General features: G+C 37.3%; 1 protein-coding gene and 1 pseudogene across 1 annotated transcript; both read left to right on the forward strand.

Moving 5' to 3' along the window:
• Positions 1–6,374: 6,374 nt before the first annotated feature.
• Positions 6,375–9,751, forward strand: LOC138414120 (serine/threonine-protein kinase MRCK alpha-like; annotated as a pseudogene).
• Positions 9,752–11,097: 1,346 nt separating this feature from the next.
• Positions 11,098–56,137, forward strand: LOC132427714 (serine/threonine-protein kinase MRCK alpha-like). Its single transcript, XM_060015370.1, is given in 14 exon segments — positions 11,098–11,164; positions 13,998–14,074; positions 27,626–27,743; positions 29,295–29,431; positions 30,051–30,190; positions 39,288–39,369; positions 40,998–41,214; positions 42,341–42,403; positions 45,183–45,584; positions 45,587–45,766; positions 51,091–51,099; positions 52,841–52,938; positions 54,075–54,159; positions 56,007–56,137. Coding segments are annotated over 14 exon segments (1,806 nt in total).
• Positions 56,138–72,089: the final 15,952 nt, after the last annotated feature.

Here is a 72,089-nt window from a genome sequence, read left to right on the forward strand (position 1 = left end):
GCCATGTAAATGATACTCATCTTGTTCCATATTATATCTCCAGTATAACCACATGCTTTTTTGAAGTATATTCTTTACTGGGTATAGAATTGTAAGTTGGCAGTTATTTTCATTAAGCAGTTAAAAATTGTTTTTCCTTTATTGACCAAATAATGAGAGAGATACTCCCATAATTTTTATGAAAAATGTTATTGTTTTCCATTTGAAAGCAAAATGATTCTTTTCCCCCTCTTTGGCACTGATTGTCGGCAATTTTAGTAAGATAAACTTAGATTTGGCTTAATTTTTGTTTGTCAGATTTGAGGTTTGTAGAGCTTTCTGAATTTGTCACTTGATATTAATTTTGGAAAATTCTTGGTCAGTACCTATTCTAATACTACTTTTGTCCAATTCTCCCTCTTCATTATTCTTGCACTATAAATACTTTTGTTATACATTTTCACTGCTTTTCATGTACAGTCTTCAAACTTTCTATATTTTCCTTATCCCTTCCCATAATTTTTCTATCGAAAAAAATTTTATTGACTCATCTTCCTGTTCACTAATATCCCATCTGTTGAATCTCTGTTTCAAGTTACATGTTTTGTGTTCTAGAATTACCATCTTTGGTGGCCATGAGAATGCACCTCTCACTTCCCAAAGTAGGGACCATATTTAATTGGCCACTGGTCTCAGCTGCTGCATTCTAAATTCATCACAGTGTTTGTACTGGGGCTGTGATTCCCACAGGCTGATCCCAGCCAGTGAGCTTTGTAGGAATACCAAGGGCAGGATGGTCCTGAGAGGTGGAGGACTAAGTTGCCAGGAGAGTTTGCCTTAAGGTGTCCCCGACATCCTTGCCAGGCATAACTTAGAATGGCACTTCAGTATAAGGTCCTTCCACATATGATCTTTTCTTCTCTCTTTCCTTCTCCTGGGGTCATATCTGGGTTCTCCCAGGGTTCCTCTCCATTCCCTCTCTGTTTTGGTGGGTAGCTTGGATTTGGTTTAATTAGGTATGGTAAGATGACAGATATGGACTGATGACTGCCTTGAAGGAGGAGTTTATTGCTTAAAATTCCCAAGGGGAGGGAGCATACTGTGCCCTGCAGGGCCACATGGGGAAGCACCAGGGTCAGTCAGGAGGGAGAAGGAGAGGGGAGAGCATGGGCCAGAGAATTTATTGTGGTTTCATGGGGAGGAAAGGTAAGACAGGCTAAGCATCTGAGCAGGTCTAAGATTGGATAGTTTGAATGATTTTGGTGGACTCTGGGCTATAGAAGTCATCCCTAGTTGTCTGGTACCTGGTACAGAGGTGATGTAGGGCAGGAGGAGTACTGGCTTGGTGTGTGTGATAATTAGATAAAGGAAGTGGTTGGGGGTATAGGCTCTGGGTTAGTTTGTTTGCATATCAAAGGCATGCTTTCAGGCAAGTTGTTTGCTATCTCTAGGAGTTAGCTAACCCTGCAAGGGTCAACCTCTCTCTGGGTCCATAAGGCTTCAAGATATCAAAGCATCATAAAATATAGAAAATAATAAACATGATTAATACACTCTTACAAGTGTTTCTCCTAATAAATATCTTGCACATCGAATCTTGTCTTGGTTTCTGTTTTTTCATATGCCCCAATAACATGACATCTTTTTAAAATCCCAGTTTAGTTTTATCTATCTTTCATCTTTTATATCTTCTGGAACATGTGATGTGTACCCACATTCCCTCTTCACTGAAACGTTTGTTGGCTCCACTTCTCGGAGTTCTGTCAGCAGACTACTTTCAGCTCGCAGTAACTCCAGGGATTGCCTCAGCTGTAGATGCAGAACCACTTTGCCAAGGTTTTACCACCCTAGGGAAGTCCACATCCATTGACTGATGAGTAGCATAAATGTCTGCCTATCTTTGCACAAGTTGACACAAGTCAGAAAGCCCATTCTTGATCTAGAGTTCTCCATGGAGTCAGTTTAGACTATAATTGGGTCTTCATGATGACTCAACTTCTCTCTCTTCCCAGTTCTGCCCCTGTACCCTCCCTTCCATAATTATTACTCATGAGTGCATTTCTGAATAAATTCTGACTCACAGTTGGCCTCTGCGGGATTGGAGACATGACAAGATATGGTTTACCTGTGGGTTTTCTCTATTGTCTGTTTTTACTTTTGTATTTTTGATTACCTGATCATGTTTCCTGAATTCTTAGTGCACTGCCTTTTCATTAAATAACAGAAATTTCATAAGCAATTATAGAGGCTCAGGATGAAGCTGTTTTTCCTTAGATTGGATTTTCTGTTGGTAGGCAGATAGAGAGTGGATAGTTCACCTGAATCCAGTTCAGATGGTATTTCAGACATTGTTAAAGCTGGCATTTTCTAGTTTGTTCTGACTCCCATGGTGGAGACTTTCTGAGGTCTCAAATGAAAACCTCGAATGTTGACAAGGACTTCTGCTCTTTGATAGGCTCTGAACTCCAACTTCCATTTCTCCAGCAGTATTAAACAGCTGAAACTCTGCTTTCGTTTTATAGTCTCTTAAAACTGCTTTTTTGCTTGTCTTCTTTGTTCCATAGGTACAGCCTAGAATATATCAAATGCCCTGTGAAGAAGGATGTTGCATGCAGAATGTCAAGTCCTCTTTGGTTCCCTTTCTTCTCAAATTTTGGCCATCAGCTCCTGCAGCCCAATAAGATTGCTGTAAGCTCTGGGCTGCTATTTTTTGTTTTGTGTCTGTGCACAGAATGGCAAACTAACAAATGCTCTGAAGGAAAGGGTTGTGGTGAATATAAGGCCCACTCTATGTATTTCCCTTTACTCTGGTATCTTGGTGGCTTTGGCTGTCCTCAAATGGCTTCAAAGACCTGGATTTTTGTTTTATGCTATTTTAGTCTTATTTTATAGTCATTCTGGGGTAAACTTAGCTGAGGGTTGAAGTTTTAATATTTTTCTTTTTGGCTTAAGATAGGGAGAAACTAGAGCTTGTTGGAAGAGGTTAGAGGAGTTTGTATACGATTTCTACACAGTTCCTCTTATCCAGATGTATTAGTAAACACAGTATTCTGGAAAGAACCATCATTAAAATTTTTTCAATAATATTGTGTGTGGTTGTGTATGTGTGTAATCCCTCACTAACAAGCAAAACTTCATATTGTGGCAGATAATCATTTATCTTCCTTGAATTAATTAATTTTCTTAAACAATTTGATGTATGTAGAACAGTTTCCAATTACACTTTTCAGACCAACTGGTCCTTATCTACTCTTGTCTTGGAAACCATCATCTGGAGTGTCCCTGAGCTGACCCACACTGGATGGTCTCATTGATAACATCCATCATTCAGCAAGCATTGATACAGCATTCTTTCACACTGCCTTCCAGCCTTCTCTTAGCAGATTTTAGAAAGTCCACTAAAATGCTATGAGTGTATCAATCCTGTCCTCAAAGATTACATTATAAAAGAGATTTATAATATAGAATACTACCTTTTAATTTAATATAGCTAAGAGCATTGAATGAACTGCATTTAATTCTCATTTAAATGAGAATTTCCTCATGGTCTAGAGTTGAGATTAAGGGACTAGATTATGTCCCATGGAGTCTTGCCTTCCACTGCTTGCCTCTTTGTGCATAATTCAGTATGAGCCCAACCAAATGAAGGCTCTGCACTAGCAAAGTCCCCAAGGAAAACAGATATTCATCTCTACGTTTTATAGGCTAAGAGTTGTTGTTATATAGCCATATTTATTCCAACATTAAAGTAAATGTGAATGACCTTTGTGACTATAGGAGTAGAGATTTTGAACACAGAACATTTAAGACTCAAGGTATTGCTAAGAGATACAGCTGCCACTCTGCTTAGCATGCTTCACAGCTGTTTCTCAGGTGAACAGGTGTGGTAAGTGTCAATGACTCCTGATTCTATGAGGTTTGTCCACCATGTTGCCTGGCTCCTACTCCATTTCCTAAGAGATATGCTTCTGTAATAGTGTCAGGTTCAGGAATCAGATTTAAAATGTCTATTTTGTGTTTCATTTTTACAAAGCTTATATACATGTATATATGTCTGTGCCTCTGTGTCTGTGTGTGTATATGTAAGTTTGTGCATGTGTGGTATGTGTACAGGCATGTGTGTGTACATGGGTATGTGTATTTGAGTGGTACGCATACATGTATATGTATGTTTGTATATGTATATGTGTGTGCGCATATATGTATATGTGTGTGCACATATTTGCATGTTCACCTAGTTCTTTCTGCTGAGAGGAACGAGAGCAGGGATAAGCCAGTAGCAATGAGCAATAAGCCAGTAGCAAGCAGCACATATAGTGTGCTGTTTTCCAAATATCAATCCCCACAAAAAGAAAAAGGGGTCCTCGGAAAATTCTTGATTCCATATCTAGGACAGTGAAAGAACAAGATGACCTTGGTACATCTTATGCCAGAAAACAATTAAGCCTTCAAATAATATTGGAGCTTGTGAAAAGGACTTAAGAGTCTGCTTGAAGTGTTTCCCTCTGACCAATAGGAGATAATTGTCCAGACGGGATCAATATTTTTTCCCCTCCTAAATTCATATGTTGAAGTCCTAACCTCCAATGTGTTGGGATTTGGAGGTGGGGGCTTTGGGAGGTGACTAGGTTTGATGAGGTCATGAGAGTGAGGCACTTATAAGAGACATCAAAACCGCTCTCTCTCTCTCCAAGCACACACGAAGAAGAGGCCATATGAGCACACAGTGAGACGGCGGCCACCTACAAGCCAAAAGAAGAAGCCTCAGGGTGACACCTACTTTTATGATGCCTTGTTCTTGGGCTTGTAGTCTCCAGAACTGTGAGAAAGACATTTCTGTTGTCTAAGCTACCCAGCCTATGGTATTTTGTTATAGTACCCTGAGCTGACTAATGCAGGAGACAATTGAGCATCAAAATAAATAAGGAATAAGATGAAATCAGAGCCCATTAGTATATTCATGTATAAATAAATTAAAGAATACATAATAAGTGAGAGAAAAGGAAAAGCTGTTTCTTATAGTGAATGCCAATTAACAAATGTAGAAGGAATGACGACATTGGCAACCTGTCTTCAGAGCATATTAATAACATTCAGGTAAGAATGGTCAGTAGATGAAAGTTTGATGAGGAACAGGATAACTGCTGAATTTTGAAATATTTTCCTACAGAACAGCTTATTAGTTAGAAATGGAGAACAGAAAATATACAGTAAAGAAGCAATCTGGTTACCCAAAGTTAATATCACCAACAAATGGGCATCAAGTGACCCTGGGGCGCATGGCGTTGGAGTTTGTGCCATCTTATAGGGTGCAGTTGGGCAGAACGTCAGTTTTACGGAATTCCTTTCCAAGCTGCTAACATGGATCTAATCATGTGGAAACCAAACTGAAAATAATTGATCTGTATTTGTCAAAGTCTCCAAGTCATAAAAACAAAGACAAACTGAGGAATGTCTCCAGATTAAAGATGTCCCCTAAATGCAGCTAGCAGTCCTGGATTCCATCCTGAACCTGGAGAAAAATAATTACAAAGGACATTATTAGATCAATTAACAAAATTTGAATAGAGGCTATATTTTAGTTAATAGTGTTGTGTTGATGTTGAATTTCCAGGTTTTAAATTTTGTACTGTGGTTATGTAAGGAGTGTCCTTATTCTTAAGTATTTCAGGTGTAATAAAGCTTAATGTCTGTGACTTACTTTCAAATGATTCAGAAACAAAACAAAACAAAACAAAGAAACAAATGGAGCGGGAGAGTAAGCAAGAGGTTAAGTAAATGGGGCAAAATATTTAAAATGGTAAATTTGGTAAAGAATTTACAGGAGGTCTTTGTCTATTCTTAAGCTTTTCTGCAAGTTTGAAATTTTATCAAAATTAATGGTTACCAAAAGGAAATATCTCAACAAAACAAAACAGAATAAAAAAATTATGAAATGACTTATAGCAATTTCTTCTTGTCCTATATATATATATATATATATATATATATATACATAAAATCATATATATTTTGTATATATATGTATGTATATGAAAGTTCAGAGTTCAAAGGCTATGTTGAATGATTCAGTATCACAATGTCATCACCAGAATGTCCTTTTGGATTTCTCCCACCCTATGATCCAGGGAAGGATTTCCTCCTTTCCCACAGGATGGGCCATTATACTTGGATGCCCATCAAGCCTGTACAGTTATGTCTTCTCATTTAACTGCCACTGAGGCCAGTGCCTTCCTTGGAATCCTGAGGCAGGATCCTTCCAACCTCAGGGAGCAGCAGTTGGCCTCACACCGACAACTCCTTTGGACAGTTGCAGGACTTGGAGCTAGACTTTCAGGCCTCCCTGTTCCACCAAGATATCCAGGAGGGGAAACCCTGGGACTGTTTGTGTCACTATGAGCAAGGACAGAATGCCCTTATTCTGTAGGGTGAATGATTTTATGCCCCTACAGAATGCCTCAGGAAGGTACTTAAGGCCAACGTCTGCAGTTCTTTTCCTATTAATTTACCAGTAATAACTCAATTACACTTTTTAAAAATATATGCTAAATAGTGTTTATACTTAGAGCTGGGTTTCAGGGCTTCTGCTTTCAAAAGAATACTTATTTTTTTAGCTAAATTTCTATTTTCTTTTCTTACAAATTATAACAGGAAATGGTGCTTTGAACTACAGGTAGCACTATATTTAAATATATCATGAAATTAATGAATTAGGAAATTACATGTGTTTATTACTCTTAAATATTCTTCAGCTCACTTTCCTGAATTATCAAGTTTTGACTGAGATTAAAAATTAAGACAATTTCTGTAAGCTAACTCTTTTTTGGTGTGTATTTAACAATAACAACAAAAAAGCTGTGTGTCCACAATGTGCAAATATATATATATACACACACATATTTATAAAGAAAATTAATAAAATTTAAATATAGGCTATATTTTAGTTAATAGTGTTGTGTCGATGTTGGATTTCCAGGTTTTTATTTTTGTACTGTGAGTATGTAAGAAGTGTTCTTTTACTTAAGTAGTTAAGGGGTAATAAAACATAGTGTCTGTGACTTATTTTCAAATGATTCAGAAAGAGAAACATATGGAGAAAGAGAGTGAACAAGAGATAAAATAAATGGGGCAAAATGTTTATGTGTATATATGTATATATATATCTATCTTCTGATGCATGTATACACACACACAATTTTTTGAATGTATATATTTCAGATGCTTTTAACTACTCTGCCAGGTAAATACATATTAACACTCCATTTTGTGTCTTAATTTAGAGATGCTTTTTAAAAATTTTATTTCTTATTTTTATTTATTTTTTGGCTGCGTTGGGTCTTCGTTGCTGCACATGGGCTTTCTCTAATTGTTGTGAGCGGGGGCCACTCCTCTTTGCAGAGCGCAGGCTTCTCACTGCGGTGGCTTCTTTCGTTGTGGAGCACAGACTCCAGGTGCTCAGCTTCAGTAGTTGCAGCACGTGGGCTCAGTAGTTGTGGCACACCGGCTTAGCTGCCCCTCAGCATGTGGGATCCTCCCGGACCAGGGATCAAACCCGTGCCCTCTGCATTGGCAGGTGGATTCTTAACCACTGTTCCACCAGGGAAGTCCCCAGAGATGCTTTTAATATACTTAGGTTCACATAAATCCTAGCAGCTAGAACCAAATTGGTTCCCAGGAATACATGACCCAATGCCTACACTAGTTTCACTGTTGTCTCTTCCCTGCACATATTTTGGTTTGTGTTTGTCTTGTGTCTTGCCTAAACTCTTTCAATTGTGATTTGTTCGTAGGCAGTTATTTCCTTTAAAATTCCATAAGAATTTGTTCAAGCATTGTGCTCAGTTTGCTTCTTTGATTATTAACATGCAGGAAAGCCACACAAGAAAATATTTTTTCTCCTGAAAGCCCTTCATATCATGTATCACATGTAAGTATATGTGAGATGCAGCTTTATTTCAAAAATTTCCACTATAATCACACTTAATACAAAAACAACATAATTGAGCCTAACAGAGTTTCTGGAGATCAGATACGAAGAAATGTATTTTTCAAGTTCAGTTATATGAGAATCTGTGATATTACCTCTTACTGTAAAGATACAAGATGCTCTAAGTTTTCATTAAAAATAAAAATATTCAAAATTGTGTAATCTGTTTCTATAGGGCATGTCTTTTCTAAGGTGCTCAAAGAATTTGCTTATTTACTGGTAGGCATTGATTGTGATCCAGCAGAGTCATTATTCTATGATGACTGCTGCTTCACGAAGATTGAATGGCCAGTGGAGACAGTGAGAGTAGGGCTCTTGTGTTCTCCCTGCAATTGGCCCAGAACTCTGAGAGTTCCACTCCAGATCTAACACTGATATCATATGGGATTTTAGATCCAGATTATAATTTATTGACAGTATTTTAGACTTAATCATAAGTTACAATTATAGTTGTTGCCACTGTTCTTGTATCCTGTTTCCCTCTCTCTTGAATTCGGCTTTTGTTTTGCACTAAAGAACATCCTGGAAGAATTCTTTCAGAAAAGTTTGTGTGTTGTAAACTATCTACCTCTTTGTATGTCTAAAAGTTTCTTTCATTCACTCTTATACTTGAGTTTTCATTTGCCAGCACAGAACTTGCTGGGGCGTGATGGGACTAACCATCTCATTAACTGAGCGATCCTTCTGCGAATTGGAGGTTTAAGGCTGTTACAGTAATAAGTGGTATAGACTGTACATAATGCTTACCAGTAAGCTATTTTACAGTTGGGTGTAGTGTAGATTTTCAGTGCTTACATTAATACTTACATTAATCTCTAATTAAGAAAAAACAGTTCAGAATAATGACATTTCTTAATTAAGTCCATAAAACTGTCTTTGCCTTGAATTAATGATTTCCCCAACTACATGGTCTGAACCTAGGAATTCGTCTACTCCTGTCCAATGTTTCTTAAATCCAGCCAGCCACTTCACATTTTCTAAGAGCATTGTGAAAATCCAGGGCTATATATTTTGGTAGCATCTCTAGACTTTAACTCTTTTCTGTTGGTTGTAAATTATTTATGACTCCTTAAATAGTCTTATGCTAAGATTTGCTGTCATGTATCTTTCTCATATCCTCATTTAGGTTGATTAATTTTTTTCCATGTTTGCATTTTATATTTGTTTTTTCTTTCTATATTGCAGCAACAAGGATGAAAAGGATGCCCAGGACTTGATCTTAGAAAAAACCAAAGAAGTGGAGTCTTTACGAAATTCCAGCTTCGTTATAGGAGCAAGAGTGAGTGTCAGTCACATCCCAGGAAGACTCATAGAATGGAAAAAAGGAAAGCTAAAAATGATGCTAATAAAGTTGCTGAATAATGTCAATTTGTCTAGATCTCAACCTGAAAAATGCCTTTTCATAAGAGATGAACCCTGCTTTTTTGGGAGGGGAGGCAGCTATCATGGTTATAAGCAGAAAAATGAGACTGTTCATATGAATCTTTAATAATATCCCCAAATTTAATGAAAATAATACAATTTAACAATCAGTTTTTCTATTTACTATTCAAGAAAACTAATGTTTCCCAGCACCTCCTAAGTTTTTCTAGAAGTGATTTAAAATTTTGTAAGTATAAGATGGAAATCAAAACCTACTTATCTGATTTTGTAGAAAATGCCAGGGGCAATGGAGCGATTTGATAAACTGGATATGTCAGCTATGCTTAAGTTGGAGTCGGCTTTCGACAGCGAATTTCCAGAAAGATCCTCCCAGAGGCTGCTCCAGCCACTCTAAACTGGTGAGACCGACTGACACCATTTTTAAAACAACTTATTTACAATCTGGTTGCAAAGTACTTAAAGCATAGTTATGTGTTTAGTTTCTTCCTATGACATAAAGTTTAGTTTCTTTTTTTAAAGAAAAGCTTTCTTCTATGAAATGAAAAGTAATGAAAATTTGAAAGCAATTAGTTACTTTTAACATATGTACTTTCAACAGGTTTTAATTGATTCTGGCATCTCTACAAAATTGTATCAATAATACTGAAAACTGAATCATCTGTGAATGACGTTTCTGTTGTTTTCTCCTTATTTGCAAAATTTCCTTGATTCGCAGGCACCCAAAATCCTCTAGTAAGAAATACCTCGTATATGTAGAAAAAAATTTTTTGAATGAAAATAGAATGAGGTAAACTCAAAATGTGGCCTATTTCCCATAGACCTTTAACTTCTAAAGGGTCTACTGAGGTTGGTTTTCTCATATTTTTAATTATAGCTTGTAACTTGTATATTGCAACATGTGTATTTTTTAAAGGGCTCCTCTCTCCATTCTGTTTGCTGGTTAGTGAAACAGTTTGTTTCATTCTTACCACAAAAATAGAGCAAATTAAACTCCAACACTGTGGATGATAATATGATAATCATACAAATAGACAATAAACATAGCTAATGAATACATCAGTGTGGGTGAAGTGGTGTAATATTGGAGAGTAAAAGGAATAAAAGAAAGAAACTTCAAACCAGTGTGAAAAAATATATATGACATCCATTTCTTATGTAAACGTGCTCCAAAAGAGTCATTTTAGTGAGATGAGAAGAAACATAAGCCTCTGAGGGCCACTTTCATGCCTAAAGCCTTATTCACTTAACTGTAATCGTTAACATGTGGATCAACTTCAATGCAAGAAGTTGAATTATTAAAAGCCAAAAGCTTTATATGCTGCAAATGATACAGTTATAAGACCAGTATACTTTATTAAACATGAAAAGGAAAAGACATTTCTCATTGTGTGAATGATACAGTGTAAAGAGCTATCAAATAACATCTGTGTAATCGTCCACAATAAACATGTTATTTCATATTATATTTAGGGCATCTCAGTTCACATATTTGCTCAAAAGTAGGCATGTAAATCAGATTGAAAGTTAAATAATATATATACACATTTATTTGCTCCATTATTTTGGTTCCTTAAGAAACAAACCTTGATGCAGTTGCCAAATCTCTTTCAGTGGAACTACTTTTTTTCAGCATCATGATATATTTCCTAAAAACATGTTAGTAATTGGTAAAATTTTTCAATTCATATCAGTCACTTCCCAGCTTTGGAATGCTCCCATGTGTTGCAGCATGAGACAAACCACTGGCAATGGGGAAGTCAGCTATTGTTCAAACTGGACAGAGTCGAGGCAACACAGGTCTGTGTGTTCAGAGCTGTAAGAGGAGGCAAAGTGGGATACGGCAAAGTGCAGCTGCGGAGACCTCATGGGAGACATGGGAGACTCCCTCAGACTTGCCTCAGGATGCTCCTGATCCTCCTCCGCTTTTCTTTTTCTTTTTTTTTTTAAACATTTTTATTGGAGTATGATTGCTTTACAATGGTGTGTTAGTTTCTGCTTTATAACAAAGTGAATCAGCTATACATATACATATATCCCCATATCTCCACCCTCTTGCGTCTCCCTCCCACCCTCCCTATCCCACCCCTCTAGGTGGTCACAAAGCACGGAGCTTATCTCCCTGTGCTATGCGGCTGCTTCCCACTAGCTATCTATTTTACATTTGGTACTGTATATATGTCCATGCCACTCTCTCACTTTGTCACAGCTTGCCCTTCCCCCTCCTCATATCCTCAAGTCCATTCTCTAGTAGGTCTGTGTCTTTATTCCTGTCTTACCCCTAGGTTCTTCATGACATTTTTTTTCTTAAATTCCATATATATGTGTTAGCATATGGTATTTGTCTTTCTCTTTCTGACTTACTTCACTCTGTATGACAGACTCTAGGTCTATCCACCTCATTACAAAGAACTCAATTTTGTTTCTTTTTATGGCTGAGTAATATTCCATTATATATATGTGCCACATCTTCTTTATCCATTCATCTGATGATGGACACTTAGGTTGCTTCCATGTCCTGGCTATTGTAAATAGAGCTGCAATGAACATTTTGGTACATGACTCTTTTTGAATTATGGTTTTCTCAGGGTCCGCATGCCCACTTTAAGCCATTTTCAACTACCTGTTAACCTTTTTGTTCTCCACTAAGATTTCCTGACATTTGCCCATGACTCTGGAAGCTAAGAATGTGTCACCCTTTTCAATACATGGGTTTCTTAGATTCTTTTCATTATGAGGGTATTTATAATACGAGAATTTAATAAAAAACAACTGTGGATGTTACCTTTAACTGAAGGGATATTTTATTGTCTTAACAGAAGCCACTTATTATGCAAATGAGTTAGTGGAGCTTCTACCTGTCTGAGTTCCTCTTTCCTTTCTTGCCACAGTTTTTTGGCTCACATTGGACTGGATTAGAGTCCAATGACTCTGAGCCTGCGCCAGTGATGAATATTCTGGAGGGGAGGGAGTAGGCTCATAAGGAATTCAGGATAGGAAAACTCTGGAAGTAAATAAAATTGTCCTATAAATATTTGTGAGTGGACTTTTTTATGGACAATAGAAGAAACAATTAAAGAGAACTTGAGTACCCTTGCAAAGATGAGAACCAAGACAGGTTCTAATTCAAGAGAGGTGTAGGAAGCACTGAATATAGGATAAGTGATGTAGTGTGCTTAGGTGGTAGCGGTCCCAGGGCTGAGGCTCCAGCAAAGAAGTCAAGGCCAGAGTATTGCTCACTACACGGAACCAGCGGATGGGGTACTTTGGATAACAAAACATTTATAGGTGGGAAAGACTATATATATATATAATCACAATACTTTATCAAGTTAACATTTTTATCCTGGAATTTTATTTTTACCATTATTTTTTCTCTAAATGCTGCAGAGCAATACAATCCTTGTGCAGTATTATGTGGCATTTCTGAACACCCTTCCTTATTTGACTATTAAGCAATTGTGTTTAGTGATTTATAGCTGGAAAATTCACACTCCTGGCAATGTCAGTTGCTAAAGGTATGCTAGTTAGAGAAAGTCTGAATTTGTGCTTTTTCTTCTCTCATATTTAAGTAAAATTATAATCTTACAATAAGACTTCATTTTGAACATATTTAAAGTTAGTAAAACTGCTAAATGATAATGCATGGAATTTCTTTAAAATTCCTTTAAGGAAAAAAACCTTGTAGTTGGATACTTTATTCTGTCTAAATAAATAAAGCCTTGACAATATGATAAAAGTTTTAAGTATAATTAATATTTGTTTTATGTCTGCCTGTGTTCTTCTTATAGAAACTTAGGCAAAGAAGTGCATGAGTTTGACTCTCCATATCTGCGGGTTTCGCATCTGTGGATTCAACCAACTCAGATCAAAAACATTAAATTAAGAAATTCCGGAAAGTTCCAAAAAGGAAAACTTGAATTTGCCATGCACCAGCAACTATTTACATAGAATTTACGTTGAATGTGCCACCTGCCAGCAACTATTTACATAGCATTTACATTGTATTAGGTACTATGAGTAATCTAGAGATGATTTAAAGTATACAGGAGGATGTGGGTAGGTTATAAGCAAATACTACATCATTTTATATAAAGAACTTGAGCATCAGAGGACTTTGGTATCTGCAGGGGGTACTGTAATCAATCTCCTCTGGATACTGAGGGGTTATTGTACTAGGTACCTAGGAGGAATAATTTGAAATTGATTCCTGAAGTGGGGAGAAACTAGCATAGAAAAAGCAGCCATCATTTGCATGATCATATTGCTGAAATCCCCTTGGGGTTTCCAAAATTGTTTCAAGTTCTGTATGAACCTAATACTATTAGGGAAAAGAAAGCTATGATTTGACACACAGGAGTTAATTCATGAAAACTTATATAATTTATTTATATACTTCCATTATAAATTTACCATAAATTTGCTAAAAAGCATTGTTTCGTTTGAGATGCAGAATGCTTAGATATATTAAATGTACCTAACATATAAAAATAAATATAAACATACTTTGACTTAAGTATATATAGATGATAAACCAGATTACCTCTGAAAATATGGTTTGAGAACGATTTTAAAGAGATTAAGGTCCAAAAAGTCATGAACGTTAGTTTCAATTTTCTGAGTTTAATAAATTTTTGCTGATGTGTTCCAGGTTTAGTGCTACCAGACCCAAGTTCATCTTCCTTGGCACTTTTTAATACAACTACCTATGCCATGGCTCAGTGTGAAGTAAGTACTAAACTTCTTGAGTATGTTCTACAGCCACTTCAGAAGTCACTGATGTGCTCAGAGTAGCACTTTCCCCTTGCAATAAAACTGTTTTAATATTATTCCCTGGGAGAGGCCTGAAGTCTTGATATAAGCACATAGGAAAGAAACAGTTTTCATGGAAAGTAAGGCTGCAAGTTTATGTAAGTTACAAGGTCATCTGTATTAGAATTAAAATAACAAACGATATATTTTACACTGTGAAATATGACACACATACAGAAGAATGTATAAAACACCTCTATAGCCCGCGCTCACATGAAGACAGGAAACATGACTGATGCCCCAGAAGTGTGCCCTTCTAGTTGGTAGCAAGCCCTCCCTCTCTGCTGTGGGCAACTGCTACTCTGCTGCTCATGGTAAGGACGTCCTTGTTTTTGTTATGTTTTTACACTCGATGTATGCATCCCTACACAAGAGGATTTAATTTTAGAATGTACGTAAGTGGAATCATACTGTATATGTCCTTTTGTGTCGCAGCATGGATGAGTTTCATCCATATGCAGCAACAATATGTTCAACTGTATTTCAGTATATATGATGGTCTATTATATGAATACATTGTAGTTTATTTACCCATTCTATTATTGAGGAACCCTTGGATATATGTCTGGCTCCAGTCAGAAAAATAGGAATTATAACAGTTATTTTAATAGAGACATTTTATTTTATCTATTTATTTTGAAAAGCTTTATTTAGGTTTAGTTGATATACAACTGATGTACATATTTAATGTATACAGTTTGATGACTTTGTACATACACATACACCCATGAAACCATCACCACAATCAAAGTAGTAGATATATCAATTACCTCCAAAAATTTCCTTGTGCTTCTTTTTTGTTGTTGTAAGAACACTGTTTTTTTGTTTGTTATGTTTTTTTGCTGTGTGGCATGCGGGGTCGTAGTTCCCCAACCAGGGATTGAACCCCGGGTCCCAGCAGTAGAAGCTCGGAGTCCTAACCACTTGACTGCCAGGGAATTCCTGTAAGAACGCTTAACATAAAGTTCTTAAGTGCATTTAACCATATGGTTAACTATCGGCACAACGTTGTACAGCAGATCTCTAGAATTTATTCATCTTGCGTAACTGAAACTTTGCACTCACTGTCAGACATTTCCCCATTTTCCTCTCCCTGCAGTCACTGACAATCACAATTCCACTCTCTGCTTCTATGAGTCTGACTAGTTTAGATTCTTCTTATAAGTGGAATCATGTAGTATTTGTCCTTCTGTGACTGGCTTATTTCACTTAGCATAATGTCCTCTGGGTCCATTCCTTCATTTTAAAGCAGAGAATTGGTTAAACAGACATTGGAGGACTAAAAATGCAAAAAGCAAATGGTGAGGTGACACAGAGGCAGGAGAAGCTACCATCTCTGGAGCTTGAAAAACAAAAAGAAGGGGTAGGGGTTTAAGAACCTAGAAGCTTAGAAGATGGGGCTGGTTCACAGAGTGTAGAAGGAGACTGCAGACCAGGACCCACTGCTGCTGGGAGGAAGGGATCTGCAGGCAATTACAGAGTCGTTGTGCACTAGGCAAAAGGAAACACCAGACTTTTCAGAGATGATAAACACTGGCTCATTGTCAACGCTAATTTCTGGGACACAAAGCACCACCAATGTCCATAAGTCAGCCTGGAGCTATATCATACAGGAGGTAAATGACATTTTGGGCTGGGACTGTGTCTCAGTGGACTCAAAGGGACCATGAATCTAACTGTGGTTACTGAATATATAATTGGAATAAATATACTAAAAAACTGGTATGATCCATGCATGATCTCTGCAGTCTGGGGAGTGAGGGAGGCCTATTACGGTAAGAAGAGCCAGATGGAGGCCCTGAGGCCTTCTCTTTGGGGTAGTCTGGTAGGCAGAATTCGAATCGACCTTTAGAATTAGTTTTTGCCACCTGTTGTACATACCCTGTAAAATCCCCTCCCCTTGAGTGTGGGGAGGATCAGTGAAAATCATAGAATATCATTCTTATCATTAGGTTACTCATCAGTTGACTTTGAGTTAATGAAAAGGGAGACTATGCTAGGTGGACCAGACATAATAAGGTGAACTCTTTACAAGAAGGTTGAGTGTCAGAAAGATGCTATTATGCTGACCTTGAAGACGCAGCCTCCGTGAGTTTTATAGCTGCAAGGAAATGAGTTCTGCTAACAGCCACATGAGCTGGAAAGAGGACCCCAAACCTCAAATGGGATACCAGCCTTTCTGATACTTTGATTTCAGCCTTGTGAGACGCTGAGCAGATTACCCAGACATGCCAAGCCCAGATTCTTGACATGCATAACTGTTAGATAATAAATGGGTATTGTTTCAAGGTGCCTCATTTGTGGTAAATGGTTACTCAGCAATAGAAAACTAATGCAAATAGTAAAGCAAAAGCAATACCAATGTCCTGGGGGCAGGTGAAGAGGGTAGTGCAAAGATTTGAAAAATGCAGGGTTGGTTGTCTTTTTCAATCTCCTTTAATCACCTTCTTGCCCTGTGCAAAAGCACATAGATATTGGAGAATGCAGTAGTTTATTGAAGCTTAATCAAATGGTGGCTGTAGTTTCAGCTCCTATTCCGCATCTCTTATATTTACGGGAGAAAAATATTAAGAAGCTCTCATACCTGGTTCATAGTTACCAATCTTACAAATGCTTTTGTTCCTTTTATACCAGTTTGTAAGTTTGGTTTTGTGCACAAAATGATTTGGTTGCTTTTTTGGCTGATGATAACTGTAAAATAATAGTGATTTTCAGACATATCTCTATTTCAAAGATGTTAAAACATAAAAAACATGTGCATCTTAGAATTTGTAAAATATGGTCAATGATAAACTTGGAGATAATTTCAGGGAAGCAATAATAAAATATGGCATGACATATTTTAAAAAAGAATCAGTGGACATAACTGGCAGCAAAATGAAGACAGTGGAAGGGAGAATTTGTGATTTAAAAGACAAACCAGAACAAGATGGAGAGAGAAAATAGAAAATACAGCAGAGAGGATAAAAATTGTAGGAATTAAGTGAGAAATTCCCAGCAGTTGACCCAAGTCCTGAAAGGTGAGTAGAGAGAGAAGAGCAATAGTTAAAAATGTCATAGTGGAGACTTTTTCAGACTCAAGACTAGATCCACAGTTGCAAGAAGCTTAGAAATTCCAAGCATGATAAAGGAGAATATATTCATGTCTAGATACATTGTAGAGCTGCAGAAAATGATGAACAAAATCTTTAAGTCATCCAGAGAAAAAAGATTGATTACCCTAAAAATAATAGCAGAGGGAATAATAGGTGAATTCTTAAAAATTTCAACAGAAGCTGGAAGAGGAAAGATATATTGAATGTACTATAAGAAAATAACAGCAAACCTATCTATCAAAAATGAGGATGAATTTCTTTTATTTACAGATAAATGAAAACTAAGAGAAGAGGATCTGTCAGCAACAAAATCTCATTGAAGGAAATTCTAAAGAGTGTAGTGTAGGCAGTAGGAAACTGATCCCAAATGGTAGGTCTAAGATAGGAAAGGAAAAAAGAACAAATAAAGTGGTAGATATATAAGCAAATGTAAATTAGCATTGACTGAATAAAACAGTGATAATAATTTCTACAGAATTAAAAACAAACCAAGATGGACTTTCAAATGGAGATAATAACATTTAATTCAAAAGAGGGGTAAATGAATTGAAAGTATCCCAAGATCCATGTATTGCTCAGAAGGAGGGTAAGGATTTGATCAAATTCAGATTTGTGGAGTTAATTGTACATGCTTTAATTTCTAGGGAAACTACAAATAAGATAGAAACAGTATTAACAAGTTCAAAGGTGAAAAAGTAATTATAACTATATTCAGCTAATCTAACAAGACAAGAAAGGAGAGGAAAAGAAACAATGAATAGATGGGACAAATAGCACAAACTAAGATGATAGAAATAAATCTCAGTAAATCAGTAACTAAAATGATTAAAAGTGAAGAAAATTACTCCAGTGAAAAAATAAAGATTGTCAGACTAGATAAAAATAAAATCTAACATATACTGTCCATAAGGGAAACATCTAAAACATAAGTATACAGAAAGCTTTAATATCTAAACATTAGCTAAAACAAGTTACATAAATATCAGATAAAATAAAATCTAAAGCAAAAAAAAATATTGTAGGTAAAGAAAGTCAATTATATAATAAAGGTTATTTTACCTGGAAGTCACACTAATCTTAAATATATACTGACCATATAATGTAGTCTAAATATAACTAATATGGAAATTGACAGAACTACAAGAAGAAATAGACAAACTGACAACTATAGTGGAAGATCTGAACACACATTTCTCAGTAACAGACAATATTTGAAAATGATTAACAAAAGTGGACAAATATAGAACAGTTCACATAACACATGCTGAATGCATTTTCTCTTTAAAATCACAAAAACATTAACAAAAATAAGCAGATGGACCACAAACTAAGACTCAACAACAAGTGCAAATGGATTGGACTCATGGAAAGTATGCTCTCTGACCATGAGAAAGCTAAGTTATAAATCAATATTTTAAAATATGTGTTAAACTCCTAATGTAAATCAAGAAATACCTTTTTAAGTAAACTATTAATCAAAGGAGAAATTCTAATGGATATTAGAAAATAGTTTGAAGTGAATAATAAAATACTACATATCAACACTTGTGGAATGCAACTAAAGAGTATTTAGAAAATTTTTATAGCCTTATATACATAAACTAGACAAGAAGAAATCCTGAAAAGTTAATGGGCTAAGCATCCATTTTAAGAAATTACAAAAAGAAAAGCAATTTATACCCAAAGAAGGTGGAAGGCAAAAGTAAAAAAATAATGCTGTAAAAAAGTAACATAAAATAGAATGGAACAGTAAAGCCAATAATTTCAACCTTGATAAAGCTAATAAAAGTGACAAAAGTGTGACATGGTTCATTAAGAAACAAACAAACATAAAGGCACATAAAACCAATATGAAAAATGATAAAACAGACATTATATCTGGGGCAGATAGTTAAAGATAATAAAGTATATAATAACTTTAGACCATTTCAAAATATGCAAAAAATCATGTCAATATATGAAAAAAAGGACAAATTGTTAGAAAGTATCACTTATTGTAATCAACTCAAGAAAAAAAATGGAGAAAAGCTTATATTCCTATAATCATTAAATAAATTGAATCTGTTTTTAAATATCTCCCCACACATAAAACTCCAGACCAAAATAGCTCTATCAAACATTTAAGATGAAATAATTTTAATTTACACAAAATCTTCCAGAAAATAAGGAAAGAAGGAAATCCCTGTGATGGTTAATTTTATGTGTTAACTTGAGTAGGCCACAGGGTGTTCAGACATTTGGCCAAACATTATTCTGAGTGTGTTTGTGAGTGTACTTTTGGATAAGATTAACATTTAAATTGAGAGACTAAGTAAAGAAGATTGCTCTCCCCAATGTGAGTGGGCCTCATCTAATCAGTTGAAGACACGAATAGATCACAAAGACTAACCCTCCAGAGAATAAGAGAGCACTTCTTCTGATTGACTACTGAGCTGGGACATCAGTCTTTTCCTGCCTCTGGATTTGAACTGGAACTTTGGCTCTTCTTGGGTCTGAAAGCCTGCTGGCTTTTGGACTGGAACTTACACCATCAGCTCTCCTGGTTCCCAGTCCTTTAGATTTGACTGGAACTACATCATTGACTCTCTTGGGGCTCCAGCTTGTTGACTTCAGGTCTTGAGTTTTCTAAGTCTGCATAATCATGTGAACCAATTCCTTACAATAAATAAATATGTATAAAATATACATATAAATATATATTTATATAAGATAAAAACATATATATATATATATACACACATACATAAGGATACATAAAAAGATATAGACATTAAAAAGAATTGGCTCACATGATTATGAAACATAACCAATAGGAGATATAGATATATAGATACAGATACTGATATATATTCCTGGTGTTTCTGTTCCTCTTGAGAACACTAAGACAGATTTTGGTGCTTAGAAGAGAAGTGCTGCTGTAACAAATACGTACAAATGTGGATGGCTCTGGAACTGGGTAAAGGAGAGAGGATGGGAGAGTTTTGAGGTGCATGTTAGGAAAAGCCCAGATTCCTATGAAGGGATTGTTGGTAGAAATATGGACATTAAAGGTGATTCTGCTGACAGCTCAAAAAGAAAAAGGGAGAGCTGGAGAGAAAGCCTCCATCTACTTAGAAAAAAATATAAATATTCATGAACAGAATATTGGTGGAGTGTAGTTGTTAAGGGCCATTCAAATGGAAATGAGGAAGAGCGTATTGGAAATTGGAGAAAAGGCGATCCTTGTTATAAAGTGGCAAATAACTTGGCTGAAGTATGTTCTAGTGTTTTGTGGAAGGTAGAAATTGCAAGCAATGAGATTGGATATTTAGCAAATGAGATTTCTAAGCAAAGTATTGAAGGTGTGGCTTGGGTTTGCCTTACTGCTTACAGTAAAATGCAAGAGCAGAGATATGAATTGAAGAAGGAATTATTAAGCAAAAAGGAACCAGAAATTAGAAATTTAGAAAACTCTCAACCTATTCATATTGCAAAAAAAGAAAGCTTGTTCTGAAGAGAACACTGAGCGTGTGGCTGAACAGCCACTTGATAACAAGATCACGGGTGTGATACATGGATTTAATGAGTCATCTCGGCCGAGGCCAGGAATAGAGATGGCATTAAACCAGCAGGAGACACTGCCAGTTTGAAGTAAAGGGGACAGAGAAAGCCAGGGAGAATGAAGGAAAACTGTCAGACTTCTTGGGTTCTACAGAAGAGGACCTAGAGCTATATGGCTGTGAACTTGCACTATTTTTAAAGGAAAGGGAAGAATGACCTGAAAGGCAATTCAGAGATCATAAGGGCTGCCACTCGCATCATAGGCCCAGGGGTCAAAACTATTTGCTCCTCTGTTTCAGAGACAGAGCTTCTGTAGAAAACCATGTGGGCAGGTCCCATTTAGCTGAAGGGGCAGGGTCACCCCACAGAGGAGGGGGGGTTGAGGGTGATGCTGCCATCTCGATGGGCCAGGAAGGTAGGACATTGAGGCAAAGAGGATTATTCTGGAGCCTTAAGATCTAATGGAGTCTGTCTTGCTATGTTTTGTACTTGCTGGGGACCTGCCACCCCTTCCTTCTCTCCTATTTCTCCCTTATGGAGTAGGAAAGTCTAACCTATGCCTGTCCCAACATTGTATTTTGGAAGCACATAATATGTTTGGTTTCATAGAGTCACAGTTTGGAGAGGAAGTTTGCCTCAGGATGAACTGTACCTCAAATCTCAAACATACTTGATTTAGATATTTAGATGAGACTTTGGACTTCAGACATTAGGGATGATGAGTTAAGACTTTGGGACTGTTGTACTGGAATGAATGTATTTTTCATATGAGAAGGACATGAATTTTGTGAGGCAGAAAACTATGAAATGAATTTTGTCCCCCGCTAAATTCTCATATTGAAGCCCTGATCCCCAGTGTGACTGTATTTGGAGATAGTGTTTTTAGGAGGTAATTAAGGTTAAATGAGGTCATAAGGGTGAGACCCTAGTCTGATAGTATTGGTGGCCTCTTCCATGTGAGGGCATAGTGAGGAGCCAGCTGTCTACAAACTAGAAAGAAAATTCTCACCAGAATCCAACCACGGTGGCACCCTGATCTGAAACTTCCAGCCTCTAGAACAAAGAGAAATAAATTCCTGTGTTTAGTCACCTAGTCCATGGTATTTTGTTTTGGCAGCTATATTTGACTAAGACACTCCCCAAATTATTTTATGTGGCTCCTGTAACCTGATACCAAAACCCGATGAGGACAATATTAGAAGGGAAGATTGTAGTCTAATCTTACTTGTGAACATACAGAATTCTTCTTCTGACATTAATGAGTATTTTGTTGGTTTTATACCTGTTGTGAAAAATAAAGGTTTTGTCTTAACTGAAAACAGAGCTTTAATTTTTAGCCACTGGTTTAAAAGATTATTGAAGGTAAGGCTAGGATAACAATGTTCGTATGGCTGTTAAAGACAAAGGTACACAATCCAGGATTTTGGCTGAAAATACAGAAGCATTCTTTGAACTGTAGTTTGAATTTTAACAAGAACATGTATGGCTTTATCTGTGCTGATAGCAATGGCATTCCTTGGAACACTTCAAAGATTATATACACTGTTTTCAGTATATTTCATCATTATTGCTCAATGGTAGAACATCTTCATAAAACACATACCAAATTTGATCTTTTGTACACTCTTAGCTCTACAGTGAGAATTCCCATGAAATGCTGAACATAATGAATTCTTTAAAAAAACATTGCTAAACAGAATTCAGTTATATATAAAAAGAATAACACAGCATGACTAATTTGGTATTATCCCTGACACACAAAGTTTGACTTTAGAAAATGAATGAGCATAACATAGTAACAGTTTAAAAATAAAAATCATATATCAATAAAAGCATAGGAACATCTGATAAAATTCAACATTCTTTTGTGATACAAAAACAAAAGCAAAACCTCTCTTCCCAATTAGAAATAGAAAAGAACTTCCTTAATCTGATGGAAGGTATCAGCACCAGCAACAGAATTCATAGAAAACAGTGTAATTAATGGTGAAATACTGAAACTTTTCCATTTTTATATTTAGGGACATGACAAAGATGCCTGCTATGACTATTTCTATTCATTATGAAATGGAGGGTCTTTTAATAAATTTTTAGAATTAATAAAAGAGTTTAACAAGGTGGTTAACTACCATGTCAATGTACAAAAATCAATTTACAGAGTATATTGTATGTACAGAATATATTGACTACAATGTCAGTATACTCAAAGGTCTTTGTATAGACGAAGAAGAAATATTAAATAATTACCATTTTAAACACACACCATTTACAATAGCATAAGAAATCAAGTATTTAGAAACAAATCTAAAAATAGCTAAAAGGCCTCTAGGAAGAAATATTATAAAATTTAAAGAGGGACACTTGAAAAGGCCTAAGTTAAATAGAGAGTTATACTATAATCCTAGATCGAAAGACTCAATATTATAAAGATATTAATTCTCCCTTAACTGATAATATATCAGTTCAATCAAGATTCAATCAAGATTAAAGATTCAGTATAATATATCAAGGTCAATATAATCTTGATAAAAATCCTATTTTTTTTTAATGGAATTCGCAATTTATATGGAAACACAAAAAGCCAAGAAAGTAAAAATGCTTTTGAAGAACAAATAGGCACTAAGAAATATCAAGACATTATAAAACTACAGTAATTAAAACCATATGGTATTTGTAAAATCATAGACACATAAACAAGTGGAACACAACAGTTCCCAGAAAAAATGTATTGGGAATACTTGATTTATTATAATGCTAGTAGTGTATAACAGTGGGAAAAAGACCATTAAAACACAAGGCTTAGAGTGGAGATAGATACTTGTAACACATACAACTAACAAAGGCACATATCCAGAATATGTGAGGAACCTTATAAATCAATATGAAAAAGACAGTCAACCCAGTGGGAAAGTAGCAAGAAACTTAACAGGTTATTCATAAAAGAGGAAATCCAAATAGACAATAAACATATTAAAAGTTCTAAACCTCATGAGATGCCACTAGTTAAAATAAAATGACTATAAAAGCAAATGTTGGTGAGTATTTGAAGAAATACGAACCTGCATATACTATAATTCCATTTCTAGAAATACATCCTACAGGAATGGTTGCACATTTTATGCAAGGAGATACATAGAAGAATGTTTATAACAGCTAAAACACAAGTGTTCATCAAAGTGTAGAATGAATAAAGAAATTATGTTAATATAATGGAATATACTATAGTAATAAAAATGAATAAATTATAGCTGCACACAACACCATGAATGAATCTCTCAGCATAATGTTGAGTGAAAAAAGCCAGGCACAATAAAGAACACACTATGAGCAAAATTAAACAATGTTTTTTGTGTTAGTCTCAGCCTATTGGTAGTGATGCTCTTGGCTAGGAATGCCCGGGGCACTCACCTGGGCCATAGTACTTGTAGTGAGTCCCACAGACATTCCTTTCCACCACCACAGGGGCCATTGTTGTGACTGGACTGAGACTTGTGGTTCTTATTATGATAGCAGGATGTGTTTCAGTAAAAACTATCAGGGAACTTTGAGGAACAGGATTGATCACTCACAGATCCTGGAGGGTACATGGCATACCCAGTGGCCACACAATGAGGTGGCAGGTAGAGAGAATGGGAGAGAAAGTGGACCCAGAGCTCTGCTTTTCTTTCTTTTTTTTTTTTTTTTTAACATCCTTATTGAAGTATAATTGCTTTACAAATGGTGTGTTAGTTTCTGCTTTATAACAAAGTGAATCAGTTATACATATACATATGTTCCCATATCTCTTCCCTCTTGCATCTCCCTCCCTCCCACCCTCCCTATCCCACCCCTCTAGTGGTCACAAACCACCGAGCTGATCTCCCTGTGCTATGTGGCTGCTTCCCACTAGCTAGCTAGCTATTTTACGTTTGGTAGTGTATATATGTCCATGCCACTCTCTCACTTTGTCACAGCTTACCTTTCCCCCTCCCCATATCCTCACGTCCATTCTCTAGTAGGTCTGTGTCTTTGTTCTCGCCGTACCCCTAGGTTTTCATGACCTTTTTAAAATTTTTTTCTTAGAACAAAAAAATTCACAATTTATATGGAAACATGAAAGACTTCGAATAGCCAAAGCAATCTTGAGAAAGGAAAATGGAGCTGGAGGAATCAAGCTCCTTGACTTCAGACTATACTACAAAGCTACAGTAATCAAGACAGTATGGTACTGCCTATTATTTCTTATTCTGCCTGAATAGGAAAAGTGGTAGTGGACATCTTTGCCTTGTTTCCATTCTTAGGGGAAAGCATTTGGTTTTTCATCATTAGTGGTAGTGCTTGCCTTAATTTCTTGTAAATGCCCTTCATCAGGATAAGGAAGTCTCTTGTATTCCTAGTGTGTTGAGAGTTATCATGAATGGATGTTGAATTTTGTCAAATACTTTTTTTGCATCAACTGATATGTTAATTTTCCCCCCCTTCAGACTGAAGATAGTCTCTTTTTAAATTAAATTAAATTAAATTGGAGCTAAGGCATCAATAAATTGCCTCCTAGGAGGGATTCTTTATTATATTCATTCTATGAATCCATATGAAAAAGTCTATTTATTGGGATGCATAGTAAAGAGGCATTTTTTCTTCATAACTTTGAAAAGTTGGCAAATGTTCTGAATCTCCTGCATTTACTACCAATTTCTTGTATTTTTTCTCCATGGTATTTGTCATTATTCAAGTCTATATACTTATATGCTCTGCTCAGCTGTGCAGCATCTTCACTTACAATCAAACTTTATTCCCCAGTAACATCTGTAAGCATCCAATTCTTTCCATTTCAAAACGTATTTTCTACTATTTCCTTGGAAAGAAAAATTCTATATCATATGGACAGCCAAATTTCATATACTTTTGAAGTCTAATTTAAGAAATGTAATCTAAATTACCTGTACCCATTTTTAGATTATTAGTATTCACAAAATCTTGCTGAACCCTCTATAATTGATTTTAATGTATTTCTACATATTTACGGCCATATATCCCTTCTACATTTATAAGACAAGTAGTTCAAAGAGTCTTTTGACGATTCTGATCATATATCTACTTAATGAAAGTATCTTTTAAATACGTTTATGATTAATATTCTCCTTTTAATGTAGTCTACATGCACATGCTATGACACACATTTAAAAGTAGCCAAATTGATATAAAGTATATGAAGTATACATATATTTTGTTTGTAGAAATAGAAAGCATAGATTTAAATTACTTAAAATATATTTTCAGCTTTGTGAGAATTTTAGTTTTACTGTGTTTTTGTCTAACAAGTATTATTCTTTTGTCTTACTTGAGAAATAATTTAATTCTTATAATTTTAGTGACATAGGTAACTTGCCTATATTTATTTTTGTCTCTTTGATTCAGATCACAGATTCTGCTCACCTTCCAGTTCACACACCAACGATAAAGAGAAAGGAATATCATAATAGAATCCTCCTTCCAACTAAGACACTTGATTTAGTTATAAACTTAACAGGTCCTTGAAAAATGAGAATAAGTTAGTTTTGGTCTCTAACCCCTCCCTCCCTCCCTCTCTCCTTCCCTCTCTCCCTTTCTCCTTTCCTCCCTTCTTTCTTTTCTTCCTTTTTGCTTGTAGACTTCTGGTTAAATAGAGCAGATTCAAAAATGCCTACACTTTTGCTTTCTAATGAAACTTGTTAAACAGACTAAAGAGAGAGAGTAGACAAATAAGTCAACATAATTTTGAAAGATAGAAGAACCTGAGGAGGGGTTAGGAGAGCTGAGAAATATGAATGCCAGGTGCTTAGAAATGACTTGTCAAAAAGTCACAAGATAATTAATACTTTGGAAACCTAGGAGGATTCAGGGATTAGGGACACCAAGTCCTTTAGGAGGCAAGGGTGACATGTGGTGCTGAAAAGAGGGGAATAAATTGAAGATCTGAGAAAAAGCAGGTAGCCCCTGTACACAGTCAGGGCCCATGGCAGGGACTGCAATCTGTCCACATCACAAATCAGGAAACAGAGACAATGAAGGTGAGAAAATTTCCCAACTAGTATTTGGAGAAACCGGATTTTGTTGTAATTTAGATATTGCTAATTTATGATAACAATAATTTCAGGTCAAAGAGGCATGATACAGAAATGGACAATCCCTAGTGGATTTTCAAATGGTTGATAATTTTGTGAAGACCTCTGGAGTTTTATTTGTTGGGGTTTCAGCTAGAAATTTCAGTGTGCCTTCCACCTAGAAAGTGTAATATGGCTTGCTTAATCAGAGTGTTCCAATTCCTGGAGCACATTATTTTTTTATTGATAATAGAAAATGAAACACATAATTTTCTATAGAGATAAAATTTTAAATTATTCTTTTTTTCCAAAGAAGGTATAAAAACCATATTATTTTTTGTTACCCCTCCCCAGTAAAAATATGTATACATAGGCAATTCTGACTCCATTAATAGTTAAGGAATCATTTGAAGAATTTATCAATCTAGAATTTTTAAATGTTCAGGATGTATCAGCTCAAATAAAGGCCAGGCTTTATTAATTTGGTTCCAAATAGTAGTAATGAACATTTGATCACCACTTAAATAATTCTCCTTCTTCTTCTCCTCCTCCTCCCTTCTCTTCTTGGTAATTTTTGGATCCTTTAATCAGTATTTTCCAACTATGAAGTAATTAGGGGCAAGAATCTTAAATGCTGGTAAGAAAAGGGGGAGCTGCTTATCTTGGCATATAAAATGATATTTTGGGCAGGGTGGGTTGAAGGAATCACCAGAATCAGCTTTTCATAGTTATTTAACCATCGATGTGTGTTTATTCTCTTCATTTTGTAGCATAAAACCCACAGGTTTTTCCTCACGTCCTTTACCGCTCCCACCAAGTGTCACCAGTGCACATCTCTGATGGTGGGCTTGATAAGACAAGGCTGCACCTGAGGAAGGGACACATGGAGTCAGAGCCATAATACTTGTACCTAAGTTTTTTAGTCAACTCGGCGGTTTAGTCAGCTGCCATAACAAAGCACAGAGACTAGGTGGCTTCTAAACACAGTCATATATTCCTCACTGGATGGAAGTCTGAGATCAGGGCACCAGTATGGTCCAGTTCTGGTGAGGACCCTCTTCCAGGTTGCAGACTGCTGACTTCTTGCTGTGTCCTCATGTGGTGGGAGGGGCCAGGGAACTCTGTGGGGTCTCTTTTTTTAAGGGCATTAATCCCATTCATGAGGGCTCCACCCCCATGACCTAACAAAGTCTCCACCTCCGAATACCCTCACATGGGGATTAGGATTTCAACATGTCAATTTTGAAGGAACACAAACATTCAGTCCACTGCATTTAGTTGGTAAGAAGAAATTTCGTTCTCTTTGAATTGTAGAAGCATGACGGTGAACTGATTACTTTACTAAAAATTCCTCTGAATCTGTTTCATATGAACGGGTGGTCATTGGGAGCATTTGGGGAGGACCTCTGCATTGTGCAGCTCCAAAGAGCCTCATGCCCTCATACCTGTGTGAACAGCACCCCAGGGAGGCATGCTGTGTAGCCTGCAGGCAAGGCCACACTTATTAGGAAAATGTGTTTAATGAAATTTTGTTCTCTGTAGCACTAGTAGAGTATGAGGACGACATTCACCAGCTTATGTGACAGGAAAATGGAACACTATCCTTGAGTTGTAATCCTTTTATTTTACTCAATGAATTTATTACAGTAGATATCGTTGAAAGAAAGAAATATATGTTTGGAAATATCAAACAGTGGATCACAGTGCTACACAGGCACCTCATACGTCATCCTAGGGAACAGACTCTGTACTCATTGGTTTCCCCAGCCAGTCCTGTAGAGTGTCCACTCAGAGACTCACAGTGCTGAGCAGGACAACTTTCCTGCCCTCAGCATTGTGACAGTCACAGATGCCTTAACCATAAATGTGTCCTAGCATATTAAAGAAAATAGGATTTTAAATGGGGAATTATGTGCCCATACAATTCTCCTAGGGCAGCAGAGGCAGGCTCTGAGCTGAGCTCCGAGGTGCATCTCCTGCTGCCAGCATTACTCAGTCTCTGTTGAGCCTGGGACAGCTCCACCATTGTCCCAAGAAGACGGTGAATCTGGAAGCTGCCACCACTGCTGCAGCCCTCAGAACCTGCAACTTCTGCCAGAGTCAGGAAAGACCCTGTTGTTGCAGAGTTAAGAGAGCTTCCATCAAATTCAAAAACCACCACTGCAGCTGTGACCTCACACGCCCTCTGTCAAGATCCAAGCCAGTAAAATGGATGTGCTACATCAGGCATCTCCCCCAGCTTGACTCAACTCAAAGTCTCATAGAGAGCTATCTTATTAGTGGAGCTTACATCAGGTCCAAAACTTAGTTCCAAGGGAGTCTGGGAAATGTAGTTTTTAGCATTTCACCTTTACAGTAGTAGACAGAATTGCAATGGGGGTTGAGGGAGTCAAACCATCATATCCCCTACAATCTTATCTCTTTATTTCCCTCAAAAAGCATGTGGGTTCTCATGTCACACAACCTGTGTAGAAAAAGCTCCAAAAACGTGTCCCATGCCTTTTCATCAGAAGAAAGGTGCCTTCTGTCTAGACCCACAGAAAGGCATGGGAACAGCCTATGAAGGCCATGTCTGGGTAAGTGTCAATATTTTTGTTTCATATGAAGTCTTAAAGAGTTTATTAATCACTTTTCACAATGTGTGCACAATATTTTTCAGAAATATTTATGATATGTTATACGATATTAATTATATGCAACTGAAAATCATCTGAAGAATATGATTTCAGAATAAAGTTTAGGTGTCCCTGATAGGATATTTTCAAATTTCACAAAGTTTTCTGTTTAGACCTTACTTTGCAATGAACAAATGCTAAAATCCCTTCTAATGATGTAACTTTGACTTCCGGTCAATAATAATAAATTATGAAGCTAAAAGTGAAAGAATCTTCTTCAGAAATATTTAAAATCTGAGTTGAACTTGAGGCTACCAAAATTGAATTTAATCTTATGTAGAGGCAACGCTGTGACTAGTGTTAATGGAAATTGTATTGATCGTATTTTCACCACCCAAGTATTGTTTAGTCCTCAAAGGAATTATGTTATGTAGTTCTGTTCCAATCTTTAACAAGTGGTAGATTTGTAACACATTTTTTTTCATTTTTATTATTTTAATTTTATATGTAATAAATGGGTAGTATTTGATGTTTCAGCTTGGATTGCTTTTATTTGTTTTTTGAAAAATAAAAACTAAAGATTCCAAAGAAAGCAGGGATGAAAAAAGGATGGCAGAGGGCATTGGCTCTAGTGTGTGACTTCAAACTCTTCCTGTATGATATGGATGAAGAAGAAGACTCAAAACCCAATGTTGTAGTTAGTCAAGTGATTGACATGAGGTAAGCTTCGAAAGGGAGATTATTTTTTATCAAAAAATCTGGGAATAAAAGTGGTTTCTGAAATTTTTAAAAATAGTGCTGTCATTTAACTTACGTTAAGTTTCTAATTTTCTCCATTGTCATGTGAACTTTAAAATGGAAGATTTCTGCCTAAAGTTTGCATCATTACCTCTTAGTTATGGATTATAATTGTGTAATATTTGTAAGAGTTTATTTATTTATTTATTTTTAGTCAGAAGTTTATATTCTTATTGTGTGTGTGTGTGTATGTGTGTGTGTAGCAGAAAAGGAAATACAACCTTAAAACCAGATGCTCTTTATATTGAGATATAATTCATATATTATAAAATTCACCATTTAAAAATGGGCAACCCAGTGGTTTTTAGTGTATTCACAAGGTTGTAAAACCATCATCACAATCTAATTTCAGAACATTTTCATCACACGAAAAGGAAACCTTTATTAATTAGCAGTCACTCTGCATTTACCCCTGCCCCCAGCCCCAGCAACCATTAATCTGTTTCTGTCTCTATGGATTTGTCTATTCTGAATTTTTATATAAATGGAATCATACAACATGTGGAGTTTTGTAACTGGCTTCTTTCACTAAGCATAATGTTTCAAGACTCACCCATGTAGCATGTATCAATACTTCATTATTTTTCATGGCTGATGCCCTTTATCAGGTTGAGAAAATGACCTTCTCTTCCTGGTTTTTTGAGTGTTTTTATCTGTAAGGGCTGTTGGATTTCGACAAATGTTTTTTTTTGTGTCTATTGAGAAGATCACATGATTGTTTTCCCCTTAATTCTCATGATGCATTACATTAATTGATTCTTGTATATAAAACCAATCATACATTCCTGGGATAAATCCCATTTGGTCATGGTATCTAATCTTTTTTATAATATGTTGGATTGGGTTCAATAGAATTTTTGAAGATATTTGCATCTATATTAACAGGATATTGGTTTATAGTTTTGTTGCCTTGTGATATTTTTGCCTGGTTTTGGTATTAGGATAATACTGACCCCAGATTAAGTTGGAAAGTACTCTCTTCTCTTTTATTTTTGAAAGAGTTTGTGAAGGATTGGTATTAAATATGTTTGGTAGAATTCACTAGTGAAGTCATCTGGTCCTGAGGTTTTCTTTATAGGATATGTTTTGATTGCTAGTTCAATCTCTTTACTTGTTATAAGTCTATTGAGATTTTCTACATCTTCTTGAGTCAGCTTTAGTACCTTGTGTTTTTCTAGGAATGTTTCCATTTTCTTTAGATTATCTAATTTTGGGGGCATACACTTGTTGATAGTATTCCCTTACACTTCTTTTATTTTCTGAAAGGTCAGAAGTAATGTTCCCACTTTACTTCTGACTTTAGTAATTTGAGGTTTCTTTCATTTTTTCTTGGTCAGTTTAGCTAAAAGTTTATCAATTTTAGGTGATCTTTTCAGAAAACTAACTTTTGGTTTTCTTGATTTTCTCTTGTTTTATTAATTCCACTCTAAACTTTATTATTTCCTTCCTTCTCCTTGTTCTGAGTTTAGTTTGCTCTTCGTTTCCTAGTTTCTCAAGATGGAAAGTTAGGTTATATATTGATTTGAGATTTTCATTCAATTATCCTTTCTGACCCCTTTTCTCTCTCCTCTCCTTCTGGGACTCCCGTTATATATATTTTAGTATTCTTCATGGTGTCCCAAGGGACTCTGAGGTTCTACTAATTTTTCTTCATTCTTTTTTCTTTCTTTTCTTCAGATTGGATAATGTTAATTGACCTATCTTCAAGTTCAGTGATTCTGCTTTCTGCCTGCTCAGTTCTGTTGTTGACCCCTTCTGGTAAATTCTTCATTTCAGTTATTGTACTCATCAACCTCTGAATTTCTGTTTGGTTCTTTTTTGTATTTTCTATTTCCTTATTTATATTTCCTACTTGGTGAGACATCATTCTCATAGTTTCATTTAGTTCTTTAGGCATGATTTCCTTTAGGTCTTCAAACATATTTAAAATAGCTGATTTAAATCTTTGTCTGGTAAATCCAACATCTGGGTTTCCTCAGAGATAGTTTTTATTGATTGCTTTTTTCCTGTGTATTGGTCATACTTTTATGCTTCCTTGCAAGTCATACAGTATCACTTTTTTTTAAACTGGACATTTCAAGTAATACTATTGTCAGCTCTAGTTATCAAATTCTACTTCTTCTCCAGGATTTGTTATTGTTGTTTGTTGTAGTTGTTTGTTTGTTCAGTGAATTTTTCAAACTAATCCATAAAGTCTTTATTCTTAGTCATGTGTAGTTATTTGACGTCTCTACTTCATTAGCTTAGTAGTTAGCTAATGATTTTGCAGAGATTTCTTTAAATATCTGGAACCAGTGAATCTCCCACACTTTGCTGAAGAGCTCTGTGTGCAAGTGGGGTCACTTCTTCAACACTCAGCCAGGCTGTTGACAACACGTTATACTTGTGCAAAGCCTCAAGAATATTGGAAGAAATAATGTCAGAAAACCTCCCAAATTTGATGAAAAACATTCACCTATGCATCCAATGTCAGCCAGAGGTGAGAACTTATGTCCTTCTCTGGTCTTTCCTGAGCATATGCATAGCCCTAAGCATGTTCACAGTTCTATGCATGTGCATGATGCTCTAGATTCTCAGCAATATGTCAGACCTTTTCAAAACCCCTATGGATATCTCATTTTCTAACTTCTCCTTTTAAGAGTTTTGGTTAATCTATTATTTTGTCCAGCTGTTAAGCACTGCATAGGCAGCTATGCAGTTAAAATGCTTGCATGAAATAGTTTTTTATGAGTTCCCCTTGGGGAATAGACTTTTCCCCGGGAGACCTCTGAATCAAGCCTAATACTCCAGCTCCTTTCTCCTTCCTCCTTCTACTCTCCAGCTCCCTCAGGTGTCCAGTGGCTTCTAGGATGCACTGTGAATGCAGGCTGCCATTTTTCAAGGCTACTGAGGAGCTGGAAATGGAGCATGGGCCTAGGGCGAGTTAAACTACCACAAAGCTCATACTCCTTACCAAGATTCAGCTTTTTTTTTTATTATTTTAAATAAATCCTCCTCAGATTGCCACAAACCTTGGTTAATTTATAGAGTTCTAAAAAAGTTGTGTCTGATGAATTTTGCTAGTTTTCTCATTTCTTTTATGAAGGAGAGAATCTTCAGAGATCCTTACTTTGCCATTGTTGCAAATGTCACTCCAGACACTCTTTAAGTGTTTAATAAAATTGAATCGATGAACTTATAGAAAGTGTATCCTTTGGGGAAATGCAATATGTTCTCTGCTCCCCCTGATTCTTCTGCACCTTTTCGGCTCCTCTACACTTTTCTCTTAGTGTCTCTGAGCATCTGTCCTTGACCTTCTTTTCTTCCTTCTCTGCACACTCCCTGGGTGGTCCTTTCACTTCCTGTGGCTCCAGGTAGTGAGACATTTATTCATAGTATTCCCTTATACTTCTTTTCCAGGTGTAACCGGCACTGTGATGGCTGTGTGCTTGCTCAGCCTGAACTTTCTCCTTATCACAGATTCTGTGGGTCTCTACATTCATCTTGTCTTATTTTGATTCCTTACTCACAAACTTTGTTTTATATTCTTCACCTCAGCTAATGTCATCTTTGTCAGAACTTTGGTATTACCTTGAATAACTGATACAGGAAACTAGATAATCTTGAAGGTGACTTCAGAAAGTTACTCTTTTTTTTTTTTTTTTTTTTTGTGGTACGCGGGGCTCTCACTGTTGTGGCCTCTCCCATTGCGGAGCACAGGCTACGGATGCGCAGGCTCAGCGGCCATGGCTCACGGGCCCAGCCGCTCCGCGGCATGTGGGATCTTCCTGGACCGGGGCACGAACCCGTGCCCACTGCATCGGCAGGCGGACTCTCAACCACTGCGCCACCAGGGAAGCCCAGAAAGTTATTCTTGATGTAGATTTTCAATAAGTTGGTTTGGGAGTGTGTGTGTGTGTGTGTATGTGTGTGTGTGTGTGTGTGTGTGTGTGTGTGTGTGTGTGTGTGTGTGTTTCATTTTGGGGACAGAGAAAATTAAAGTTGTGCTGGAGCCAAGAAGTCCGGCTTACAATTGTCCATCCTTCAGATCAAATGAGTGTCTGCGTTAAAGTGGTGGCTGCAGGAATTACAGAAGAAGAGACAGGTGCAGGAAATATTACTAAAGTGACCTCATGGGACGTGGTGAGTGGCAGAAAAAGGAAGATGAAGAAAAGAGTAGCAATACCAGATGGTACTGAGGTTTTAAGTCATCAGGACTGAAAAACTGAGGGTCACATTGACAGCTGTAGGGATGTAGTGGAGAATGATAGCATTGGGGGAAAGAAATGAGTTTGTTCTAAGTGTTGGAGAAGCCAAAAATTATCAAGTGAGCTGAATCAAACGGACTTCTACTTTCAACCAAGATGGGGTAACAGGGGCCATATTTATATTTAACCTTCCCCGTGAAATAACAAAAGAACTGATTTAAGGTTCTGGATATCAGATAATGAAGGGAAATAACTGAGATCAGCTCTATACTTGCCCCAGGTTACTGCCTTGTGAAAGTTTCCAGTATATAACACAGAAAGTGGAATCCCAGGCAGACCCAGGTGAACTCCCTGAACTGAAGAGATGAAGCTGAGAGTCCAGAGAGACCCAGTAGCCAGAGTACACAGGACAAAGTACAGAGCTAGACAGGAGAGAGTGAGGGAGACAGAGAGAGAGAGAGAGAGAGGGAGGGAGGGAGGGAGGGAGGGAGAGATTGAGAGCATGCACTAGCTCTGCATGAATCTACAGAGGATCTAGCTTGAGGATTCAGCAGATTACTGATCAGCACATGTATGTGAGGAAAACTACAAAATGTTAGCAAATTGAATCCAATATTATGTAAAAATTATATTGCATCTTGAGCAAGTGTAGTGTATCTCAGGAAAGTTGGTTTATATTGAAAAATCAATGTATTTTACCATATCAACAAATGAAAAAGATCATGTCAGTAGATACAGTAAACACATTTGACAAAATCATGTATTCTTGATGAACACTTAGAAGGGAGCTTCTTCATCCTGATAAAGGGCATCTATGAAAATCCCACAGCTGACATCATAATTAGCAGCAAAAGACTCAATGCTTTCTCCCTAAGATCAGGAACAAGACAAAGATGTTCGGTCTCAACACACTTATTTAACACTGTATTGGAAATCCAGGCCAGGGAAGAAAAAGAAATAAAATACATCCGTGTTGGAAAGAAGAAAGCAAAATTATTCATAGACAAAATGAATATCTATGGAGAAAATTCAATGTAATCTACAAAGAAGCTATTAGAACTAATAAATGAATTTAGCAAGTTTGCAGGACGCTTGATCAATATATAAAATAAATTGCATTTCTTTATACTAGCAACAAATAATCAGAAATCAAAATTAAATAAGTAATGCCATTTGCCATAGCATCAAAACATAGGGACTTCCCTGGTGGTCCAGTGGTAAAAGAATCCTCCTTCCAGTGCAGGGGACATGGGTTCGATCTCTGGTCGGGGAACTAAGATCCCACATGCCCTGGGGCAACTAAACCTGCGAGCCCCAACTATTGAGCTTGTGCACCTCAATGAGAGAGGCTGCGTGCTGCAAACTACAGAGCCCATGTGCTCTGGAGCCCTTGCGCCACAACATGAGAGAAGCCCGCACACCGCAACTAGAGAAGTCCAAGCATCACAACAAAGACACCGTGTGCTGTAACAAAAAGATCCCACATGCCTCAAGGATTATCCCATGTGCTGCAACTAAGACCTGACACAGCCAAAAATAATTTAAAAATAAATAAGGAAAATAAATAAATATTAAAAAATACTTAGAAATAAATCTGACAAAAGATGTGCAAGACTTGTACACTGAAAACTATAAAATATTGATGAAAGAATTAATGAAGATCTAAATAAATAGAGAGACTGTGGTCATGCATTGCAGAACTCAGTATTTAAAAAATGTGATTGTTCTCAAAATTGATCAATAGTTTTAACATAGTCTTAATCAAAATCTCAGTAGGCTTCTTAATTCTTTTTGTAGAAATTGACAAGCTGATCCTAAAAGTCATAGGAAAATGCAAAAGAGTTAGAAGGGCCAAAACAACTTTGAAAAAACAAACAAACCTAGAAATATATATAACATTTCTAATATACATATAAAATATATTTACATATGTATTTTTAACATGCACATAAAATATACTTTCATATATAAAACATTTGTAACTATATTTCTGAATTTTCTGTTACTTTAATATATACAATATTTTCAACAAGTTGCAAAATCTAGCAACAAATGAAATTGGAATTTTAGATATCTATGTGTAAAAAAATCAACTTTGATTTATACTTTATACTATATACAAAATTTAACTCAAAATAGACCATAGAACTAAATGTAAACCCTAAAACTATAAAGCACCTAGAAGTAAACATGGGAGAAAACTTTGTTGATCTTGGATAAGGCAAATAGTTCTTAGACACAACACAAAGCACAACAGGTAAAATTTAAAAATTGATAAATTGGACTTCATCAAAATTTAAAACTTCTGTTCCTTGAAATACATTGTCAAGAGAAGTAATAAAAGCTGCAGACTGGGGGCAAATCAAATATCTGACAAAGGACTTATATCTAGAATATATAAAAATTCTTAAAACAGTATTGGGTTGGCCAAAAGGTTCATGTGTTATTTTCTCTAAGATGGCTCTAGTAGCACTAAGATGTCTTTGACTTCATTTGAAACAATTTTGTTAGATTGTATGTGACAGCTGTCATATCGGCGTGCATTAAAAAAAAAAACTTATCAAAATTGGTGAATTTTTGTGTAGCCATTTTAATATTGAAGATGGAAGGAAAAAAGCAACATTTTCGGCCTATTATGCTTTATTATTTCAAGAAAGGTAAAAACACAACTGATATGCAAAAAAAGATTTGTGCAGTGTATGGGGCTGGTTCTGCGACTAATCAAACACGTCAAAAGTGGTTTGCGAAGTTTCGTGCTGGAGATTTCTTGCTGGATGATGCTCCACGGTCCGGTAGACCAGTTGAAGTTGATAGCAATCAAATAGAGATATTAATTGAGAACAATCAATGTTATAATTATGTGGGAGATAGCCGACATACTCAAAATATCTAAATCAAGTGTTGAAAATCATTTGCACAAGCTTGTTTATGTTAATGACTTTGATGTTTGGGTTCCACATAAGTTAAGTGAAAAAAACCTTCTTGACCATATTTCCGTGTGCAATTCTCTACTTAAACGTAATGAAAAAGTTCCATTTTTACAACAAATTGTGATGGGCAATGAAAAGTGGATACTGTAAAACAATGTGAATGGAAGAGATTGTGGGGCAAGCGAAATGAACCACCACCAAACCACACCAAAGGCCGGTCTTCATCCAAAGAAGGTAATGTTGTGTATATGGTGGGATTGGAAGGGAGTCCTCTATTATGAGCTCCTTCAGAAAAACAAATGATTAATTCCAAGTGCTGCTCCCAATTAGACCAACTGAAAGCAGCACTCAATGAAAAGCGTCCAGAATAAGTCAACAGAAAACGCATAATCTTTTATCAGGATAACGCAAGATGGCATGTTTCTTTGATGAGCAGGCAAAAACTGTTACAGCTTGGCTGGGAAGTTCTGATTCATCCTCCGTATTCATCACACATTACACCTTTGGATTTCCATTTATTTCAGTCTTTACAAAATTCTCTTAATGGAAAAAAATTCAATTCCCTGGAAGACTGTAAAAGGCACCTGGAACAGTTCTTTGCTCAAAAAGATAAAATGTTTGGGGAAGATGGAATTATGGAGTTGCCTGAAAAATGGCAGAAGGTAGTGGAAAGAAAGGGTGAATACATTGTACAATAAAGTTCTTGGTGAAAATGAAAAATGTGTCTTTTATTTTTATTTAAAAACCAAACGCACTTTTTGGCCACCCCAATAATAAGAAAATAGCCCAATTTTTTAAAAAAAATTAAAAAATGGGCAAGGGATTTAAAAAGATACTTCAATAGAGAAGATACATATGTCAAATAAGCACATAACAGATACTTACATGCTCAACACCATTAATTATTAGGTAAATTCAAATAAAATAGCCATGAGGTACCACTTCACATCATAAGAAAGATTAAAATTAAAAAGATCATTTCAAGTATTGGGAGGATGTGGAGGACCTAGATCTCTCATATATTGCTTTGTAAATAATATAATAAAAAGCTAAACACACACCTAATATATGATCTAGTCATTCTCCTCCTAGATATTTCTACAAGAGAAAGCATAGCATGAACATTCATAGCAGCTTTATTTAAAATAGCCCCAAACTGGAAACAAACCGAATGCCCATTAATGGGTGAACAGATATGTTGTGGCATATCCACACAATGAAATATTACTCAACAATAAATAGAAATGAAGTATTCATCCATGTGGCAACATGAATGCATCACAAAATTGTTATGCTGAGAAAAAGCCAGACAAAAAGACCACATATTGTATATTTCATTTCTATAAAATGTTAGAAAATGTAAATTAATCTAGAGTGACAGGAAGCAGATCAGTGGGGGAGGAGGGAAGAGTGCTAAGGATGGGGGGTAGGGGTTGCAAGCTGTACAAAGAAACTTTTGGGGGTGATGGACATGTTCATTATCTACAGTGTGGTGATGGTTTCACAGGTGTATACATAAATCAAAACTTACCTAATTGTTCACTTTAAAAACGTGCAGTTTATTATATGTCAAGTCTATCTTGGTAACATTTAAAAAGTATACAGATGAGCTGATCTGAGGGCACATGGCCCATATTCTAGGGGCCATGGCTTTGGAGTCAGACAGGTGCTCCTTCCTAGTTCCCTGTGAACGGTGAATCAGGGACAGCCCAGAGTTAACTTGCGTTTTCTGATAATATGCGACAGGCAGGGTACTGCTGGTACAATATTTTGACCACTGTCAGTTACTGAAAAGAAGAATGTTAAAAATCAGGGAAATTAAAATTGAGGATTATGCTTATTTATTGTTTTACTCACTTTCAGGTGATTCTACTCACTCCCAGTGTCTCGCTTTTCCTTCAGGGATGGAGCACTTTCTGTTAGTTCTGTCTGGCCCTCTGATTTTATTCCTGCAAGGAGAAAGGAAATGTCTCGTATGTTTAAGGTAAGTGTGCATACTGCCATTGGATCCCTTGTATGTTTTGTTTCATCCCTTTTTTGCCTGTTCCTAGGGGTCAGGGCTCCTTGAGTTACTGAAGGTACCTGGAGGTTGAGATTTTAAAAGTGCTGTGAGATAGTTTCTCTCCCTCTCCCACTTGCCACAAGAAATCTAGCCCTTTATTCTTATTCAAAAATACTATAAATAACTTTTTGCAGGTGTCACATCTTTCATTCTACAGTTAAATCTGAGACTTAAAATACAAATGTTCCTGAGGGTGTCCATTCATTCCACACTAAGGTAACAGGACAGATATAATTCATAGCTGAAAACAGGGGAAGCTTACAAAGCAGAATGGTACTGGGGTGGGGGGTGTGAAAGAAGAAGGGAAAAACAGTAACAGAGGAAGAGAGACCATATACTTCCGGATCAGACATAGAGGAAAGTCGTCGATTCATGGACCTGCAGTAGCATGAATATGCAACTTCTAAAACTAGAGGTACTTTGTAAAATAAGTCTCCTCTGAGGCAACATTTTGAAGTCATAATTCAGATTCAAACCAAGAGTACAAAATGGAAAAATTGGAGAAAGATGTTGTTTTGCAAACTCTAAAATATAGACACTCTGCTCTTTAAAATTCATGTAAAAAATAAAAGTGATTCTGGAATGGATTAAATAAAGTGACAGAGAAAGCAAAGGATTGTTATCCCCTTGAGACCCATGTGGTTACAGTCAACCTAGGAATCTTGGTTTAACAAAGGCCAGACAGGAGTATTCTTAGTTCCTTAGTGCAAAGATAGACATCTATTTAGACTGTACCCAACCACCAAGAGACTACAAAGAGCTGGTCATTTGGAACTGACTTACAGTGGGAATTTATAAAGTCATTGCTGCTAACTTCATGCTCACAAAAGAAAGTTTTATATATAAATTTAGAGTTCTGCTAGCTTAATCATATATCTTAAAATTTAAATCTGATTTGCCATTTACTGGTATAATGTAAGTTATAGGCATGTAGCAACCAGGAAAACAAGTGTTTTTGAATATTTCTAACTTAACAACAAAAAACTCCTTAACATTCTGTAATATCACAATGGATCATGATGATTGCCGTTGCAGAACATATTGCCGTTTCAGAGATAATCTAAAGATGCAAAGCTGTGTGTTAGAATTAAAGAAATAGAAAGTCTCAGAGTGGAGGTCCTGGCATCAGACTGCCTGCATTCTACCCTGCTGTGCTCCTGTCCTCTCACTGATAAAATGGAGAGAATAGCAGTAACTACCCACTGAGGTTTCTGTGAGGATTTAATCAATTAACACATGTCAATTTCTTAGAGCAGTTTCTGGTACAGAGTCAGCATTCAATAAATGGTAGCTATTTTCATTTGATGAAGTACAAGATTTTAGGTAGTCAGAGAACACGGGTGGTTTTATGAGGATCAAAATAGACGTGATTCTGACACTTTGCTTTTGGCCTGCTTCTGATACTCACGTCATCTATTTTACTACTAGGAAGAGGGTAACTGTATTACAAGTGTCGTTTAACAATGGTGAGTTTTATGAAAAATGCTAGACAGGCTGGCATAAAGAATGTTTGCTTTCTTATAACCTAGATATTCCTTAAATCATTCTAGATCACAGCTTCCCAGCTCTCAGCACCCAGTAATAGATATTCAATCCCAATCTTAGCGGATAGCGAGAATGAGAAGAGTGAGTGGGTGGGTGTGCTGAGTGAATTGCACAAAATATTGAGAAAAAGTAATTCCAGAGACCGCTCAGTCTATGTTCTGAAAGAGACTTATGACAGCAAGCTACCCCTGATCAAAACCACCCAGACAGCTGCAATCATAGGTATGGATTTACAACATTTATCCCGCTAGGTTCCTTCACTTCACCACAGCCCCAATGTTGAAATCTGAAAACCTTAACTTTATCCACAATTCATTTGTCAGCAAAACCTGAGTGAATGAGGCTTACCTGGGGGTGGAGGGTTGTCTTTCCACTTCTATCCCACAGCTACTCATCAGATTCTCTGCAAAAATATATTTGATTATACGATGGCTTCCCAGGCCCTGCCTGAAAGGGTGTTTCTTTAATCTACCTTTCAAGTCTTTTCAATCTACCTTTTCAAGTCTGAAAAATTATGAGTTCCCAAACACATCTGGCCCCAAACACATAAGGGGTGTGACCCTGTGTGTAACTGTGAACTACCTATCTTAAGGGCAGAGACTGTCTTTCAAATCCCAATGCCCAATACTCAATAGATAAGTGAAAATCAAGTGAATCAATGAATGAATTGCTAAGATCAATACTGAAAGTTTTATCAATAGACAAGAATACTTGCATTTCTTAAACAGCATTTCTTCTGCATTAGATGCTGGTGACAATAGAGCCACTTAGCTATTTCCTCCTGGGGGTCATGGAGCTAGCTACTAAACTTCATGTGTTAAATGCAGATAATTCCAGTTTTTCAGTTATGGAGAGGATTAAATGAGCTTACATATGTAAAGTCTGTGCTTTGTATTCAAAGTCTTCACTTAATGTGCTATCTTTGCACTTTTTTAGTTCTCACTATGTTGTGACATACCTCCCCATGCTGTTTTAGCTCAGGCCAAGGTCGCCAAATTATTTTATAAAATTTTTTCATTCATGAAACATCACTTATAGAAAATTTGACAGTTTATCATTACTTGAATATTATACTTTCTCCAAGTATTCATAAAGATTACTTTGCAAAATGATCTTTCTATTGAGAAAAGTAATGTTTTATTATGCTTATTTCTGTAATGTGAAAGAAAAATCATAGTGCCAATTATTTATTCTTATGTTTCTTTTCACTGTAGTATTGCTAAATATATATTTAATTTGACTTCGAAACTTTTTCAACATTGATAAACTTGTCCAGTTTATCTTATTAGCTTCACTTAATGTTTGCCCCCCAAAATACTTGATATTTTAATTTATGTGTCAAATATAGATCACAAAAGAATCGCTCTGGGAAGTGAAGAAGGGTTATTTGTTGTTCACGTTACCTTAGATGGTAAGGAGAGTGTTTACTGTTCTGGAATAACTTTAAACTCTAATAATAATAATATCAGGTTGTTCTCTTCTTTTCTGTAAAAGAAATTTTCCACATCTGGTTCGATGTGCTTTCAAGTCAAATGATGACTTTTCTACTTTCAGAGATCCATAATCTTCCAGAGCCCAAATATCTTTTAAAAAAAAATTTATTGGAGTATAGTTGATTTACAATGTTGTGTTAGTTTCAGGTGTACAGCAAAGTGATTCAGTTATACATACACATGTATTCATTCTTTTTCAGATTCTTTACCCATATAGGTTATCACAGAAGATTGAGTAGAGCTCTCAGTAGATCCTTCCTGGTTATCTATTTTATATATAGTAGTGTGTCCAAATATCTTCACAAGTGATTTTATCTAATAAGTGCGCTGTAAGAACTTAGTTTACCATCTTCAAGTTGGTTCATGAAAGGAAACACTTCTGCTTGAATCCCCCTCCCCCACTAGTACATTGATACCACAAAGAGTAACAACATAAAGTGAATACTTCCCAGATAAGACCGCAGAGTTCTCTGTTTCTGTTTTTGTTTTGTTTGTTTTTGTTTGGATCTAATGGTTGTTTGAGGGAGAAATGGGGGAGTAGATGAAATGAAGAGGAGTCATCGTAATATAGATGTTCTCTTGAATGTCTTGCACTCTAATGATAAGTTAGTTAAAGGAGAACCTGCATTTGAAGGGCATTAGCTATTCTCCATTGAAGGCTTCCCATGCTGTGTGGGTGACTCAGTCCTGGTGAGGAGACCCATGAAAGGTCCACCAGGTGCCAGCATAAGAGCAGGGACTTGTCTCTTTTTGTTCAGCACTGTATCTTATGCACTTAAACAGTGCCTGGCACATAGTAGTCAATCAACAAATATTTGTGTAATAAAAGAATCAATTTAGTGCCAGAAAAAAAAGGACAGTTTTTTCCCCTAAAGAAGCAGTATATTGGGAATTCCCTGGTGGTCCAGTGGTTAGGACTCGGCACTTTCATTGCCGGGGCCCTGGGTTTGATCCCTGGTAGGATCTAGATCCTGCAAGCTGCTCGGCAAGGCCAAAAAAAAAAAAAAGAAAAAGAAAAAGCAGTATATTTCCACTTGTCAGACATTGAGTGTGTTCGCCTTGCTGTCTGGAATCTCAGGACTGAGTTTAGTGCTTTATTATGCTAATTTTATGTTTAAGGTAATTATGTTATCTATGGAATAATTATTATTATTTTTTTAACCTATATAATTTTTGATCTCTTATGCTCTTCCTATCCCTTTTTGGTCCTTCTCAAACCTACCCTTTGAGTTTATGTCTGTGATTTTATTAGAACCTGATTTAAATCCATTGGAGTAATAATTGGAAAGAATTTTAAAATAGTAAAACATTCTTCTGCACAGCAAAGAAAACCATCAACAAAAGGAAAAGGCAACCTACCAAATGGGAAAAAATATTTGCAAATCATAGCTGATAAGGGGTTAATATCCAAAATATATAAAAACTCATAAAACTCAATAGCAAAAAAACTAAGCCATCTGATTAAAAGATGGACAGAGGACCTGAATAGATATTTTCCCAAAGAAGACATACAGACGGCCAACAGATACATGAAAGGTGCTCAAGATCACTAGGGGAATGCAAATCAAAGCCACAATAAGATATCACCTCATACCTGTTAGAATAGCTATTATTAAAAAGCCAAGAAATAATAAGTGTTGGTGAGGATGTGGAGAAAAGAGAACCCTTGTTTACTGTTGATGAGAATGTATATTGTTGCAGCCATATGGAAAACAGTATTGAAGTTCCTCAAAAATTAAAAATAGAGCTACCATATGATCCAGCAATTCCACTTCTGGATAGTTATTCAAATAAAACAAAAATACTAACTTGAAAAGATATCGCACCTCCATGTTCCTTGCAGTGTTATTTGTAATAGTCAAGATATGGAAACAACCTAAGTGTCTACCAATGGATTAATGGATAAAGATGTGAGATATATACACATACATACATTATATATGTGTATATATATATATATATATATATATATATCATGGCTGAATATCATATTCAGCCATAAAAAAGAAAGAAATCTTCCCATTTACGACAACATGAATGGACCTCGAGGTTGTTACTCTAAGTGAAAGAAGTCAGAGAAAGACAAATACCATATGATCTCACTTGTATGTGGAATCTAAACAAACACATTCATAGATGCAGAAAACAATCTGTGGTTGCCAGAGGTGGGGGTAATGGGCAAAATGGGTGAAGGGGTTTTAAATGTATAAACTTCCAATCATAAAATAAATAAGTCCTTGGTATGTCATGTACAGCAACATGATCATAGTTAATAATACTATATTGTGTATTTGAAAGTTGCTAAGAGAGTAGATCTTAAAAATTTTTATTACAAGAAAAAATTGTAATTATCTACAATGTTGGATGTTAACTAGATTTATTGTGGTGACCATTTCTCAATACACACAAATATTGAGTCATTATGTTGTACACCTGAAACTAATATAATGTTATATGTCAAATATACCTCAATAAAGAAAATAAAAAAATAAGAAAGCATTGCTATTTGAAGGTGACTTGCTGTTTTATTTGTAGAGAAATTACTCAAGTTAATGACACTAAGAAGATTTATCAGATCATTTTTATTGGGAAAAATGTCTTAATTGCTTATGAGTAAAATTTGGAGAACAGTTGAAATAAGTAAACAGAAGTTATTTAGAATTTTAAAATGACTTACAAATATGCTTACTTGTGTAGAAATTATTCGCATTGGCTACATGAAGATTCACCAGATTGAGCTTATCCCCCATGGCCAGATGGTTGCAGTGATCTCAGGACGAAGTCACCATGTGCAGCTGTTTCCCATGTCAGCTTTGGATGGACGAAAGACTGATATTCACAAGCTGGCAGAAACCAAAGGGTGCGAGACCATGATTTCTGGAACAGTGTGCCAAGGGGCCCATACATGCCTCTGTGTGGCTAGGAAAAGCCAAATCTTCTGTTATGAGCTGTTTCAGAGCAAGAAAATTTCTCACAGAAAATTTAAAGAGCTCCAAATCCCAACCAATGTCCAGTGGATGGGCATCTTCAGCAAATAGCTCTGTGTAGGATTCCAATCAGGATTCCTGAGATACCCCTTGAGGAGAGAAGGAATTCCATACAGATGCTGCACTCCCATGACCCTACACTGTCATTTATTGCACATCAACCAGTGGACGCTCTCTGTGCAACTGAGATCTCTAGTACTGAGTATCTGTTATGTTTTAAGAGCGTTGGCATTTACACTGACAACAGGGGCCTCAGATCTAGGCCAGTTGAACTGATGTGGCCAGCAAATCCAAGTTATTTCCGTAAGGCTATCTTACAATTTATTTCCTTGTCTCTCTGTACCTTTCCAACCTTGTTATTACAATTCTATATCATATGACTAAATATTGTTAATGATGGTTTTATTTTTGAAAACTACATCACTGAAGAATTTTCCTAAGTTGTCTATGTCTTTTTAAGTAGAATAGCTCTAAAGAAGTTATATCTAAGCCATACATGTGAAATAACTTAGCCTTTAATTTATACTATATTCATAGGATAATTTACCTTGAATATATTCTTAATTCAGGTTGTTGCTTTTTGTAAGGTCCTAAGTAGATATCTTCATGGTCACTGAAAATCACATAAGCATTAATTAACCATAAGAAATATTTACTAAGTAGATTACATTTTGCCTTTTAGATTTAGCTTATGTAAAGTCTACATAGAGTGTTCCTAAATAATTTTAGCCTATTTGATATTTCATTGATGCAGGCCATCATTTTATAAATTTAATACAGCATTTTTAATTCACTTAGAGAATAGTAATTGAGCACTTAATATGAACTTACTATGCTAAAAGTTAAGGGCACAATATTAAACATGGTGAAATAGTCTGTATCTTTATTGAGATTATAATCATGATATGAGATCAATAATTAAATTAAGCAAGTGCTGTGATAGGGGAATACAGTATTCTACAGGAGCATGTAGGAGGGACACAATCCAAATTGGTGAGTCTGGAAAGGCCAGCTAAAAAAATGAGAAGCATTTTTTTCTTTCAGCACTTAAAAAATGTCATTCTATTTTCTTCTGGTATCCATTGTTTCCAGTGAGAAATCAACCATTTTTATTGTTGTTCCCTCTGTCTTTTCTATTTGGCAGACTTTAAGATTTTCTCATTATCTTTGGTTTTCAGCAATTTGACTGCGATGTGTTTACATGTGAGTTTCTTTGTATATATTCTGCTGAGGATTTTCAGGACTTTTTGGATCTGAAGATTGATATCTGTCATTAATTTTGGAAAATGTTTAGGCATTATATTTTCTAAAATTTTTTTAACCTATTTTATCTTTTCTGGAGATCCAATTACATGTATATTAGACCTCTTGACTTTGTTCTACAAGTTGTTGAGGCTCTGTTTTTTAAAAATCTTTTTTCCTTCTCTACTTCAGTTTAGATAATTTATATTGATTATATCTTCAGTTTCACTGATCTTTTACGCCTGGTTTGTCCAGGGATTTTAAAGCATTTCAGGTATTATATTCCTCTGTTCTATAATTTCAAGTATTCTTTTTGAAATTTCCATTTCTTTGCTAGATTTCTCCTCTCTGCCAATTTGTTTATATTTTTTCACAAAGTCTTAAACTATTTATACAATTATTTATAATTATTCCAACATATGGCCTCTATGGGCCTGCTTCTACTGATTTTTTTTTTTTTGATTAAAGCTGTTATTTTCCTGCTTTTTTACAGGTCTTATTTTTTTTTTAATCTTTGCTGGACATTATGAATGCTATGATACAGGGACTCTGGGTTATATTATGTATTTCTCTAGAGGGTGTTGTGTGTTTTGTTCTGACAAACAACCTACTGATGAATTACTTTAGTTTTTCTGAGTCTTGGAATTAGACTTTGTTAGGGTGGGCCTATTTTGTCTTTTCTTCTAGTCCTCATGCCCAAAGAATGGCCTTTCTGGGTCTCAAGTGAATGCCTAGGGTTTTCACCAATGTCTCTCTACTCTGGTTCAGAAATCTAATGTCTTTCCAGCACTGTACTACCTATGAAATTTCTGTTCACTCTCAATGCTCTGTGTGAGTCTTGTGGAATCTTGCTCTCTCTGTGTGCAGTTTTGGATTTGGCCAGGAAGTTCAAGGGAACAGCTGTGCAGATTTCTGGGACACCTTTCTTTGTGGCTCTTTCCTCTGTGTACTCTGTCTCGCAAATTCCAGACACATTAGAATCTGTTTCCTCTGTCTGGCAAAACTTCAACTCTCTGCTTGGGTTCCATTTTCCTGCATAGCAGTTTTGGAAATTTCCCTTAGGCAGAGAAACAGGGGAATGTGGGACCCACCTTATATATTTATCTTCTTTTATGAATGGCAGTCCTGTGCTTCCTACTAACTAATGCCTAAAAACAGTTATTTCATATGACTTGTCCATTTTTATAAGTATTGATGGTGGGAGGGTAATTCTAATGGCAGATGACTCTGTCATAACTGGAAAAGGCCATTGATACAGCATTTTGTGAGGAACTATAATAAGTTCACTGTTTCAGGCATGGAGTTCAAGATAAGAGTTCAAGAGATGGGACTGGAGAAGTTCTCATGAGCCAGATCACAGACACACTGACATGGCTAGAGTTGCACTTCAGAAAAATCCCTAGGTTCTAGTGGTGAGGTAAACGATAAATAAGAGGTGAGACTGGAGCCCAAGAGACCAACTAGGAGGTCATTGTAGAAATTGTGGATTAAAATTATGTATGGTAGAGACAGTTGGGATGGAGAGGAGACAAGTTGAGGGATATTGAGGAGATATAATTGAAAAAACTTTGCTTTACAAAGCTTTGATTAGAAGTGGAAGCTCAGGGACCAGAGAATCAGGATTTCCTAGTTGAGAAAATGAGTGATGCCACTGATATTACTGAGATAATAAAACACAAGGTGGGACAGATTCGGATGGACAGAGGAGGAAGGGATATGATAACTTAATATTTTTTCTTTTTTGTTGAGTTGTTGAAGTATTTGAAATAAAATCCCAAACATTATTTTCATTCCACTTCTACACACTTTAACATACATCTCTAAAAATATGGTCATTTTCTCATAAAACCACATCGCTATTATCACCTCTGAAGAAATTACCAATGATTCTTTTTTACCATCCAGTAGTCCATATTCAAATATTGCTGATTATCATAAAGACATCTCTTTTGACAGTGTATTTCTTGGAATCAGAATCCAAAAATGGTCCACACATGGCATGTTATGGTTATATCTTAAATATCTTTTAATCCTGAGTGGTTTTCCACACCATTGATTTGCTCTACTGTAGGATGTTCTACAATCTGGATCTGTCTGTTTCCTTGTGGTGCTTTCTAACTTCTTCCTCTACATCCTGACTTTCCTACAACTGAAAATGAGCATTAATGGCTTCTAATAAGAGTAATTTCTTACTAGTTTTGTATGTCACGCTGAACGCATCAGAGCACACAATGTCTGGCCATCCCATTTGTGGTAAAGCTAAAATCAATGACTAGTTTCTGGCATTATCAGCCTGGTTCCTTGGACACGCTGAGTTTGTACTTCCAGTGCGAGAGTAAACAGAGTGAGAGAGAATAGGACATAGGCCAGAGGACCAAGAAACATAAATATTAGAGAGATGGTCAGAGAGCAAGAAGCCCACAAAGGAAACTGAGAGGGAGAATTGTAGGAGGCAAGTATTGCTGAGCTTTCAAGTAAGACAAAGACTGAAACGTGTCTGTTGGTTTTAGGAATAATGGACGGTTAATGGCTTGTAGTGAGAGCAATTTTAATGGATGGGTTAAGACACAAGTCAGATTGCCATGGACTGGGTGTCAGTAGGGCTGGGAAGTGGAGGATGTGAAATGTAAATGACACTTTCAAGAGTTGACCACAGGAAAAAGGCAAGAGATGGCACAACATGAGTGTAGGAAGTGTTGTTAATTATATTGCTGTTGCTTTAATGGGGAGACATATTCATGTTGAGGTGAGTATTCAGGAGCCATAAGATGTTGTTATTAATAAAGTGGAAAGTTCCAAAAATGTTACTGGCTGGAAGTTCTTTCTGCTTTGCTCGTTAATTTCACTCCCCAGATATACTTTTTTAATCTTACACTATATTCTTTTTGGGAGTTGACCTGGTTTAGGAACCACAGATTTTGAAATATTATGAAATTTCTTAATAAAGCTGCTGTTAGATGTAGGTGTTAGAAAGATTGTTGTCAGACTTTACATACGTGTTGTACTATATAATTTGACCCATGCGCATCATTTATGTGCCATTTATTTTATGTTAACCCTGTGTATCAAAAAAAAAGATTTTGAGGCAGATATTATATGATAATATAATATTATTATGGGATTTTCTTTGGATTCCACTCTGAAGGTATTTTTTATAATGTATTTGGGCTTAGCAGATATAATTAATCATGAATACCATATGATTCCATTTATTTATTTAACATCTTTATGGAGTAAAATTGCTTTACAATGATGTGTTAGTTTCTGCTTTATAACAAAGTGAATCAACTTTACATATATCCCCATATATCCTCTCTCTTGCGTCTCCCTTCCACCCTCCCTATCCCACCCCTTTAGGAGGTCACAAAGCACTGAGCTGATCTCCCTGTGCTATGTGGCTGCTTCCCACTAGCTATCCATTTTACATTTGGTAGTATATATATTTCCAGGCCCCTCTCACTTCGTCCCAGCTTATCCTTCCCCCTCCCTGTGTCCTCAAGTCCAGTCTCTACCTCTGCGTCTTTATTCCTGTCCTGCCCCTAGGTTCTTCAGAACAGTTTTTTTTTTACTTTTTTAGATTCCATATGACAGATCTAAGTCTATCCACCTCAATACAAATAACTCAATGTCGTTTCTTTTTATGGCTGAGTAATATTCCATTGTATATATGTGACACATCTTCTTTATCCATTCATCTGTCGATGGACACTTGGGTTGCTTCCATGTCCTGGCCATTGTAAATAGAGCTGCAATGAACATTGTGGTACATGACTTTTTGAATTATGGTTTTCTCGGGGTATATGCCCAGTAGTGGGATTGCTGGGCCATAAGGTAGTTCTAGTTTTAGTTTCTTAAGGAAACTCCATACTGTTCTCCATAGTGGCTGTATCAATTTACATTTCCATGAACAGTGCAACAGGGCTCCCTTTTCTCCACACCCTCTCTAGCATTTATTGTTTGTAGATTTATTGATGCTGGCCATTCTGACTGGTGTGAGGTGGATACCTCACTGAAGTTTTGATTTGCATTTCTCTAATGATTAGTGATGTTGAGTATCCTTTCATGTGTTTGTTGGCAATGTGTATATATTCTTTGGAGAAATGCCTATTTAGGGCTTCTGCCCATTTTTGGATTGGCCTGTTTTTTTTTTTTTTGTTTGTTTTTTTTTTTGATATTGAGCTGCATGGGCTGCTTATAAATTTTGGAGATTAATCTTTTGTAAGTTGCTTCATTTGTAAATATTTTCTCCCATTCTGAGTGTTGTCTTTTAGTCTTGTTTATGTTTTCCTTTGCTGTGCAAAAGCTGTTAAGTTTCATTAGTCCCATTTGTTTATTTTTGTCTTTATTTCCATGTCTCGAGTAGGTGGGTAAAAAAGGATCTTGCTGTGATTTATGTCATAAAGTGTTCTGCCTATGTTTTCCTCTAAGAGTTTTATAGCCTTACATTTAGGTCCTTTAATCCATTTTGAGTTTATTTTTGTGTATGATGTTAGGGAGTGTTCTAATTTCATTCTTTTACATGTAGCTGTCCAGTTTTCCCATCACCACTTATTGAAGAGGCCATCTTTTCTCCACTGTATATTCTTGCCTCCTTTATCAAAAATAAGGAGACCAAAAAAAAAAAAAAGGTGACCAGAGCTTCCCTGGTGGCACAGTTGTTGTGGGTCCGCCTGCCAATGCAGGGGACATGGGTTCATGCCCCAGTCTGGGAGGATCCCACATGCTGCAGAGCGGCTGGCCTGTGAACCATGGCTGCTGAGCCTGCGTGTCCAGAGCCTGTGCTCTGCAACGGGAGAGACCACAGCAGTGAGAGGCCCGCGTAACCCCCACCCCCACAAAACAAAATAAGGTGCCCATATGTGCATGGGTTTATCTCTGGGCTTTCTATCCTGTTCCATTGATCTATCTTTCTGATTTTGTGCCGGTACAATACTGTCCTGATTACTGTAGCCTTGTAGTATGGTCTGAAGTCAGGGAGCCTGATTCCTCCAGCTCTGTTTTTCTTTCTCAAGATTGCTTTGGCTATTCGGTGTCTTTTGTGTTTCCATACAAAGTGTGAAATTTTTTGTTCTAGTTCTGTGAAAAATGCCATTGGTAGTTTGGTAGGGATTGCATTGAGTCTGTAGATTGCTTTGGGTAATATTGTTATTTTCACAATGTTGATTCTTCCAATCCAAGAGCATGGTAATTCTCTCCATCTGTTTGTATCATCTTTAATTTCTTTCATCAGTGTCTTATAGTTTTCTGCATACAGGTCTTTTGTCTCCTTAGGTAGGTTTATTCCTAGGTATTTTGTTCTTTTTGTTGCAATGGTAAATGGGAGTGTTTCATTAATTTCTTTTTCAGATTTTTCATCATTAGTGTATAGGAATGCAAGAGATTTCTGTGCATTAATTTTGCATCCTGCTACTTTACCAAATTCATTGATTAGTCTAGTAGTTTTCTGGTAGCATCTTTAAGATTCTCTATGTATAGTATCATGACATCTGCAAACAGGGACAGCTTTACTTCTTCTTTTCTGATTTGAATTCCTTTTATTTCTTTTTCTTCTCTGATTGCTGTGGCTAAAATTTCCAAATTATGTTGAATAATAGTGGTGAGAGTGGACAACCTTGTTTTGTTCCTGATCTTAGAGGAAATTGATTCCTTTCATGTAGCATTTTTGAAATGACAAAATTTTTGAAATGGAGTACAGAATATACTGATTCCCAGGGATTAAGGAAGGAGGGGAGGATGGAATGAAGGTGAGTGAGATTATAAAAAGGCACAATGAGGGATCCTTGGAGTTATTTTGTATCTTGACTTTGGCTGTAGACACCTGAACCTACACAGATGATATAATTGTATATACCTTCACACACACAAACAGACATACACAGACATCCACACACATGAGTGCTAGTATAACTGGGGAAATCTGCTTGAGATGGATAGGTCATCTCTATCAATGTCAGTATGCTAGATTTGCAAAATGTTACATTGGGGAAAACTGAGCAGAGCATGCAAGAGATCTTTCTGTGTTAGTCTTACAACTGCATGTGAATCTATAATTATCCTAATAAAAATTCCAATTAAAAAATGAATCATGAAGTCCATGCTTGCTGTCACCTGCTCCACTTGTCCCAGGTTACAATGCCCCATATCTCTCAGTGTACAGTGAAAATGCAGTGGATATCATTGATGTGAACTCCATGGAATGGATCCAAACCATCCCCCTCAAGAAGGTGATTTGACATTGAGATCATGTGACTGATGAATTACTGACTGAAAATGGAAACTCAGTTGTGCCTTTGCTGTACTTACTAATGTACACTTGGTGATTTGAAGGCTTAGCTTAGAGTGAAAATAACCACCAAAACCCAAATTGGTTAATTTTTTTTTACTAGTACAAGAGCTATTTTGTGATATTTAGTTGCACAATATAAGGTATGATTGTCATGAAATAAATAAATGTACTATTTATTTATATAGATAATATAATATGAATATTTATAGCATACATTATAGATGTTACTTCCCACATTCAGTTTAGTTACTTGTGTTTATTACTAATTTTCACTTAGTATAATTTTGCACACTGTGAAGGAAAATTTTACTGGCAAAAAAAAAAAAAAAAAGGAAAAGTATATAGCCAAAGCTGTGTTTTGGGATTCTCAATTAGATTCTCACAGATTCATAATAAAATAAAAATTTTGTATCTCTACTACAAATAATCTAAAATTTACGTAAAATTTATAAGTAAAAACCTCCATTTTGTTAAAAGACCATGGAAGATTTAAGAATGATTAAATTCTGGCATATGTGGAGTATACATAGCAGGAGCCATCAAAAAGGAGTTTATAGAGGAAAGGATGAAGGAAGTATTTACAATTATATGTGAGATTTTGCCTCACTTTAAACAATATAAGCAATGGGAAAAGCTTTTGTAAGGACGGTCCCACTACATAAAATATTAAAATACACGTTTCCAGTGTTCTAAACGTGAACAAGTCACATTTACTGTTTGATAAAATGAATTCACAAGGCAGATGAATCTTCTCAGGATAATTTTTTAGTTACTAATAACGTTTTAAAAGTTAATATAAAAATGAAATATATTGCTATTTAAGTTAGTGTTCAGATTTCTTTAATCTATGATATTCATGTTTCTGAAATTTTATCAATATGAGTTTGTAACACCATTTATTTTCTTTAATTGATGTTTTTGGGGTCTTTTTTTGAGACTACATTATTCTGAGGGGGGGAGTTTAAGTAGAATATATTTATTCTTAATTCTTTATATGTAAGAAAATAGTCTTATAACTTAATTTTAAAAAAGTATTCATTGAAATGGTAATCTTGTGTTTTTTTATTATTTTAGGGTCAACGCTTGAATAGTGAAGGATTCCTAAATATTTTGCTTTTGGAGACAATTAGATTAATATATTTCAAAAATAAGAAGACAAGTAAGAAATGACTTCTTCTTAGTAGAAGTACTTCTAAGAGATCATGTCTCTAACTGAGTGTCCAAGGTCATAGAGCTAGTGAGGGTCTGACATGGACACCTGTGCCCTTTACACACAGTCCTGGGATGCTCTCCTTCATCCTCGCATAGCAGTAGAGATAAAAGCATTTACTTGTGGCACACTCCAGCTATTTTTAAGCAGGACTGATGGTTGGACATAAGCACCTGGAAACACTAATCTACCATTTGAATGCTCACTGTGAAAATTCATTCACTTCCCAGCAGGCTGTGCGTCCAGATGTGCTCCAAGCTGCAGTGCACACGGGGGAAGCAGATGCGGCCCACCCCACCGCCCTGCTCCAACTTCTCCCGCTTACATTTTAGACTCTAGCAGATTTGGAATGTGAGAAAAGCCACAGGGATTCATTTATCTTTCTTTCTTATTTTATTCATAGCATGGAATACTTAATGTAGCAGAGAATTAGTTTGCTAGGGCTGCTAAAAAGTGCTACAGGGCTGGACAGCTTAAACCACAGAAATGTATTGTCTCACAGTCCTAGAGGCCAGAAGTCCGAGATCAGGATGTCAGCAGGGTTTGTTCCTTTGGAGGGCTGTGAGAGAAATCCTTTTCCTGGACTCTCTCCTAACTTCTGGTGACTTGCTGGCAATCTGTGTGTTCCTTGGCTTTTACATACATCACCCCTGATGTCGGCTTTCATCTTCATGTGGCATATTCACTGTGCATGTCTGTGTATGAATTTCCTCTTTTTATAAGGACACAATCAGATTAGCCCCCACCCCAATGATTTCATCTTAACTTGATCATCTGCGAAGATCTTAATTCCAAATAAGTTCACATTCACATGCTCTGGGGGGGTTAGTATGACATATTTTGAGGGGACACAATTTAACCTATAAGAAGCTCTCTTATTTTCTTTTTGTAGTCTAATACAGTTTTGAGTGTTTCTGGGTGACATTTTGTTGACTTCTAGATATTAAGAACTTAAACAGAGTAAGTCTTGAGTCTAAAGAAGGTGCATCTTTCCCCAAGATCAGAAGAGGCAGCAAGTAGAGAATGACTCTTACCTCCAGCAGAGAAGAAGAAGAGAATGACTCTTACCTCAGCACATCTTCCTCCAGCAGTGGACCTCAGAAATACTTTGCTCAGTTTCAATTATTGTAATTGTTTTCATTTACAGAATGACTGGCCCTTTATGCTTGCCCCTGAAGCATAACAGACAGTTTTGATACCCTTTAGCCACAAAAATCTTATAGGAGAAAAACATAGCATAGAAATGTGAGGGCAAATCAAAGTGGAAAGACACCAACATGATTGCCCTCTCCTTCTGGTGAAATGATGTCATTTTATAGATAAGAGTCGCAATAAATTCATTTTTAAGTGCTGCTTACATTGAACATTAAATTCTGTTCATTAATACTCTGTTTTAATTCTTGAGAAATTTGCCATATTCATCCATTTTTAACTTTAAAAAATCAGAGCAAGGGGCTTCCCTGGTGGCGCAGTGGTTGAGAGTCCGCCTGCCAATGCAGGGGACACGGGTTCGTGCCCCGGTCCGGAAAGATCCCACATGCCGCGGAGCGGCTGGGTCCGTGAGCCATGGCCGCTGAGCCTGCGCATCCGGAGCCTATGCTCCGCAACGGGAGAGGCCACAACAGTGAGAGGACCGCATACCGCAAAAAAAAAAAAAAAAAAAAAAAAAAAATCAGAGCAGTATGATATTTGTGCAGTTAATTAACAGTTGTAAAATTAACATGAGAAACTGGATGGGAGGCCTCTTAACAGTTTAAAGAATGACATTGGGTTTTTTTGTTTTAAAATACATATAGATGGAGAGGAGCTGGTATTTCCCAAAACATCAGATAATCAACAGAAGAAAATGGTCCGACACCACAGCAGCAAGCATCATTATTCCTTCTGGGTTCCCAGAGGGAAAGGGATGCTACTGAAGGGGGGATGACCACCCTCTCACGTGTGGTCCAGAGGGACCACTTGAGGACCATGTGATATTTGATGTAATTTGGAAGAAAAAGAAATAAATCTGTGAAACTCAGGTGGAGACATCTGTTTGCAGCAGTGTTATGTTTATTTTTCTGTGCAACTTTAAAGAAAACATTTATGTAGTGAGTATGAATGGAAGTGTAATACGTGGATATATTTCTCTGTGAATGTGGAATAATTGGAATTCAGTACTTAAGCCTCCACATAATGCAAATATAGAACTCGTGTATACACACCATAATGTATGTCACTGAAGCATTTTGCAAAGGAATAAATAGTACTGAGCTGCATGTGGATTGATTACTCTCTGACTCTGGAGATGACTTCCTTTGACTTTATAAAAGAACTTTCATTCTCTTATTGCCTATTACTTGGTGGTAATTTCTATAACTAAGTGGAAAAATAAGCTGATCTTCTTTGGATTACAAATAAAAACTTCTCTAGAGCAGTGCTGTTTCTTTTAAAGGAGCCGTAATTATATGAAAAATATATAATAGGGCAGAGCCTCTTTGATGTCTGTGGCTGTTAAATGCCATGTGATTTGTACCAAAAACTTTAAGATACTTAATTTTTTAAAAGTATCTGGGAAGCACAGAATAACTGAATATTCTCTCCATTCACCAAATTTGTAATTGGATATACCTATCAGTTGCCCTTGAAAAAGTCACCAGTACAATTTTGTCTTTGTCTTTTAAAGTTGATTGCAGTAGCATCTCTGTTGATTAATACCTAAAGTAATAATTTTTAATAAAGTAGTACTTTTGAAAATGAGGCTGAAGATCTTCTGATTTCAAACATGAGAATTCATGAGGGATTCATCTAAATTGACTGTTTCCTTTTTAAAAATTTGTGTTTTCATCTTTATTGGAGTTTAATTGCTTTACAATGTTGTGTTAGTTTCTGCTGCACAACAAAGTGAATCAGCTATATGTACACATATATCCCCATATGCCCTCTCTCTTGCATCTCCCTCCCACCCTCCCTATCCCACCCCTCTAGGTCACCACAAAGCATCGAGCAGATCTCCCTGTGCTATGCAACAGCTTCCCACTAGCCATCCATTTTATATTTGGTACTGTATATATGTCAATGCTACTCTCTCACTTCGTCCCAGCTTCCCCTTCCCCCACTGTGTCCTCAAGTCTGTTCTCTAAATCTACGTCTTTATTCCTGTCCTTCCCCTAGGTTCTTCAGAAATTTTTTTTTAGATTCCATATATGTGTGTTAGCATACAGTATTTATTTTTCTCTTTCTGACTTACTTCACTCTGTATGACAGATCTAAAGCCTGTCCACCTCATTACAAATAACTCAATTTCGTTCCTTTTTATGGCTGAGTAATATTGCATTGTAAATATGTGCCACATCTTCTTTATACATTCATCTGTTGATGGACACTTAGGTTGCTTCCATGTCCTGGCTATTGTAAAGAGTGCTGCAGTGAACACTGTGGTACATGACTCTTTTTGAATTATGGTTTTCTCAGGGTATATGGCCAGTAGTGGGATTGCTGGGTCATATGGTAGTTCTATTTTTAGTTTTTTAAGGAACCTCCATCCTGTTCTCCATAGTGGCTGTATTAATTTACATTCCCACCAACAGTGCAAGAGGGTTCCCTTTTCTCCACATCCTCTCCAGCACTTACTGTTTGTAGATTTTTTTGCTGGTCATTCTGACTGGTGTGAAGTGATACCTCATTGTGGTCTTGATTTGCATTTCTCTAATGATTAGTGATGCTGAGCATCTTTTCATGTGTTTGTTTGCAATCTGTATGTTTTTTTTTTAAAGAAAGACAGAGCTGGAGGAATCAGGCTCCCTGAATCAGACTAAACTACGAAGCTACAGTAATCAAGACAGTATGGTACTGACACAAAAACAGAAATATAGATCAATGGAACAGGATGAGAAGACCAGAGATAAACTCACATACATATAGTCACCTTATCTTTGACAAAGGAGGCAAGAATATACAATGGAGAAAAGACAGCCTCTTCAATAAGTGGTGCTGGGAAAACTGGACAGCTATATGTAAAAGAATGAAATTAGAACACTCACTAACACCATACACAAAAATAAACTCAAAATGGATTAAAGACCTAAATGAAAGGCTAGACACTATAAAACTCTTAGAGGAAAACTTAGAACACTCTATGACATAAATCACAGCAAGATCCTTTTTGACCTACCTCCTAGAGTAATGGAAATAAAAACAAACAAACGGGACCTAATGAAACTTAAAAGCTTTTGCACAACAAAGGAAGCCATAAACAAGACAAAAAGACAATGCTCAGAACAGGAGAAAATATTTGCAAACAAAACAACTGACAAAGGATTAATCTCCAAAATTATATAAGCAGCTCATGAAGCTCAATAATGAACAAAACCAATCCAAAAATGGGTGGAAGCCCTAAATAGACTCCAATGACTGTCTTCTGTTCTTTCCCTTTTTCACCAATAGAGAAGAAGTGGTGCTGGAGACAGCCCCACCTGAGACTGGCCTGTTCTCATGCCTGAGGACTGAAAAATGCACTAGTTTCCAGACATGTATTTTATGGCGAGGTATTTTTATGTATGCAATAACTAGTCTGGTTGCTTCTGATTTTTTTTCTATGAAAAATTCCTGGTTTCATCTTTACTAAAAATATTAACATTAATAATTCAAATCTGTTTAATGTCTTATCTGTTGGAAAGTATTTTATTTTGAGAGTTTTCTGTGACAGGAACAGCCAATTGGGGTTTTATTTTAATAGTAAATTCATAATCATGTCTTAAAGTAAAAATAATAATAAGTGAAATAATAATAAAATTCCTTATGTTTGAATCTCATTCCTTTGAGGCAAGGAAATTAAGAAGTATTTACATGATATCTTCCACCAGTTTAAGCAGTTTTTCTTTTTTCTTTTTTCTCACTATCTGTATACTCTTGAGACTTCCTATGTGCATTTGATAATGCTGGTGTTAGGATTTTCTGACTGCTCTGCAATGCCTATATTTCTGGGTTGGAGGATTTTCAGAGGTTTCTCTGGACAGGCAAGGAAGGGGAGAAGCTTCTTTGACTCTTCACATCAAAGAAGGAAGGGAGAAAGACAAATATCATATGATATAGCTTATATGTGCAATCTAAAAAAAAGGGTACAAGTGAACTTATCTGCAAAACAGGAGTCACAGATGTAGAAAACAAACTTATGGTTACCAGCGGTAAGGGGGGAAGGGATAAACGGGGAGATTGGGATTGACACATACACTCTACTATATATAAAATAGATAACTAATAAGAACCTGTTGTAGAGCACAGGGAACTCTACTGAATACTCTGTAACGGCCTAAATGGGAAAAGAATCTAAAAAAAAAGAGTGGATATATGTATATTTATAACTGATTTACTTTGCTGTACACCTAAAACTAATACAACATTGTAAATCAACTATACTCCAATAAAAATTAAAATAGAAAAAGAAGGAAGTGAGATGGTGAGGGGTGTGATGAGAGAGGGAGGGCACTAGGAAATCCATCTTCTCTGGAGCTCCTGCTCTCCGAGTTCCCTGCATACTTCTCCCAGCTGGTTTCACTGCTCTCTCCTTGGTGAAGTAGGCCTTTGGCATATGATCTTAGCATCACCTGGGTAACAGTCTGTATCTAGGGCAGTGGTTCTCAAAGAATGGTCCTCTGACCAGCTGTGTCAGCCTCACCTGGGCACATGTTAGAAATACAATTAAGAAATGGGAGAGGGGCAGCAATCTGTGTTCTCACAAAAATAAATAACATATAAATCAAATCAGATTTCAGGAGGAAACAAGAGAGAAAGGAATAGTAAACAGGACAATCTTGGTATATATGCATAATTATGACTTAATAAATAAGAATATATGAGTAGTATTTTATATCACTCATGTTACAAATAAGAATTCTTGAAAGAAAAGTGATGTGGTATACAGCTAAGTTTAGTAACTGACCAAATAGGAAATAAAGACTCCAAAAGATCTTTGGAGATCTTTTTAGATAGAAGCCTTCTAATTGTCTCCTCCAGAAGATTATTTTCATTAACAGGAGCATGAATAAACAAGCCATGAAATATTCAAATAATAGGTACTACTAAGTAATCAAAGGAACTACTGATCCACAACGCTGTGGATGAATCTCAAAAACATTATGTTGAAACAGAGGAGCCAGAAACACAAAAACCAAACAAAATGAAAAACTATGAGACATGATTCCATTAATATGACGTCCAAAAGCAGGCACACCTAGTATATGGTGACGGAGGTCAGAGGAGTGCTTCCCACTGCGGAGGGGAGGGGTAGTTATTAATGGCAAAGGGGAATGAAAGAAATTCCTGGGGAAGGAAGTGTTCCACATTCCACTCTGGGTGGCAAATTACATAAGAGTGTAACCGAAAGTGGGGTCCAGCTTCTCGCTGCTCAAAAGCCAATAAACAGGCAAGGTTGGTGGAAAGGAAAGTTTGCTTTATTTTGGATGCCAGCAACCGGGGGTGGACACCTGTCCAAAGGCTGAATCCCTGTCACTGACAGTCAGTGGGAAACAGCTTTTATAGAGAGAGGGACGGGGCTACATGGAGAAACAGCACAGTCATCTCTGACAGTCATCTTGAAATTGGTCATTGGTGGTCTGACCAGCGTCATCTTGATTGTTTTAGGTACAGTTAATCTTCAGTTCCAGGGTTGATTTGTTTCCATTTCTTTGAGGCCAGTTCTCAGAATTGTGGCAGCTTATGTCCTGGCTACAGCCTGGTCATTATGTAGTTAACTTCTACCTGGTGGGGGTTTCAGTATCCATAAGACAGCTCACAGGACATGGCTCAGAATATTACCTGAGACCTTAAGGAGGAACTGAATGTCCTTGACTATGCTTCATGACTAAACTATTATTATTTTGTCTCCTTTGACAGTTTTCCTTTGTTTCTGCATTTTCCCACTTCTCTGATTAAACTTATTCCTTGGGTAAAGTTTTTCCACAGACAAAAGCAGGCTGAGGATGTGGCGAGGTGGGGGAAGGACCATAGGGTCCTGCTCCGTTTCAGGAGTGCACGTATGGAAAAGTTCATCCAGCTGTAGATTCAAATACATGCCCTTTCGTGCTATTTAAGCCATATCTCTATTAAAAGAAGTAAAAGGAAATGAAAAAGTAGAGAGCAAAAATATGGGACAAATATGAAAAATGTTTATAATTGATTCATTTGAGAATATGGGCATATGCTTATTACATGATTGTTTGTAACTTTAAAAATTTTCTCAAAATTTTAAAAATTAATAAAAAAATAATGAACTACCCATTCCTCCCAGATCCTCCCTCTTAAACTGAAAAAATCATGACCATAAGACAACAAGCACATATGGGAATGCTCTGAAAGGTGGGAAGAAGAAAGGGATCTTGGTCCTTGAGGAATGACATGGCAGTGTGTACCCTGGTTTCCTTATTGTTTCCCAGTACCCAGTACCCCAGAGAGGCTGCTGCAGAAGCCTCTTACCCAGAACCACTAATAGGCATAGGAAAAATAAATTCCAAGGAAAGCCTGTTTCTCCTAGCCAAAGGACTAGGCAAATTGTGCCTACTAGAACAGAAAACCTTTTTGACAATACATGATCTATTCACTTTAAAAATCAACAGGAAAAACACCCTCTCCCACTGCCATGTGTCTTTGGTGGGACTTGGCAATGAGCTGCCCTTTCAGTCTCCTTACTCCTGCTCTGCAGAAGCTGATGACAGTGCTTAGATTCCCCCACCCATGGTGTCAGGGGCCAAATAGGCATCTCATCTTCCATCTCCAGCTTGGCAGAAGCAGGAAGTGCTCTAATTCCCCAGCCTTCATAAAGCCAGAGAGCTGAGGGCTTCCACCCACCCTGAGAAACCAGAGGACTTCATGAAAGGTGTGAGTTGAGGCTGGTCAGAATTTCACCTTCCCCCACCCCCAATATGGACAAAGTGCAGGGGAGAACTGAAGCCCCAGACCCAATGGCTGCAATGAGACTGACCATCGCAGGGCGAGTCAGCGCTCCACTGTGCTCCTTCCTCATCTGGTGTCAGATGGGGAGCTGAGCATCTACCCCCACCAGGCACCCACAAGTTGGGACATGTAGTGAAAAGAAGACTGGTCAACAGACTGCATAACCCACCCTGGTTTCAGTAGGACCTGGTATGGAGTTGAGCTTATACTCCATATTGCAGGCCACAAGGTAGTGTGAGACAGTGCCCCTCCTTGACTGGGAAGTTTTCAGTAGAGCCAGAAGGGAGCTGGACTCTAGCCCACCCTTCAGCAACGAGACAATGGGAGTCAGCACACCAGTTTTGCAAGGGTGATGTCAGTTAAGTCCTTGCAGGAAGCTGATCACACACCTGCCTGGCTCTCATGCTACACCTCAGTAAAGGGTCTGCCTGCTAAAATAGGATATTAAATAGGATCCAGTGTCATAATATAACACCCAAAGTATCCAAGATACAACTGAAAGTCACTAGTCACACTAAGAACCATGAAATTCACAACTTGAATGAAAAAAGTCAATCAATATACATGCACATGGAGAGGGATCAGATGTTGGAATTATCTGAGAAAGATTTTAAAGCAGACATCACAAAAACACTTCAGTAAGTAATTATGGATTCTCTTGAAGCAAATTTATAAATATAAAATATCCATAAAGAAACAGAAGTTGCAATAAAGAATCAAATGGAAATTACAGAACATAAAAATGCAATAAAAACAAAACAACAAGTCTCTGGGGGGTCTCAGTAGTAGTGTGAAGGAGACAGAGGATAAAATCGGTGAATTTTAGGACAAAGCAACAGAATTTATCCAATCTGGACAACAAAGAGAAAATAGAGTGGGGTAAAAAATGAAGAGTCTCAGGGACCTCTGAGACTATAAAAAAACCTTAACATACGTATTACCAGAGTCTCAGAAGGGGAGGTGAGAGAATGAGTGAGACTGGAAGAGTATTCAAAGAAACAATGGCCAAAAATGTCCCAAATTTTCCTAAAGACACAAACCTACACTTTCAAAAGGCAGAACAAAATCCAAAGAGGTCGAGATTGATCAAGATAGCAGAGTACGAGGATGTGGAACTCACCTCCCTCACATGAACACATTAAAACTATATCTACTTGTCGAATACTTCTCACTGAAAACTAACTGGAAACTTGCAGAAATATTCCTGTACAAACAAGGCTGTGAGAAAGATATGCATGTAGATCGGGTAGGAAGGGGAGAAAAGCAATCGGGGCAGGACCTGTGCCGCGGTGGAAGGTTACTGCTTCCCATCCCTCAGCCAGGATGTCCCCAGTAAAGCATGGGACCCAAGGGTCAACACAGTTTGCCAAACCTCAGGCGTCATCTTAGCTCTGGATGCCCTGGCCAACCACTGGTCCCATCTGCACATTTTTACAAACTCTTGGGACATCATGCAATACTGGTCCCTGTGGGGTAAAGAACTCAGGAATCTGTTGCCTCACAGATGCCCCAGATATAAATCAAGGTCACAGATGTCTCTACATGGACTAAGGCCACAGTTCATGGCCTCACCAGGACAGTTCTTATCCCCTTGGGAACTCTGATAGGACCAAGGTCCTCTTTTTGTTTCTCAAGATGCATCATTGCTGGCTCTTGACAAAGGTATTCTATGGAGCTTCCACTCCCCCAGAGGCCCCAGCAGCTGGTTTAACTGTGAGGCATAATGGCTCCTCAAAGACTCCTGTTTTAAGTTATTATACAAGGTGGTGAATGGACTCCCAGGTGGGCGTTGCTGTTGCCTCAGGCATTAATTAGTCTACATTCACAACCCCTGGGCACACACATGCTCAACACCAATGCCACATGTTTTCATAGGTCATTCAATTGCCTACAAAGGGGACCATCTCTAAAGTTCATGTTTTTGATGATCCTTTATCAATGTTCAATATTAGGTGCTGCCTTGACATCTGGAATTGGGGTGGGGGACTCAAACAGCCTAACCATCACTTTCCCTCCCCATTGTGTTCCTACAAATGAGGTCCCATAGTCAAACAACCATCTTCATCTCAGGGAACAGGCACGGTACCTGCTTATGCCCAAGAGGTGAGTTTCCGTTCCCTGCCTGCCAACAGCATTATTCCAACAAGCCCTTCCACCTTCCTGTGGGCACTTCTTCGTTACTAGAAAGTTCACCTCTCAGGGTCCCTGCTGGTCCCCTCTGGTCCCAACACATCACCTGTGTGACCCTGTGGGTCCTCCTCTCCTGGGCTGTGAGTACATGTTGTTGTCAAACGCAAGTTCATGTGCCCGGTGCAAAGTGAGACCAAAAAAACAGAAACATTGGAGTTTGGAGAAGAGAAAGGTTTATTACTGGGCCAAGCAAGGAGAACAGTCTGCTCACGTTCAAAAGACCCTAACTCCCTGATGGTTTTGGGGGAAGAGTCTTTATAGGAAAAATTTGCGATGAGGGATGCAGGATGTGTGACTTTGGTTGGTGGTGAGGTAATAGGGTGATATTCCAAGAATTTTGTGCTCAGCCTGAAGTTACCATCCTCCACCTGGGTGGGAGCCTTAGTTCCTGCAGAAGAACTCAAAGATATATTGTTACCTATACCCCTTGAGGAAGAACCAGGACCCTGCTTTATCACTGCACTGTTGTTTCTCGACAGCTCCTCCTTTGTTTCTTCCCTCCCTCCCCTAATTAGTAACTATTTGGATCTGCCCTTTGGAACTCAGAGAAGGTCTAGGAGGCTGAAGCCTTCTTCCTACAAAAAAGAAACGGGGACAGGGAAAGGCTTTTGTACCCGGGAGGCCCCTGCAGTGTCCTGATTGGTTTCAGTGTGACCTGTTGACCATCCCATCTGTCCAGTACTGGGTGTCACATGTCCAGGGCAGGAATCCCTCCCTTATCAATGTGGTGATCAGAAGGTGATTGCATCCCTTCTCACGGCAGCCACAGTGAGCCTGATAAACCAAGTCACACGCTCTGCTGAGAGCCCTCCAGGGCCTCTACCCTCACTAGGGAACAGCCTGTGTCCTTGTGGGCATCTTCAAGGCGGAGCATGGCCTGGGCCCCTGGCCTCCCCAGCTCAGTGCCCTGCCTTTCGCCCTCATCAGCTGTCAAAGCCTCAGGCTCCTTCCTGCTCCTGGGAGCCCTCCTGAGTGTTTATCCTCTCTGAGACCTTCCAGGCACACTCTGCAGGCCACCACTGCGCCCTTTCCTCACTCCCTTTGTGTTTTGGCTCGAATGTCAGTTTTCAGCCACTTTTGCCAAGCATTCTATTTTGACTCCAAATCCTCACTTCATATCCAGCCCCCCTTGCCTTGTTTTCTTCGTAGAACTTACCATCAACATCTATGTGCTTTACTTATTCATTTGCTTTTCTGTCTCCCCACTGGAAGGAATTTTGTGCTCAGCGAAGTGTTGTGTGGTCATTAGAGTGAGTGGTCACATTCTAACCTCCCTTTGCCACCTGGCCTGGGTGGCTCATTGCTCTCTTTCTAGCTCAGCTGTGTGTTTAAAAGGTGGTTATCTAGGTGCTATTCAGCATGGGAATGTGTTTGCATAGTCTGCATGTGGCTGGACCCAGAAATCCCCAAACCTGGAAATCATTTCTACTGCCAGTGTGAACTTGCTGGGGACCTCGCTGCACCACCTTCAAGAGCTGGTCTCAGCGAGATCTTAGGTTGCCTAGGCAATGATTGTAAACATGGCTTTTGAAATCCTAAGCAGTGTAAAGAGTGTTGGCAGCCTGTTTACCAAGGCACATGGGGCTATGACCTTTGTAGGTCTAGTAACATCATCTTTGACATAAACAATATTTTAACTCTTAAGATCTACTATTAGATATTATTTTCTTGACTGCTACTCATTAGTTTTTATTTCCTGTGCTCATAGGAATAACACTGGTGGCAGCTCTAGTTCTCTTTTAATTTGGGGAAGACAACGACACCCCTTGAATTCGACACAGTAAAGCCTGAGTAAGCATGCATGAAATATTCATTGTGCAGTGTTTTTAGCAAAATTAAATTTGGAATGGGTAATAGTATAGGTGTGCATAGTAATTCCTATGTTTCATGGCCATTAGACACTCAAATGGTAAGGTCACAAATCACTGAGTAACATTATTTTTACAGATAAATCAGTGTTTATATTTCTTCTTCTTTTTGCTTTGTCATATGTTAGTGTTCACTTTATCTCTGATGGCTTGTGGTTAATTATCATCGAACCACGTTAGTGATTACAACTCTAGGCCCCAAACCATCTTATCCATCTGTATCTTAGACACAGTTTGGTTGGAGCTCAGCAAATATTTGTTGAATGAGTGAATGAATCCCATTTCAGCTTCTTGCCAGCTAGTGGTCTGTGCCTTTTCTCTCCGAGTACAGTGTAGACCCAGGTGTCTGAGTCTGGGGCCAATGACTAAATTTGGATCAGCCTCTCCACTGTGCTATGGAAGTCACCCTCACTCCTCATTTGTTAGGAGCCCAGTCCAGGCTCAGGTGCAGGAGGTAAGGCAGAGGGTAGTGTGGAGGCTGTGGTGGGCCCGACTGGGGGGAGCATGTCCAGTCCCCTCTGCCCAGCCGGGGCCTGAGACCACATATGCAGGAGGAAACCCAGTGTCCAGGGCATCCGGAAATCATCCCTTCCCACCATCACCAATGCAGGAAATGCTCCCAATGGATTTGGAACCAGAGGAATAATATTCTGTAATTTCTTTCTTTCTTTTTTTTCTTTTTTTTTTTTTTTTTTAACATCTGTATTGGAGTATAATTGCTTTACAATGGTATGTTAGTTTCAGCTTCACAACAAAATGAATCAGTTATATATATACATATATTCCCATATCTCTTCCCGCTTGCATCTCCCTCCCTCCCACCCTCCCTATCCCACCCCTCCAGGTGGTCACAAAGCACCGAGCTGATCTCCCTGTGCTATGCGGCTACTTCCCACTAGCTATCTACCTTACGTTTGGTAGTGTATATATGTCCATGCCTCTTTATCGCTTCGTCACCGTTTACCCTTCCCCCTCCCCATAGCCTCAAGTCCATTCTCTAGTAAGTCTGTGTCTTTATTCCTGGTCCACCCCTAGGTTTCTCATGTCATTTTTTTTTTTTTTTTAATTCCATATATATGTGTTAGCATACGGTATTTGTCTCTCTCTTTCTGACTTACTCCACTCTGTATGACAGACTCTAGGTCTATCCACCTCATTACAAATAGCTCAATTTCGTCTCTTTTTATGGCTGAGTAATATTCCATTGTATATATGTGCCACATCTTCTTTATCCATTCATCCGATGATGGACACTTAGGTTGTTTCCATCTCTGGGCTATTGTAAATAGAGCTGCAGTGAACATTTTGGTACATGACTCTTTTTGAATTATGGTTTTCTCAGGGTATATGCCCAGTAGTGGGATTTCTGGGTCATATGGTAGTTCTATTTGTAGCTTTTTAAGGAACCTCCATACTGTTCTCCACAGTGGCTGTATCAATTTACATTCCCACCAACAGTGTAAGAGGGTTCCCTTTTCTCCACACCCTCTCCAGCATTTATTGTTTCTAGATTTTTTGATGATGGCCATTCTGACTGGTGTGAGATGATATCTCATTGTAGTTTTGATTTGCATTTCTCTAATGATTAGTGATGTTGAACATCCTTTCATGTGTTTGTTGGCACTCTGTATATCTTCTTTGGAGAAATGTCTATTTAGGTCTTCTGCCCATTTTTGGATTGGGTTGTTTGTTTTTCTGTTATTAAGCTGCATGAGCTGCTTATAAATTTTGGAGATTAATCCTTTGTCAGTTGCTTCATTTGCAAATATTTTCTCCCATTCTGAGGGTTGTCTTTTGGTCTTCTTTATGGTTTCCTTTGCAGCGCAAAAGCTTTTAAGTTTCATTAGGTCCCATTTGTTTACTTTTGTTTTTATTTCCATTTCTCTAGGAGGTGGGTCAAAAAGGACCTTGCTGTGATTTATGTCATAGAGTGTTCTGCCTATGTTTTCCTCTAAGAGTTTGATAGTTTCTGGCCTTACATTTAGGTCTTTAATCCATTTTGAGCTTATTTTTGTGTATGGTGTTAGGGAGTGATCTAATCTCATACTTTTACATGTACCTGTCCAGTTTTCCCAGCACCACTTATTGAAAAGGCTGTCCTTTCTCCACTGTACATTCCTGCCACCTTTATCAAAGATAAGGTGAGAATATGTGCATGGGTTTATCTCTGGGCTTTCTATCCTGTTCCATTGATCTATCTTTCTGTTTTTGTGCCAGTACCATACTGTCTTGATTACTGTCACTTTGTAGTATAGTCTGAAATCAGGGAGCCTGATTCCTCCAGCTCTGTTTTTCGTTCTCAAGATTGCTTTGGCTATTCGGGGTCTTTTGTGTTTCCATACAAATTGTGAAATTTTTTGTTCTAGTTCTGTGAAAAATGCCAGTGGTAGTTTGATAGGGATTGCATTGAATCTGTAGATTGCTTTGGGTAGTAGAGCCATTTTCACAATGTTGATTCTTCCAATCCAAGAACATGGTATATCTCTCCATCTATTTGTATCATCTTTAATTTCTTTCATCAGTGCCTTATAATTTTCTGCATACAGGTCTTTTTTCTCCTTAGATAGGTTTATTCCTAGATATTTTATTCTTTTTATTGCAGTGGTAAATGGGAGTGTTTTCTTGATTTCACTTTCAGATTTCTCATCATTAGTGTATAGGAATGCCAGAGATTTCTGTGCATTAATTTTGTATCCTGCTACTCAACCAAATTCATTGATTAGGTCTAGTAGTTTTCTGGTAGCATCTTTAGGATTCTCTATGTATAGTATCATGTCATCTGCAAACAGTGACAGCTTTACTTCTTCTTTTCCAATTTGGATTCCTTTTATTTCCTTTTCTTCTCTGATTGCTGTGGCTAAAACTTCCAAAACTATGTTGAATAATAGTGGTGAGAGTGGGCAACCGTGTCTTGTTACTGATCTTAGTGGAAATGCTTTCAGTTTTTCACCATTGAGGATGATGTTGGCTGTGGGTTTGTCATATATGGCTTTTATTATGTTGAGGAAAGTTCCCTCTATGCCTACTTTCTGCAGGGTTTTTATCATAAATGGGTGTTGACTTTTGTCAAAAGCTTTCTCTGCATCTATTGAGATGATCATATGGTTTTTCTCCTTCAATTTGTTAATATGGTGTATCACATTGATTGATTTGCGTATATTGAAGAATCCTTGCCTTCCTGGAATAAACCCCACTTGATCATGGTGTATGATCATTTTAATGTGCTGTTGGATTCTGTTTGCTAGTATTTTGTTGAGGATTTTTCATCTATGTTCATCAGTGATATTGGCCTGTAGTTTTCTTTCTTTGTGACATCCTTGCCTGGTTTTGGTATCAAGAAAATTCTGTAATTTCTAAATTTTCTGAAATGAACATGTATAGCTTTATAAACAGAAAAACAGTGATTAAAACACACCACACACATAGCGTTCCATGAGTCCTGGGAAAGCAGAGCTGGTCGGGAGGTTAAGAGGTATCTGATATTTTTCTGTGTGTCTTAGTTAATGTTCTTTTAAAAACTTGTCAGAATTTAACTTCAGGAAATGGAATGTTTAGGAATGTAAAGAGTCACACATCACAAAATATTAAAATGAAGTTGTTGTGTGAAAAACATGTAAATATCCTAGTCCCTGTGTCTTTGCTTATGGGTTGTATATATCTGGTTGCTTCAGTTGTTGTTTATGATTTTTTTGAAAGATCGTTATCTTTAATATGAAATTTATTTGGGGTTGCTGTGTAATGAGCTATTTGGCCACAAGGTGGCGGTGTTACACAGCGCAGACCTGGTCTAGGTTCTGATGGGACTCTAACGTTAAACAGGCTCCTTTGAATATGTCCATGTTAAAGCTCTAGAGCAGTAAATACGACCAAAACACACAAGACAAAAAATTAAAAATCAGTTATGCCAGTAGGAGTTATTCATTGTTATTTTTTAATGCTTAATATTTGTTGTTTCAAATTGCATTTAAAATATATGAACAGTATATGAAAATTATATTAAAAGAATTCTGTACTATCTAAAATCAAATTTCTGTTTATATATATGTATATACACAGAAATATATAAATCTTACTGTTGTAGTTACAGCAGGAAACAATGACATTTTTTGTCCTAAAGTAGCATTTGATTTTTCCACATATATTGCTCTCTTTTCCTCAGCTACCAAAAAAGTAGCAATGAAGTTTATGTACTTATTTACTTTGTCTAGACAGTTGCTGAATACAAAATGAATAATGTGGACTATCAGGAAAGGTAAAATTACATGTCAAAATGGCTTTTGAAAGTTCTGTCATGTTAATATCGTTCTGTTGTCATACAGAACTCAAAAAACCTTTGCTCTGAACAGATTATTTTCTTTAAAAAATATTATTTTTCAGGCTTCCCTGGTGGCACAGTGGTTGAGAGTCCGCCTGCCGATGCAGGGGACACGGGTTTGTGCCCCGGTCCGGGAAGATCCCACATGCCGCGGAGCGGCTGGGCCTGTGAGCCGTGGGCGTTGGGCCTGCACATCCGGAGCCTGTGCTCCGCAACGCGAGAGGCCACAACAGTGAGAGGCCCGCGTACCGCAAAAAAAAAAAAAAAAAAAAAAGACAGATTTGTGTGTACAGAAATGATGACAGGAAGGAAGTGATGGGGGATAGGATGGGATGTGGGATAAAATGGGATAGGATGCTATCCAAAAATTAATTTGGAGTAATATTTACATTTAACTGATGATTTGGGTAGGATGAGATGGCACTAAAAGTGATATAGTATTTAATTTTCATTATTCTGCGGATTTCCTTCCACTTTGTATGATGGGAGAACTGTCTCTGAGAATCCGACTTCTTTCTCTCTAAAAACCTCTTCGCTTATCTTCTTTGTGCAAGTCATGGGTTTATGGTCAAGGATGTGTGCACTGAAAAGGCACAATAAAGAGATAAATATACCTCAGGCTGGGACGCATTACCACAACTGGGTCTGCTCTTTCCCTTAAGTTGAGTGAGGTAAATATAGAATATCTTAGAATTTATTTTCTTCTGCCTCAACACAACACAAGTTTATTTCTGCTGACACTCTATGTCCAACGTGGGTGAGATGGAGACTCCCTCTTGGCAGATGCGTCCACAGTCATGGTGGCAGAGAGAGACGTGGCAATTTGTACCTGGGCTCTTTTTTTAATATTTTAATTTTATTGGAGCCTAGTTGATTTACAGTGTTGTGTTAGTTTCAGGTGTACAGCAGAGGGATTCAGTTATACATACATATATATTCAGACTATCTTAGAATCGAGGTGTGTGAGCTGTGTTTCAGTAGCAATTTGGGGATGTTCGTTAGGAAAATGAGCACCAGCGAGAAACACTTTGCAGTTCATTCTCTTGTGAGTTGCCTCCCAAGCTGTTATCTCAAACAAACAATAGAACTATCTTTCTATTTTATTCCTGCACATTCAGGATTCCAACAGGCTGAAATGACAGTGTTTTCTCCAAATTAACTCTGTTATTAGACTCACTGACCTGACAGTGAATAACATTGGCGAGAACAGTGAACTTCCTGTGATGAGCTCTTGAATGAAGATGCCCTGTGGGCAGGACAACAGTCCCGACTGCACACCTGTCTAAATCAGGAAAGCCTGTGAGCTGTACTGATTCTTCTCAGCCTTGTCACTGGGCCTTCCATCCTTCCCCCTACACTTCAAGCCAGGGTTTTGGAACCAGTGCACGTGTGTGAGAACCAGCCCCCTCGGCTTTCAGCCCCTGCTCTGGGCTTGGCCTGCGGGTTGTTGGCACAGATGTGTCCAGTCACTGGAGCCATGTGACAACTGTCACAGTCTAGCATCCGGAAAGAGAGAAGTGTTTGCTCCATCTCTACCCTCTGCTGTTAGGATCTGAAAACTGCAGGAGCCTGGAGGC

The sequence above is a fragment of the Delphinus delphis genome, chromosome 6 (genome assembly GCF_949987515.2).
Source record: "Delphinus delphis chromosome 6, mDelDel1.2, whole genome shotgun sequence".
Taxonomy (NCBI): Eukaryota; Metazoa; Chordata; class Mammalia; order Artiodactyla; family Delphinidae; genus Delphinus; species Delphinus delphis.